General features: G+C 51.5%; 2 protein-coding genes across 2 annotated transcripts; both read left to right on the forward strand.

Annotated features, from left to right (window-relative positions):
* The first annotated feature begins 4,155 nt into the window (after positions 1 to 4,155).
* KCNK16 (potassium two pore domain channel subfamily K member 16) lies at positions 4,156 to 10,482 on the forward strand. The gene is made up of 5 exons (XM_059399099.1): positions 4,156 to 4,368; positions 7,404 to 7,518; positions 8,780 to 8,946; positions 9,799 to 9,964; positions 10,259 to 10,482. Exons 1-5 carry the CDS (start codon positions 4,156 to 4,158, stop codon positions 10,480 to 10,482), a joined length of 885 nt encoding a protein of 294 aa, XP_059255082.1.
* A 1,756-nt stretch (positions 10,483 to 12,238) lies between these two features.
* Positions 12,239 to 26,416, forward strand: KCNK17 (potassium two pore domain channel subfamily K member 17). Its single transcript, XM_059399100.1, has 5 exons — positions 12,239 to 12,605; positions 15,575 to 15,689; positions 20,349 to 20,509; positions 20,869 to 21,043; positions 25,594 to 26,416. The coding sequence occupies exons 1-5, from the start codon at positions 12,333 to 12,335 to the stop codon at positions 25,902 to 25,904; spliced, it is 1,035 nt and encodes a 344-aa protein (XP_059255083.1). The 5' UTR covers positions 12,239 to 12,332; the 3' UTR covers positions 25,905 to 26,416.
* Positions 26,417 to 69,392: the final 42,976 nt, after the last annotated feature.

The following is a 69,392-nucleotide window of genomic DNA, read 5'->3' on the forward strand; positions in this document are numbered from 1 at the left end:
TGGCCAGGTCCGGCTCTCCATTAATTGATTTTGCCCTCCCCACTTGGGGAGCACAAATTGGCTCTGCCCATTAGCAGAAACAATTCCCTGAAAGGAATTATAAATCAGGCCCCGCGTCCACCCATCCCTCACAGCGCTGTGTGCCCACGTGGGGAGGTGTCAGGCAGGGAGACGGAGCGCTTGAGGGCCAGGGCAGGTCCCCGCGGTCATGCAGCTTCTCCTCGAAACCAGATGGAGGGAGGTCTCAGCCGACAGAAGGAGTGCCTTAAAAAGGTCCCAGCACAGAGGGTTCAACGAGCAACAAGTGTGCGCTGACTGAGTACGGGGACAGAGAAAGGGGCCTTGAAGGCCTCTTGACTTGACCCCCATCCACCGGTTCTGCCATTCCGTTAACCACCCTTTGGCTCTGTGGCCTTAGGGTTTTCCTAACGACCCAGTAAACTGGCAGTGCTCCTGGGAAGGATTCTATCTAAATTCCCGTCAGGTCTCTGGATGTGCGAAAAGTGAACATGAAGACAGGACCCAGGGTGCAGGAGCGAGGAGCGGAGAACATCAGAAGGGAAGGCCAAGAGGCCGGGCAAGGGGAGACAACATTGCTGGTGCACAGGAGGCCCCCAGTAGGTAGGCTGCAAGTGAATGGACTGTCTTGCTCCCGATGAACCTGCCCAGGACCAGAGGCAGCAGGAGGAGGGGAGCGGGTGCTCCAGGGAGGACTGATCCAGACCTCCCTCCACCCCCAAAACATCAGAGACCTACCTCTGGCCCCCTGCACCCACCCTTTTCTCCCACACAGGTAGTCCACGCTCTTCCCCTTCATTTCCTTCCACCCGAGAACCACCACCATTCCCCGTGGACTGTGTCCAGGACCGTCGAGGCCGCTCAGGCTACAGGGGATGATGCTAAGACCTGCCTGAGATCCCCCAGACATCCACAGATGAGCTTTCTAAATGATACAGGAGAGAATGTGTCACGCGTTGAGCTTCTCTAGGGCAATAAAATGGGATTTGATTATTCCATGGTCTTGCAGGTGTAACTACAACCCTAGCTTCACGTCAGGAATTATTAGCAAGTCTGTAATGACGGGATGTGGCCAATACCTTGTCATCCCATTTCTCCAGACCAGAAAGAAAAGTCCTGACACTTCCTTCCTCCTCGAAGATGAGCCCACGTCCCTGGCATGGTGCTGTCTGGGAAAGCCCTGGGTGCAGAGGAGTGTCGTACAGGAGAGCTTGAGATCCCCCAGGTGGCTTTGGGGAACCCAGAACATGTAGAATGGCAGAGAAGGCAGCTGCCAGGCTGGGCCGGGCCCCACCTAAACCCCGGGATGGATGAGGTGCTCCAGAGGACATGGAGGACACCACGGCCTGCCCTCGGCACCAGTTACAGCGCTGAGATGTCCCCATGCTTAGCCTCCACATCCTGCCCTCACCTCGGCTCCCTGGGATTTATTGTGCCGGTTCGGGCCTCAGAGCAGATTAAGACCATATGACACTCCCGCTCTCCTGATCATCCCTGTACTTGGGATGGTAAAATTCTCCCCTTGGCTTTTACTTCCTACCATCTCTCTCTTCCCCTCCCTCGCCCTGGACATACATGGCCACTATCTCTGCCTCCCCATAGCCCCTTCCAAGGGACGCGTGTCCGTGTGCAGCCCCCACACCCCTGGCTGGGGCAGAGAGGCTGAAGGTAGTGCCCGACACAAGGATGGCCGGACGCATGTGAAGTGGCCCACGTGAAAAGGCTCCCTCAGACCCTTGGCCTCTCACCACAGAGGACCTGAGGCAAAGAGTAGCAAGAGGAAGAACAGGGGACACAGCACTGTTCGCTGTCCGCTGTTCACACACAAATCCTGCTCTCAGGGCTGCTCCCAGAGACTCCGATGAAGAGCCTGGGGAGCAGGTTTATCATGATGGGTTGGACGGATCACGCTCCATTGCCTGGAGCTGACATGTACACACACACGTGGGGCTCTGTTAGCTGGGAGGGAGGGAAAGGGTGCGGGCGGAGGTTGGTGTTGTCCACTGCCCCAGCTCATCAGACAAAACGTGAGCAGGGAACTTGATTCTCACACAGGGCCAGTACGAAGATACAACGGTGCGGCTGCTTGGGGAGAACAGTCTGGCACTTCTCAGAAAGTTCGAGTGACCCCACACCAGTACTCCACTCCTGGAGACATGAAAACATACATCCTCACAAACACTTGTCCACGAATATTCGTGGCAGCATCATTCATAAGAGCTGAGAAGTAGAAACAACTCAAATATCTATCCGCTGACGCATGGATAAATAAAATTCTCTTCTCTGTGCTACGGAAAAGGACACAGCTCTAAAGAAGGATGAAGTGCTGAGATGCGTGCCATGGCACGGATGAACCTTGAAAACACCAAACCAAGGGGCCAGACACAAGAAGCCCCGTATGGTATCATAGCACGTCTATGAAATGTCCACAACAGAGAAACCCAGACAGAAAGCAGATGGATGGCCGCCTGAGGCTGAGGGGGCAAGCTGGGTGGACGGGGAGGATAGCTAAGAGGGGACAGGGAATTGGGGACATAGCATGATTCTGAACATACTAAAAGCCCTCCAACGGTATACTTTAAAAGTGTGAATGAAGGGCACGTGGGTGGCTCAGTCTGTTAAGCATCTGCCTCCGGCTCAGGTCATGATCCCAGGGTCCTGGAATCAAGTCCCACATCCGGCTCCTTGCTCAGTGGGGAGACTGCTTCTCCCTCTTCATCTGCCTTTCCCCCTCCTCATACTCTCTCTCTCTCTCTCTCTCTCAAATAAATAATAAAATCTTTTTTAAAAATAATACACGTGGGGCACCTGGGTGGCTCAGTGGGTTAAGCCTCTGCCTTCGCCTCAGGTCATGATCTCAGAGTCCTGGGATCGAGTCCCGCATCGGGCTCTCTGCTCAGCGGGGAGCCTGCTTCCTCCTCTCCCTCTGCCTGCCTCTCTGCCTGCTCGTGATCTCTCTCTGTCAAATAAGTAAATAAAATATATAAAAAAAAATATACGTGTGAATGATACAGTATGTGAATTATATCTCAATAAAGCTATTGCAAATACACACACAAGCAAAGAAGAGAAAAAGAGGAAAACACCCTCAATTCCACTCCCCTGAGAGAATCCTGTGAACATCTCAGGTCAGGATAGACTTCGAGCTTCTTTTTTGTTCATGCATACATCTTGCCGTTGTGGTATGCTCTGAAGGCAACCTGCTGAAGAACTTCAGGCACGGAAAACCATCAGCAAAAGCTATGAAGCAAGTGGGTCCAACTGCTTAGGGACATCAACCCCAATACCGCTCCTGATCGAGGCTGTTATGTGTCTATTTGCTTTGCCCTGATTTGTCACCGAGTTTACTTACCCTCGGGTTTCCCCAATAGGCAGGTCAATGCTCCCAGCCCCATTCTGTAGCCAGGGCAACTGAGCACAAGGCTGAGTCACACCCATCCCGATTTATTTTTTTGTAAGGTTTTATTTATTTATTTATTTAGTTAGTTAGTTATTTGAGAAAGAGAGACAGCATGAGTGGGAGGGGCAAAGGGGAGAGAGAAATAGAATCTCAAGCAGATTCCACACTGAAGAGGGACCCCGATGTGGGGCTCGATCCCAGGACCCTGAGAGCATGACCTGAGCTGAAACTAAGAGTCAGATGCTCAAATGACTGAGCAATCCAGGTGCCCTCCCCCCACCAACATCCTGATTTCTTCCCACCTTGGGGCCTGAAGCATTATGGATGAAAAACTGGGGGCTGTGGAGGGCACCCCTTCAGACCAGGGCAGAACAAGGGGGAAGCATTTGATTTGGTCCAGAAGTACCCATCCAACCTAGAGGCCAACGACAAGGCAAGATGACCTCAGGAGGACCCTATAGGTCTCTTTGAGGGGTCCATGCCACTGACTTGTGCTCTGCATGGTGGAAAAAAAAAAAAAAGGCTGGTTGGGGGTGGCAGGCCTGTTTGCACTGGAGGCACTTAGCGCAGCCAAGCTGAGCCGCACTGTTCAAACAGACTCCCCGGCCTTTAGACAGCTGTGCTGAGGAGGACGAGAAGAGCAACGCAGGCAGGAGGCTGGACGCGGGTCCCTACGCACGTTCCACCTCTCCTCCCACAGGCAGCCCCCCAGGCCGCAGCAGCGTCCTGGCCATACCATGCCCCGAGCCGGGCTCTGCAGCTGCTGGGGAGGCCGGGTGCTGCCCCTGCTGCTGGCCTATGTCTGCTACCTGCTGCTCGGCGCCACTGTCTTCCAGCTGCTGGAGAAGCAGGCGGAGGCTCAGTCCAGAGACCAGTTCCAGTTTGAGAAGCTGCGCTTCCTGGAGAACTACACCTGCCTGGACCAGCGGGCCCTGGAGCAGTTTGTACAGGTGAAGGGGAGAGGCTGGTATGGGATGGCCGGCGGAGTGCGGGTTCTCACGGCAGGTCCAGAGCTGCCCCCCAGGGGCCGGTGCCCTGTTCAGACGCAGCGCATGCCGGCTGAGCCCTGGGCTGGGTTCTGGCCCCAGGTCCAGAACCAGATTGCCATGCCGCATTGAGCCAGCTGCTTCCACCCGCTGGCCCCAAACGTCCTCCTCTGCAAGGTGAGGAGAATGACCTCACGTGAGCTGCAGACATTTACAGCAAATCAAAAGCACCTTTTTAAGCTGACACTCGCGGCATAAACGTGAACTACGTGTCAGTGTTATCAACATCACCAATTTCCTTCTCCTACACTCTGCCCTTCCCCTCTCCCAACGGCACAGCTGCTAATCCTGCTGTCCTCTCCCTGCTCACACCCGTGAGGGCTGACAAAGATGGATGGGGAGCCGGGGCCAGGGAGACAGCCCCAGCAAGATGTCCTTAGGGGGAGGTCTCTGGTGGCAGAGCTGTTCCCTCCACCTGACCTGGGCCCCTTCTGCTTCCCTGCACAAACTCTGGGGCCCCAGCACCCTCTCATCAAGAAGCAAGGCAAAATCACAATGAACGCCTTGGAGACCAGGGGGCCCCGTGAATGACAATACCCACCACGAAGGAACAAGCCGAGTGCAGAGTCATCACAAAGACAAATGACACTTAGTGGGCTTGCCAAAAACAGTGGGGAAGACGGGCATCCTGATGGGGTCAGAGCAGTCAAGATGCATCCTCTGGAGTCGAGCATTTTGTATGTGTTTCCTCATAACAACCTATTACCATCACTGTCTCCAGTCGGCAGGTGGAAACTGAGGCAGAGAGGGGCGGAGTGTTGGCAAGACTGCAGGATGAGTGATGGAGACAGATCTCACCCTAGGCCAGATGCTCTTACCATACAAATTAGCATAAGAGCGGGGTTGGGGGCCGGTAGAATAGGGCCTAGAGCAGCGGTTCCTCAAGTGTGGACCAGATGTGACCGCATCACATGGGAGAGTCCTTTGGAAATGCCAGCAATGGCACCTGGCCCCAGACCCTTGGAATCAGCAGCTCTGGGGGCAGCCCAGCAACCTGTCCTTCATCAGTCCTCCAGACCATGCCCATACCCTCAAGATGGAAATGAGATGACATAGAAGATGATGGGTTGGCTGAGTGGTCAGAGAGAACGTTCTGGAGATGTGAGACCCCTGTCCATGTTTTGCTCCCAGGAAATGAGGATTCTTTGCTCTCCGGCAGTATAGGCCTGGGGCCATGGCACCCCTGTGGGGCTGAGAAGGGCTCTGGAGCCTCCCAAGACCTCAGGGGATAAGGCAGAAGCCCCGGAGTCCATGACACCTCCTCCTCCCTCAGCCTAGGGTTAGAGGTGAAACCCAGGAGCCAGAGGGTGCTAGAAGGATCGGAAGCCGGGATCTAACTAGCTCTGTAAACAGAGGTGGGAGACAACAGGCTTGATGGTAGCCCCAGCTGCTGATTAATGACACCCTGCTCTGACCTCCTCAGGGGAACCAGGATACCCCTGTCCTCAGCTTCCTGGGGAGGGAGCGTCAGTTGCCAGGGATGCCCGGTTGACAGGAAGAAAGCTGGTCTAGAATTCCAGAACACATATTACTGGTACAATCACGAGAGGAAAACGCCGTTAGCAGCACCAGAAGCTGTATTAGAGACTCCTCCATAGGGAAAAGGCCTGGCCCGGTGTCACAGGACTCATGTCTGACTTTCCCAACTACATGTGGATTCTTAGAGAAAAATGGAAGGTTGCACTGGGGGCCCCACCCTCAGTACCCTCACCAAATCAAGGCCTCTTCCTCAGTAGGATGGAGATCTTCAGGTTGGCTGTGGGAGACAGCTGGGCCCAGGGCAAATGCTGCTCCCAAGGGGGAGGGTCTCCAGGGAGCTAGCGTGTTCCAGAATGTTCCTTCCTGGCCTCTCGGGGTGTGTGGGAAAGGGAGGGAGACCAAAGTCCACATTCGAAGAGACCAGTTCTGCCAAAGTGAAGAAAAGCAGACAGCCTGTGTCATGACTCCCAGACTGGCCCAGCCTACCAGGGCCACCCCACCCTGGCAGGGAGCACGCTCGTGCAGCCAGTGGGGAAAAGGTTCTCACGGGAACTAGAGGCTGGAGTTGCCCTTCCCCCACTGCCTCCTCCTGCTTTGGGGGCTCTATCAAGTGGCAAAGCGGTGCTGCTGCCTGGGACAATGCACGGTGACAGGATGGGACTGGGGGACAGACTGGAGAGGGACCCCTAACCATCTCCAAGAGGCCTGGGCCTAGGGACGCAGGGGCTTTGGTTGAGCCCACAAGCGTTCAGGTTGTGTAACACACTCAACACATATGCACACACATGCAACTTGGAGAACCCATGCACGTCGCAGGCATACAACACACCACCCAGAAACATTGCTACACACCCAACCTTTGCCCAGGCCTCTGATGGAATGTCCCTTACCCGTAGTCCCAGGCTGGGAGTCAGTAGAGGGCAGCAAAGAGCAAAGCCGCCCCCACACCTGGAAGTTCGGAGAACATAGGATTCTAGGTCTCCATCATACACCCTGTTGGGAGGGCAGACCCATGGTTTTCCTGTGGTCCCCCAAACCCCACATTGCCCAGTAAGCCCTTCTGGAAGCATCTGACCTGAAGTCGTCCCATTGTCCTCACAACACACCTACACCTCACCCTCTTGGCCATTGGCAGCATCTCCCACGTGGCCCACCCCATAACCACGCTCTGCCTCCATAGGCCCCGTCTCCCCTTCCCCAGCCCATGTTTACAGCTCAAGTGGCAGTCAGCCCTGGCCCATGGAACAAGCCGTGGATTTGGAATCCAATGACCCTTGACAAGTCATTTATTTAGCTACTCAGCCAGAGCCCTGGTTTCCTTTCCCACAAAATGGAAGCAAGAGCCTCTAAGAATATCATTAAATGAGATAACAGGAAAGCACCCTGCTTGTCCACCAGCTGATGCCTCTGCTGCCTCCACCTCCAACCCCATCCCAACCTCCCCTCCCCCGCCACAACAGGTCATCATGGAAGCCTGGGTGAAAGGTGTGAACCCCAAGGGCAACTCCACCAACCCCAGCAACTGGGACTTTGGCAGCAGCTTCTTCTTCGCAGGCACAGTTGTCACCACCATAGGTAAAGGGTTGGGGTGGGAAAGGGCTTCCCCTAAGCCCCTGTCTTGGTTTGGGTTCCCCAGAGCAGAGGCTGAGACCAGGATATGGTTTGTCTAAGAGATGATGCCAGGAAGCATGAGCAGAGAGGTAGGAAGGCCGGGCAGGAGAGGAGAAAATGCAGCAAAGTTCGCATTGAAGTGCAGGGTCCCAGGGAGGGCCACTGGCCTCACTCCCACCTGGACCCTCTCAGAGGCCAGGCAGAGCTCAGCCTCAGAATGGTGCCCATGAGGGGCGAGGAAGCAGGGCTATTTACCTACCAGCTCCTGCCCTCGCTGGATGAGAGCTGATCCCAGATCAGCTCGGAACTTGCCCATACACCCAGCATACTCTCAGGTAGAGAGAAATGCAGGGACTCGGGATTCAGAGCCACCTGTGTATATAGAAACCGCGCCCCTCCCCCGAGCTGCAGGGGATGCCCCAGGTGTTCTGACGGGACAGGCCACCCAACAGCACCTGCCTAGCACCTACCCCCTCACCTAGAAAACCCACACCACCTCTCCCAAGGAAACCCCAGACCTCCCATATCCAAGGCCTCCCCATCCATTCAATTAAGTTCAATTCCACTCACCTTCCTTGACCTCAGGGGATAACTGTAGCAGAAGGAGTCGGGTAGGGAGGGTACAGACTTGGATCAGATCCAGGCTCAGCCCTCAAGGAGCTTCTAATCCAAGGAAGAAGAATGAGATAAGCACACAGAAAACAATAGTACAAGGCAAAGTAGATAATTAGAGAGGAATGACACAAAGCACTATAAGGAATAACTCCTAGTAGGGAAGAAGATGGTGGCAGTTAAGAGGGCCTCCTAGAGACAGAGTCCTTGGAGATGTGCCTTTCAAACACAAGCAGATTTTTTTTTTAAGATTTTATTTATTTATTTGACAGAGAGAGATCACAGGCAGGCAGAAAGAGAGGAAGAGAAGCAGGCTCCCTGCTGAGCAGACAGTCCGATACGGGGCTCGATCCCAGGACTCTGGGATTATGACCTGAACCGAAGGCAGAGGCTTTAACCCACTGAGCCACCCAGGTGCCCCCACAAGCAGAATTCTTACAAAGAGAGATCATTCTAGTGGGGTGGGGGGTGGGTGGCGGCAGAGAGAATGTTCTTGGGAACAGAGGAGCTTCCCCTCCACCCCCAGAGGTAGTGGAACACCACTCTGCTCGAGTCTGTGGGGGAGCTATTCTGAACTCTCCTCCATATTTGCACACTCCTCCTCCCCCTGCAGGATATGGTAACCTGGCACCCAGCACGGAGGCAGGCCAGGTCTTCTGCGTCTTCTACGCCCTGGTGGGCATCCCACTCAACGTGGTCTTCCTCAACCACCTGGGCGCAGGCCTGCATGGCCACCTGGCTACCCTGGAGAGATGGGAGGAGCAGCCCAGGCGCTCCCAGGTAGGGCCCCTTCCCACTTCCAGCCCTGCCACAATGGGATCAGTTGCAGGTTGACACCAAGATGCAGTTTGACAGGCAAGGTCTTAAGGGTCGATGCCTGTGGAAGAAAGGGCCCTGCAGAGGGAGAAGGTGAATTGTGATTGGGCTGGAATGAAGATTTGGACAGCCCCCCCCCCCCCCCGGAGTTCAGCATTGTATGTGTGGCCATTGGAGTTGGCCCCACAGGGGGCTGAATTGGCCAGGGGTTCATTCCCTGGTGTCCATCAGGCACATCCTGGGAAGGGTGTGCCCTTAAGCCAGGCAGTCCTCTGTAGCCAAGGGCCACCTCCGAAGAACTGAGAGCTGGAGGCCACTGGTTGAAGGCTGGTCAACAAGGCTTTCTTTGCAGGGGGATCTGGGTGGCACATCCTTGCGGTCATCACAGAGCTCCAGCACCTCCCCTTGTGGCTGAAAATAAGCTCCAGGCCACCCAGCACACCCCCAGGGCCCACCAGCTTGGCCAGCATGCAAAGCCAGGCGCATGAAGGAAAGCCAAGGTGCAGAGGAGTCTGGGATAGTTCAGATCAGAGTCCCCGTGGGCCTATCCAAGTGTGATCTCTAGGCCCAGAGGAGTCTCCAGATTCCAGCCTGATCCACTAATGAAATCCCTCTGAGCAAATATTTCCCCGGCCTGGGCAAGAGCGCACACACACAGTACAACCCCTACCCCAAAAAGGTCTGCAGGCAAGGAGGGGACATAGCTGTGGTCTAGCTCCACTCCCAGATTTGTGTCTGCCCACTCCCCCCACACACACAAATACACAGTCCTGGGGTCTTCCAAGTAGACTGAGAGACAGACTCTCTCTCTCCCAGCTGCTGCAGATCCTTGGCCTGGCTCTGTTCCTGACCCTGGGGACGCTGGTCATTCTCATCTTCCCGCCCATGGTCTTCAGCCATGTGGAGGGCTGGAGCTTTGGGGAAGGCTTCTACTTCGCCTTCATCACTCTCAGCACCATTGGCTTCGGGGACTATGTTGTTGGTGAGAACAAGGCGGTCACATAGCTCAGGGTGGGGGCCACGGGGATTCAGGGGATGGTAACCATTGAGCATCAGATCGTCCCTGGGTATCCGGGGGAGACCAGCGGTTGGTGAGGCTGCTGAGGATTCTAACAGCCTTAGACATCTGCGGCCTGGGACACATGGCCCTTTCCCCAGGGGAACCCCACTACAGACCCTTGTTATGGAGAGACTGGCGGGGACCCCTATGGAACCTGGGGCGATGGGAATTGTGCCTTCGGATCCCTGGCATGTATCATGTCTCGTTCCCTGCCAGGCACAGACCCCAGCAAGCATTACATCTCCGTGTACCGGAGCCTGGCCGCCCTTTGGATCCTCCTGGGCCTGGCATGGCTGGCGCTGATCCTCCCACTAGGCCCTCTGCTTCTGCACAGGTGCTCCCAGCTCTGGCTGCTCAGCAGGGGACTCAGCCTCAAGGACCGGGGAGCCCCAGAGATGGATGGGCTCCCCAGACCTCAGAAGATCCCCATCTCTGCGTGAGGTCTCCAGGGGCTTCAGGAGCCCTTCCCACTTCCCCAACCCTTGTATGCCTTCCGGACTTCCTGTTCTGTGTCCTTTCCCACTCTCTTCCTAGCCAGGGCTGGTCTCAGGAGCTCTCCAGAGAGCAAAGGAGACGGGTTGCCCAAGCAAGTCACTGCAAGGAGATGTGGGACAGGATGAAGGACAGATGTGTGTGGAGTGAGACGTGCATTGTTGTCCCAAAGCTCCTCCCCCAAACATGACCTGGCAAAGTCGAATCCAGATATGGGTCACTCTGGCCAAGTCCCCATCACGCCCTACCTGCATTTCCCCCCACCCACCCACCCAGGAGACTTAATCCAGTACAGCAGACAAAGGGTGACTTTATTTTCACCTCACGTGATACATGCACAATGAGCATCTGCCTGCACATCCGGCAGAGTGCCAGGCTCTGGGGGCACAACAGTAAAAGATCTCACTCTCTGTGTGTGTTTGATCCAGTGGGAAGACTAGACAAGCAGAGACGCCCCGACCCAGTGCCCCAAATGGGGTAGGGGGTGTATGACAAGAGCCCATAGGAATGGCTGGCAGGGACCATCAAGGAGAGAGGCTGGGCAGGGACTTTGGAGCACCTTCTGCAAACACAGTATCTGCCCTCAGGAAGCCAGCAGCTGCTTCTCCAACCTGCCAGCGCCCCTTGCCTAGAGGTCTGGAGCCAGCCGTCCTTCAACAAGGAGGAGCTCTTGGATGTTCCACCTACCTTCCGGAGTATGGCCTCCCCTGACTCCTCAGGGCACCCCTTAGCCTCATCACCCCTTCTGAGTGCCTGTCCTAAGAGCTTTCCAAACACAGCCTGGGAAAACAGGGAGCCAGCAGATCCCAAGAGATCTCCAGGAAACGAGCTCCGTGGAGGACTGGCCTCCTTCGGGAATGTGCTCTGCAACCCTGACCTTTCTCCTGCCAGACTGTGACATCTCTGGCCAGAAGGAGAGGAGAGATTGAGACCAGTCCATCTAAAGCCCAACTTCATCAAGGACTCCAACCTCTGCCCCTACATCTGCCACCAAGGAAGGTCCATAAGTGTCCAGGGGCTCTGGACAGGACTGAGGCAAGGCTGTGACACAGAGAAGGCTCCAGGTGGGACACACAGGGAAGGATCTACAGCAGCAAGAGAGACCCAGGTTATAGGGCAGGACTTCCTAATACGGAGAAGAGGCCTGGGAAACGAAGACCCCCAGGGGACTCCTTACATACCTTACATTCCTCCAGGAAGGGAGTAAGGGGGCCTCTTCAGAATCAGGGAACGGACAAGCCCACTAGTGAAGGATCCTCTTGCCTCCCAAGTTCATAGACAAGTGGGGATCAACTGGGGTCCCTCACCTTTGGGTACACAACAGAAAGAAGAGTGTTACAAGAGATCCAGGGAGACTCCACAGGCGGCAAGTCCTTGGTGATAGTCCCAGGGTCCAAGAACTTGGGCTGGGGCCCTAAGGCAATAAACTTGGCTTCTACTTTCTCTTCCTCCAATGTGCAGTCTCCAGGAGTCTCTCCTGCTGCTCCCTACAGTAGGACAGGCTGGGGCCCCTGGGCCCCTTCATTCTCAGTGCCTGTGGTCACCCCAAGCCCTCCCCTTCTTCCTGAGCTAGGCCTAGGTGGGGAGCACTCCACGCACACTCAAGGCGGGGCCAGATGCCCCACATCTTCAGCTTCATTTTGTCCCTGGGATTGGATCCCTGGCCGGGGCGGGGCCGGGCTGTCCCATTCCCCAGCAAGCCTCCTCTACTGAGAAAACTGGCCACAGGCAGGCGTCGACCGAGGAGAGGACCAGCCGAGAAGTCCCTAGCCCTTTCTTTCCACCTCAGTCCCGGCCCATGGCTCCAGGCCCAGGGCTCCCTGCCTCTCTGGCTCTGTGCAGACCCCGCGCCCCGGCGGCGGCTGGAGACAGGGCGCCGGAGTGCGCGGTACCGGGCACCGTGCTCCTGTTGCTCGCCTACCTGGCTTACCTGGCGCTGGGCACCGGCGTGTTCTGGGTGCTCGAGAGCCCCGCGGCGCGCGATTCCAGCGCGAGGTTCCAGCGCGACAAGTGGGCGCTGCTGCAGAACTTCACGTGCCTGGACGGTCCGGCGCTGGACTCGCTGATCCGGGTCAGGGGCGAGCGGGGCGGGCGAGCGGGGCGGGCGAGCGGGGGGGGGGGGGGGGGGCACGCCCTGGCGGCGGCCCCGGTCCGGCCGCGAGCACTGAGGGCACAGAGAGGCGGACGGGGTCGAGGCGGGCATCCCGGGGCGGGCGGGGGCAGGAGGGTCTGGCTGGAGCGCTGCGAAACGCGCGGCTGCGGCGGCGGGAAGAGGGCGCGGCACGCGGTCAGTCCCCCTCTGGGGCCGAGAGGGCACGACCTGTCCCGCGGAGAGGGTTGCCAGACCCAACACCGGAATTTGAGCGTGGGGACCGCAGGGGGCGCGCCGACTCGGGGCCGGGGCCGGGGCCGGCAGGGCTTGCCCGGTGCGTCCGCAGCTGGGCCCGGTGATCGTAGGGCGGGGGAGGTGGCGGGGCAAGGGTCCCAGCAGACCCGCACCGCAGGGGTCGCACCGCACGCCAAGGATGGAAGGGCAGGCCTGAGCCCTTGCGCAGAGTGCAAACATGCGAACTGGGGGCGAGGAGGGCAGGGGGCGACGAGCACTGTCTGAGGATGCGCTGAGTGGGAGTCGGGGTGGGAAAGGTTCAGGGCGCACTTGTCCCAGCGGGTGAGTGGGATGGGGACGGGAGCCGGAAGTGCGCAGACCCGCTCTGAGAGAAGCAGAGACAGACACGGGAGCGCTCTTTGACTGATCCCGCTCTATTCCGGGTCTTCGGACTCAGGGACTGGACGTGTCCGGGTCACGCACTACTGAGCGGCTGGGGGACCCAGCGGGGCGTGGGCGAGAGGGAAGGCACAGGAGGGTTCCTGAGAAAGAGGGGGCATTGCAGATGGATGGAGGTCCCCTTCCATTCCGGGCAGGCCACACCCGACTGGGACCCCCCTAGGATTGGGTGCTTTAACGTCCTGGGACCTCCCTTGGTCCGGGGACACAAACATGTCCCAGGACCAAGCCCCAAAAGCCCGGCCATTTTCCCGCAGTCTCAGCGCCGCCTCCATCCAGGCAGGGTCTGAGTCCCAGGGCTGCCAATCCAAAGCCAGTTCCCAGAAGGTAGCAGGGAAACGTTTCTGGGTGGGAAGTGACCGGGCATTGGAGCAGTGGTAGAGTCCTGAGGCCTTGCACTGGGCTGATTGGGCAGCAGAAGGACTGTCTCTGCTAAGGGCGTGTTGTCGCACCTCTATCCCCCAACGTCTACACTTTCACAAACACAGCGGCACTGCCTGGTCCCCTATGCTGGGCAGCACCCCCTTAGCAGAGGTGGGGGGCCTCCCTTACCTGCCTCATGGGCCCAGGGAGGCTGACAGTGATGGCAATGATAGCCGGGAGTGCTTCTGTGGAGCACTGGCTGTGTGCCAAGCATTGTTCCAGGCAATTAATTCCTATTTATTCCTTCCATCCTCACCTACCTAACCAGTAGGTACCATTTCATCATCCCATTTTCAAGATGAAGAAACTGAGACTCAAAGAGATTAAATACAACTATATGGCTGCATAGCCAGGATGCTGGGCCTGTTAACCACCAAGATGGGGTTCAGTGCAGATCTGTGGGAGGGGTTCCGAAAAGCTCCCACATGGCCTTCATCTCCTTACCTTCCCCTTCAGCCCCTCTGCTCCCCTCTGCTACTTCACCCCGCTTCAAGCATCCCGTGGCTTCCATCATCCCCAAGATAAGGATTGGGCGTCTCCAGCCCAGACCTCCCACTGAGTACCAACAGATACAGGCAGCTTCCCCAAACTCCCCCAACGTCAAGAGCAAGCAGCCTGCCTCCTCCCAGCCCTGCGCCTCCATCTATTCCAAATCTCTGTCTTTGGCCCCACGTCCACACACTCTCACAGCGGTCCTAAAGGCTTTCCTCACTACCCACACCAAATGGGGCCAGTGTCCCAGGCTTCTGAGTATCTCCTTTCTGTTCCTCCTGGGCCACTCAGGGCCAGGGTGCAGGCGACTTGCTCCTGCAAGTGTCTCTCTGCTTCTGGCCTGCTCACACCTCTGCTGCCAGCTGCCAGGGAACACACAAACCAGATCTTGCTTCCTCTTTGCTGGGTGAACTTGGGAGAGGCCTGCTGCCCCATCCCTGGCATGGCATAGCCAGGCATGTCCTGGTTCCCAACGGCCTTTCCGTCTCCCTGTACTAGATCCCAGCTACAGTCCTGCCTCGCAGGCTCTGCCCCTGCTGTCCCATCTCCCCTGAATGTCCTTCCATCAGGAGCAGTCCCTTTTGTCCCTCAAAGAAGGCCCGACTAAAACATCACCCATTCCATGAAGTCTTCTGCCCCTACCCCCATCAGAATGAACACCTTTCCTCTCTGCATTCCTATATTCCTATTATTATATTTGTAACAATGACAATCATGGCAACCCCTCACACTTACCATACACTGAATACCTCATTTAACCCCCACACAACTCTGTGAAGGAGGTGATATTAGCATTCCCATTTTACAGATAAGTAAACTGAGGCCCGGAGAAGTTGGGTATCTTGTCCAGGATCATGCAGCTCTACTGCCTTAATGCCCAAAGCATTAAGGGGAATCTGCACTGTATTAGTTAAGTCTGTCCCTGTCCCCCTGAGGACTGAGGGCCTGGTTCTTACATCTCTGGGTCCCCTAAGACACCAGGTATCCTTCCTGGCACTGCTTGTTGCAAGGATGGGGCAAGCAGGGGAGGGGGGAACAAATGGCGTTCTTCAAGCTGCTGAGACACCCTGAGCTGACCTGGGCTCTAGGGCAAAGAAGGGAAGAAGCTGTCCCCATGGCCCCTGCGCCCGGGGAGGCCCTGGGTGGAGGGAAACAGCCTCCCTGCCCTGGAAGGGCTGAGATCGAAGAGTGGTTGTGAGGATTGTCCGTGAGTGTTTGTGTGTGCGTGTGGGTGTATGTGCACACTCATGCACATGTATTCATGCACACATGTGTATATGTTTGGGGGAAGGGGCCCAGTTGCCCCCAGAGCCTAGTGGTCACTGCAGCCTCTCCCCCAGGGCATCATCCAAGCATACCGAAATGGGGACATTGTCCTTGACAACACCACCAGCATGGGGCGCTGGGAGTTCATGGGCTCCTTCTTCTTTTCCGTGTCCACCGTCACCACCATTGGTAAGAGTGGATGGGGCTGGGGAGGCTGGCCTCCCCTTACAGGATGGGGGACAGGGGACCAGTGCCTTTTGGAGGGGTCCCTAGGGCCCCGTGACTCCAAGTGTAGCTGGCCCTTGCAGTGTGGCCACTGCCTATGGGCAGAATCCTGGGGTCCCCTTGGATCTGTGGAATCCGATTCTGCATTTTACCACAGTCTCCACGAGGCTTATGCACAACACTCAAGTTTAAGAGGCACTTCCCTGGAGGGTTCTGCCTCACACAACCTCTCGGGAAGCAGAGGGTCACCCCTGTGCAGCAGTAAAATTGCCTCTTGGCTTTATAAGTGTCCCAAGCCAAGCCCACCCAACACGGAGCCCAGGGGTAGAGGCGGGGGGCAAGGGAAAATTGGGAAGGAAGGAGGGGTAGAAATCCATAAAGAGCCTTTCCACACCCTATTCTCGGCATTGGGAAAATGTGGCCATTCCTGGAGGCCTCACCCCAGCTCCTCACCAGCACCCCCAACCATCTCCAAGCCCCCTTTCTCCCTCTCTCTCTCCCGTTTCCCTAGCCCTGCCTTCAGGAGGGCAAAGGTAGAACTTGTTCTGGGATGTTAGATAGGATAAGAGAAAAGCAGCCTAGGTCCCTCCAGCTCTGAAACCCAGGAAATAACTCAAGTCCAGAGTCCCAAGTCCCTCCCCCCTCCGGGGGGGGGGGGGGTTAATGGTCACCTCGCCCTGCATGACACTGAACATACCACCAGGTGGCAGGCTAACACCACGGCTGGCCAGGGCCACCTCCACACCTCCACCAGCTCTAGGCCAGCCAGGATCCTCTCCCCAGCAACCAGTGTCCCAACTTCTGTCCTCCCCAGACCAGACCAGAGCCAGGCAAGAAAATCCAGATGATTCTCCATCTAGTTTAAACCAGCAAATACTACTTGGAAGCAGGTCTCAGGGCTCTTCACCTTGAGGCAAACATGCTTGGTAGGGGACCTCTCAGACTCCACAAACTCTGTGACTCTGAAGGACTAGCCAAGATGGCATTTATTCCTCTTTACACCCCCTGGGCCTAATACAAGGCCCCGCATACAATGGGCACCCAACAAACACTGACACAGTTAATGAATTCCAAAAATACCCATTCCACCTGCATTCCTTGAGTCCCAGGGCTGGAGGGGACTCCTTGAGTTCCAGGGGATTTGGGGGCTCTGTGGGAAGCCCTCCCAATTATGGGGGTCTTTATTCTCTAAACCCTGCACCTCCTACATCCTTTGCCTGAGGCCTGGGACTTTGGCCCACCGAATTCCGAATTCCGAGTTTAGCAGCCTGTCCCTTCCTCTTTACTCAGCCTGAGCCAGCTCTCTCTGAAGGGAAGGACAGGGGAAGGGGGAGCCCACCCCACACTGCACATACAGTCTACTTGTTGTGGGGGCTCTTTTACAACTGAGATTTCATTTTGTCCATATGACCCCGCCTCCAAGGACAGGGCTTATTGTTTTCATGTCATAGAAGAGGAAACTGAGGCAGGCACGCAGAATTTGCTCAGTTTCTCCAAGGTCACGTAACAGTGAACAGCAGAGGTGGAATTTGAAACCCAGCTGGAGGACAATATTGCTCTTTTCAGTACTGTAAGCCTTTAGAAGGTTTACAAGATAGAGTGGGAATTCTAAACAACAGGAAGAAAGAGGAAACTATTCTGCGATGGACAGTAGGGAAGCTCATGACCCTGGGATTCTGACCACGCATGCACGAGCACGAGGAGGGGATGCAGAGAGAGGAGGAGGAGGGCAGAGACAGGAAACAGGTACCTACGGAACCCTCCACAGGAAAAGGAAGGGATAATCCGAGAGATACAGCAGAGGACTGCCTCCTTGGGGTCCCTCGGGCCGTGAGTCCAGCACCCTGTAAGGGCTGTTACTTTCCAAGACCCAAAATGAAATAGGGTCTGACAGGGCCTTGAACACTTCTAGACCAGCCAGATGGGCCTGAGCCCTCACATTGTCCATCGCCTATGAACTGCATCCCTGGCTTGCTCATCCATTCACTCATCCAGCCATGCGGTAGCTGTGGGAGCCCGACATTTCTGGGGAAACGATGAGGAGAGGAAACTGGCAAGTTCCCGCCCTTGGCGGATGGACATTCTAGTGCAAGAGGACACCCAAGAAACAAACAGATACATAGACAATATTCAGGGAGTGAGAGGTGCTTCAAGAAAAATAATGCCAGGTAAGGGGGTCTGATAGTGATAGGGACTACTGTATAGGGAGTGGCTATCAAAGGCCTTGCTGGGACAGTAAACTTGAAGCAGAGACATGAGCAAAATAAGGGAGAAAGCCATGTGAATACCTGGGGAAGCAAATGCAAGGGCCCTGAGGTAGGAGTGTGGCTGGTGGGCTTGGACAACAGGAAGGAGGACGAGGTGACTGGAAGGTGTTGGAAATGAAGGCTGACTTTGGACAAGGTGCAGGGCAGCCACACAAGGCCTTCTCAGGATGTCCTGGGTCTGGACTAGCAATGGGAAAGAGGTGACAGGTGGAAGGCCTGCTGAAGTGGGATGTGGCTTAGCTGGAGTGGTGGTCTCCAAGCATGGAACAGGCAAGTGCAGCTTCAGTGGTGTCCGCTGATTGTGCTGATCTAGGGCTGGCTGAGAAGGACGGGAAGGAGAAAATTCACTTAATGTCAGTCTGAAGAAAGGTGGGAGCTTCATGGGAGTGGGGAGGATCCTCCCAGATTTGGAATCTAAGTGCCACCATTCCATGGGTTAGAAAGACCCCCAGGGACAGAGGGTACTTGGTGGGGGGACCCACAGTCAGAGGAGGGGGGTCAGGAAGGAGTCAGGCAGGGAGGTTTCCTGAGACACTTACCTCTCCCTGGATGCCCAGAGAGAGTTCCCTCCTTTAGGTGAGGGATCCTAGAAAGGCCAAGAGATGGAGGATGCTTGCGGCTCTAGAGGTGGCTGCTGATGTCCTCAGACTAGTGGAGTTGGGTCACCATCCATTCATTCACAAAACAAACATCCATTTAGCACCATCTGCGTGCTAGATGCTTAAAGGGGACCCCTTCTTATCTGACACACCTCCATTGCCTCCTTTGGTTCCATAGCACACTGCGAGGTACATGTCCACCTCCCCATCTTACAGACAAGGACACAGAAGCTCAGAAAGGTCAAGCTGCTTGCCCAAGGTCCCACAGCCTTCAAGGGCTAGAGCTGGGTTTCAAACCCAGGAAGCACCTCTGATTCCAAAGCCCGTGTCCTAGACGAGTGCATGCTTTGGCTACTCTTGAGACTATGACGTCTGAGACCCCTCAGTAAGGTGAGGGTGGGGTAAACCACCAATGCAAGTGAGCATGAGGCATGTGAGAGTGCTGACCCAGTCGGGGGGTGGGGGGAGGCCAGGCAGGGTGCAAGACAGCTGTTCATCTATTTACTCATTCATTCCTGTATCATTCATTCATTCATTCATTCTGAATCATTCAATACACATTCGGTGAGCACCTACGGGGTATCAGATCCTGGGCCAGTTGCTGAGAATATAAAGCTGATTATGACTCAGCCCGTGCTTTTGAGGGGCGTATGAACTTTGAGGATGGCAGGCTTGGAAACAAGTCGTCCTCATACAGCGGGTTACCCTCCAAGCTGCCAGAGTGCTGGGAGGAGCCACTTCAAGGGGGTCACCATTGACAGACAGGCAAGGAGGGATGCACACTCTTGGCAGAGAGAGAGTCATGCTCAGAACACAGAGGCACAAAGGAGTCTGGGGGTACAGCAGGGCAGGAGAATGGCCGGAACTGGAAAAGTGGGGGACCAGATGAGCTTGGAGATAGGCTGGATGAGACTTTGGGCTTTCCTCAGCAGACTCGAGAAATGATGACAGCTCGTAACCTGGGAAAACGATAGCATAAGGCTCGCATTTCAAACAAGATAGGAAGGTGGTGCTGACCAAGAAGTAGGGGAACAGAGCTGGAGAGGAATGACGGGGAAGGAATGCCCAGACTGATGGACTCCCTTGGGGAACACCTCCCCATCCCTTATCTTCATGACAAAGAAGATAGCCAACCTCCACCTCCCCCAGGGCACCTGGCGGTCCATCCACCACCCCTCACTCACCCCTGAGGGGCTCAGAGGGAAGCCCAGGTGTGTTAGTGAGGGCCCTCTGGAAATCAGGTATCAAGACAGAATCAGATGTACAAGAGATATATCGGGGGAAGGGAAGGAGGTCTTTGAAGGATGAAGAAGGAGCCAGACGCAAAGATGGTGGGAGCCTTCATAACCCCAGCTACATGAGCCAGGGACACCCAGCCTGGGGGCCGCACCCAGAGGCAGGAGCCTGGAGGCAGCAGGGCGGAGGCTGGAATGGTGTCTGTCCCTGAGGGGCAGCATCTGGAAGCTTCAAAACCTTCTGTGCCCCTTTGCACATCCTTCTGTCTGTCCACAGAGCGGGAAATGAAGGGAGAGAAGGGAGTTTCGCTCACACTGCTGAGCCTCCTGGAGCTTCCGTTTTCCAGTCTATAAAACATGGGGCGTCATCTCCACTTGGAAGGCTGGTTGTGAGGGGGCACTGAGGGAAGGCAGGCACAGTCGTGGCCAGTAAATACAAGCTGCTCAGTCTGGAGGGGGTAGGAGTGAGGGTCCCTGGGGATGGAAGGGGCCCCTGAGGTGCCTCCGTCTTGCCTCACTCAGGCTATGGCAACCTGAGCCCCCGAACGATGGCCGCCCGCCTTTTCTGCATCTTCTTTGCTCTCCTGGGGATCCCGCTCAACCTCGTGGTGCTCAACCGACTGGGGCATCTCATGCAGCGGGGAGTGCAGCGCTGTGCCCGCAGGCTGGGGGGCGCCTGGCAGGTGAAGGGGCTGTGGGAGTGAGGGGAAGGGTGGGTTCCTTCCAGGATGAGCTAGGTCCTGGGAATCGGGGGCACAGGGGAGCTGGGGTTACTTATGGGAAACAGGGTTCCTGGGGGGGCAGGTGTGGTGGGATTGGAGGCCACTGCCCAGAAGGGTACAAGCCAGCCAAGATCTTGCCCGGGAACCTGGAGAACTTAGGGTAGGTGGAGGGACCCCAAGGGCAGCGCCTTCCTCCCAGCAGGGGCTGTTTATCCTGCTTCCAGCTCAGGACCACTCCCCCACCCCCACCCCAGGCTGTCTGTTCCCCCCAGCACTGGCTAGAGGCCACACGGGGGCCGGGGTTCTCTGTGCACCCACAGGACCCAACCAAAGCTCCGTGGCTGGTGGGCGCCGGCGCCCTCCTCTCCGGCCTCCCGCTGTTCCTGCTGCTGCCCCCCCTGCTCTTCTGCCACGTGGAGGGCTGGAGCTACGTGGAGAGCTTCTACTTCGCCTTCATCACCCTCAGCACCGTGGGCTTCGGCGACTATGTGATTGGTGAGAGAGCCCTGCAGGCGATGGGAGGGCGGCCTGGATACTCAGCTGCCCTGCGTCCCCTCCCCGCTCCGCCGGCTGGCCCTCGCTATGCACCAGGCCCCGTGGGGGCTCGCGGGCTCCAAGTCCAGAGGACTGGGTCCTTGGCGAGTTCAACCTGCTCTGTCCTGTGATGAGTCAAGGTCCAGCTAAAAAGGGACACCTGGAGTTTGACCCCAGGGCTTGGGGCTGACTGTAAGTCACACTCCGGCCTTCTTGACAGCACTGGAAACGCCAGAGGCTCAGCTATTGTTATGAGCGCCCGCCAAGTTAGGGGAGTCCCTGACCTCCCTCCCTGACCCTTCCTAGTTCCAGGGTCTGTCCTCCCCATTCACCCTGCCCCATGAAATGCCAAGATTCCCACCCTCCCAGGGAGAGGAGCCATATGTTCCACACCACAGACTGCAGAGACTAGGCAGGAAGAGTCTGGAAGACTTGGGAAATGCCAGCACCACCCTCCCACCCCCACCGGCCTCCACTGGAATACAATCAGCAGACAAACTCTGAATGCCCAGCAAAGAAGGGCTGTGTGGTCCAGAAGGTCCAAGGTGAGGTTCAATCAATGGGCAAGGTGAGTGGCCCAGAGGCCACCGGCCTTGCATAATAAAGCTGAGGCAGGTGCCCAGCAGGTGGCGGTGGAGGGACATTCTGTGGGGCGGCAGGGCCCACGGGGGCCCTCCACGCAGCCTCATTGGCCCCCTCTGCTGCCCCCATCCTGCCGCCCCCTGGCAAGGTTCCCCACAGGAGCAGTGACCACTGGTACCACCAGCACTCTGGTCGCAAGGGACTCTGCTCCCTCCCTCAGATCCCTGGCCCTCAGTTAGGGAGGAGGCCCTGTTCTTCCCATCTTTAAGAGTCCTGATCCCAGCCTAGAATATTGAAATGAGGTCTTACAAAAGTAACAAACAGCTAGCTCATCAAGGGACCTTGAGAAGGAAGCGGAAGCTTCGAGAGGCCAAGCCATTTGCCTGAGACTGCACAGCTAGCTCAAATTCTGATCCATGGACTCCCAAGCTCATACTCTTTCCAGACCACCTCACACGTCCCCTCTCTGGGCCTTAGTGTTTCTATGTATAAAATGGGCGACCTGGCTAGGTGATGGCCTCCTCACCTGTGTGCAGGCCCCCCTTCCCTGAACCTCTCCTTCCTTAGGTAGAAGGGTCCTGTGTCAGCCACATTCTGTCCCTTCCTGATATCCTCCATCCTGGGAGGAAGCCTGTTGCTCTGGAAGGAAATCTTTGAGAATATTTCCTCCAGCTGGGTACAGTCCCATTCCTATCCTCAAAGTGAAGAGATGTGTCTGAGGAGAGCTGAGCCCACTGGCTCCAAGGACCACATCTACCCCCCCGAACAGCTCAGAGAGCAATTCTTGGATCTGTCCTCTCTTCTCTGTTCCCACGGCCATGTCCTTAGACCAGGCAGGACTGGTTACGTAGATTGGGCAATGCACAACCCTAAGGGGTTGCCATTCACACAGAGCACAATGGAACGGCACCTGTGGATTTGTGCAGCCTATATCTTTGTCCCCCCGCCTTGGCCCTTGGGGCCTTTAAAATTGACAGGTGCTATCACGTCACCTAGCCAGCTCCTCCAAAATCCTTCAGTGTTTTCCCATAGTCTTAGGATAGAGTCCAAACTCCATGCCTTGGCCAATGAGGGCCCCCTGTGTGGCTAAGCCCTGCCTCTCTCTCTTCTCTGAGCCCTCCCTCTTCTACACTGCACCGGGGCCACCAGGGGCTCAGCTGGAACAGCCTCAACCCGGGCATGTGAGATGTGACAGGTCCTGCCTCCCTTACCACCAGAGCTCAGAGCATGAAACTCGGGATTTGCCCCAGTGGTAATCCTAAATCCAGGAGGCCTGCTGCTCTGAGGGTATCCAGTGCAAGGAGAGGGGAGGGAAAGTGGGACCAGGAGTCTTTGCTGCAGTCTTTTCATGCCTACTGATCAGCAGGTCCCCCAAAGTTTGGTCCAGGGTGGGGATAGCTGAAAGCAGTCTCCCCTGGAAGCCTCTATGGGGCTGAAGGGGCATCTCTGTGAGGACGTCCTCAGATGCCACAGTCCCCTGAGGCAGGGTGGGCAGGAGGAGGGGCAGCTCTCTGTAGACACAAACACCCTGGAAATGGGCCTCCAGCAGCATTAAGGGAGGGCCAGTGACATCCACAAGCCCTCTCTGTGGGAGCAAGGAGGGCTGATCAGGTCACTGCTTCCTGTGAGCCACCCTCAGGGGAGTGGCAGGGCCAGGGAGGCTGGAGTATGGGGCAAAGACTTCCCCGAGCGCCCTTCTACCGACATCCTGACTGAGGAGGTCTGGTTCCGATCCACAGGAGGAACTCTTCTAGGCCCCGGGGCAGACCACTCCCATGGAGGGGCACCAGGCAGAGCTGTCCCCTCCACCACATCTCCAGACATTGCTGCTTGCTCTGATGCCTTCTGCAGCATGACAGTGCCTTGTGGCAATTGACCACATGGAGAAGCGTTGAGTGCCTCATCTGCAAGGAGAAACTGAGGCCCAGGGAGGGGAAAGATCCTAGAGCAGGCATGCCAACAGGACAGACTCCCAAGTCAGGACACCTGTGTTGCAGAATCTTCCACAGCTGAGTGGGGACACACCCCATTCCCACCTCTGCCCTCTGTCTCTCAGTCTTCTCTGTCCTCCACGGACAAGGTCAAACCCTTTCCTTGGATGGGAATGCTGACGCCCATGATCTAGACTTGGGGTGCCCATTGTCCCTGTGTCAGCAACCATGGGGGTACTGTCTTCAAGCCACCCCTTTCTCCCCCGAAGGCTGTGGCCCGAGCAGCACCCCAGTCCCAGCCGCCTGCTCCTCCCCAGCCTCACACCCCCACGTCCCCCAATTGCATTTGCAATTCATTGGAGCGCCTTGCCAGCTGCCAGATCTCCCGCCACTTATGATTTCGGCTAAAACAATGAAATAAAAGGGGAGAAGGACACCTCCTCCCCTTGGTTGCCAGGAGCAAGCCGAACTGGTAGGTGGCAGGGGCGGAGAGCTGGCTCACTGCTGATCTCATTTGGGACCGTCAGCGGAATCTTGGCCCCATAACCCAATCAGCTTAATCCAATCCTGACTCCCGCCAGGCGGTGAGGTGGAGTCCAGGGCTGCCGGCTCATTCCCGAGCTGGGGCCCAGGAGAGGGACCCAGGCTTGAATGACAGGAACGAGAGGCTACCTCGGGGGCAGCCAGACAGGATGGGGGTGGACAGAGGGGTGGGTGGAACAGGACATCAAGACAGAAAAAGAGATTGAAGAAATAAGACAGATCTCGCCCTTTGAACAAACCCGATCTGATAAGGGAAGCAAGATAGACCCCTGGCTAAGAGGGAAAAATTAAGTTATGGAGCAGGCTAAGCCTCCCAGTGACCTCCACCTGTCCCTTCCCTCCACCATTACTGACCCAGTCCTGACTGTGTTGGGGGCACCCGTGTCGGGGTCTAATGGTGAGTAAAACAATCACCCAACTACAGGTCACCTGTTATATGCCAGGCACATTGCTGAAAACCTTAGATATTTGGACCCAATCCTGGAAGGTGGACCTCTTGTTTTCTCTGTTTTATACAGGAGGAAGCCAAGGCCCAGAGAGAATAAGCAGTTTACTCAGCAGAGCACAGGGGCTGGGAGAGAGAGCCCTCCTCATCTCTGGGAGTGAGTCTCAGCAGATAGCTGAGACCTATCTGCAGGATGAGGGGAAGTCAACTAGGCCAAGAGGAATCGGAAATGAAGAGCACTGTGAGCAGGGAGGGCAACATATGCAAAGGCCCTGGGGCAGGACTGATTGTTAGATGGAGAAAGGGGAAGTTCCAGAGTGACAAGCGCAGCACTCAGCAGGAAGAGGTGTGCAAATCAAAGCCAGAGGAGTAGATAAGGCCATTGGGAGAAGAGTTTATGATTTCATCCCAAAAGCCAGTGGTCTGCAGAATAATCATCTTCCCCATTTCCCAGGTGAGGAACATTCAGACAGATGAAGGTCATACAGCTAGGAAGAACTGAGGCAGGATACAAACTCCACTGGTTCCATCTGTTCTTCCTAAGGCTCCTGGCAAGTTGCCTCTGTTTAGATATGAGGAAACCAAACACAGAGACAGGCAAACAACAGAGAGGGCATTCGAATCTCTTGGAAGACTTATTAAAACACAGATTGCCGGACCTGCCTCCAGAGTTTGCAATGGTAGCTAGAGAGGCTTGACCATTTACATTTCTAGCAAACTCTCAGGTGATGCTGATGCTTCGGGTCCAGTGAATCCACTTTGAGAACCACTGGGATAGACCACAGAGTCTGTCAGAAAGCCCTATAAGAGGAAACTGAGCTTCCAAACCCAAGGTGTCAACCCAGGGAGGCTTCTTAGAGGCCTAAAGAGGTGGCCATAAGGCCAACAATCTCGAACTTGAACCTTGAACTTCCCTTATTCTGCTCATATGCATCAAGCCATGTGTGTCTGTTTCTGTTTGATTATGACCTTCCAAGGCCTCCATCCTCTGACCTTGCCTCTCCCCACAGGGATGGACCCCTGCCGGAGGTACCCACTGTGGTACAAGAATACAGTGTCCCTATGGATCCTCTTTGGGATGGCATGGCTGGCCTTGATCATCAAACTCACCCTTTCCCTGCTGGAGGCGCCAGGGAGATCTTATTCCTGTTACCACCACAGCTCCAAAGAGAACTTCCAGCCCCGAAGCTGGAGGCAGAGCCTGGATGGGGAGGCAGAACCCCATTTACCACAGCCAGGTTGCCATCTGGAGGAGCCTATGGGAATCACACAGCATCCAGAACCCTCTACTCAGGTCTCATGCTGTGGAAAGGATAGCTAGTTCTACTCCAGTATGTGTTCATCTTCTTCCTCAGCACCAAGACCCCTGGTTTTAAGCTTAGCACATGACCACCCAGACTAAAGACTAAGTTCCTTTTTTTAATCTCCCTTTGAGGCTATTTGCAGCTATATGATTAAATTCTGCTCAATAGAATCCACAGAGAAGTATCCTGTGTGACTTAATGAATGTGACTTTTCGCAGCAGGGAGGTATGCTCCTCTTCACTACTTCCTTTTTCTAGTTGGCTGCAATGCTGATACCATGGCTGGAGCTCTGGCAACCACAGACACATTGCACCATGAGGTTGAGGTCGTTTGAGATTGGTGATACAGTAAGACAGAAAGAACCTGGGTTCTTTCTATGGTGGATTGCAGAGCTACCATAAGTAAGGTAGAAAGAGCTACCACAGTAAGATAGAAAGAGCCCGGGTTCTTTCTATGGATGGTTGCAGAGCTACCACAACAAATCTGGACTGAATACCTTCAGACATCATTTATGTGAGAGAGAAATAAATGTCAGTCTTAATGACTGTTGTATTGTTTGGACTTTTCTGTCACTCATAGCCGCAGCTAATTCTAATTGACATACATACCCAGAGATAAAGATAGCATCTGAGCCGGGAACATACACAGCGAGATGTTTGTTTCCCAGATGAGTTTGGCCAGGACTCCGTGGTGGAACGGATGGACTGAAGGCAGAAGTACAAGGCCTCCTCCACCTCCAGAGAACTTCTAGGTAAACTCACTAAAGATTTGCCGATCATTATCAGGGCTGAAATAACCAGCGGTAGCTGGTTCCAGTTTGGCTGCAGAATCCTTGCCCTAGCCTAGAACTTTCTCACACCGGGAAGGGGTGGGGGGTGGGGAGCCAGGGGCAGGCCAGTGGGCTCCTCCTGCTTCACCCCACCCCACTGCATTTGAGGACTCCAATCACAGTTTGTGAAGCCAGGTAGGCTTTGTGGATGTCATTCAGTATGTAGATAATCTCACCCTGAGCATTTCTGACTCTCATGTAGGATGCTACTAAGGTGGCACACTCTCTATCACACCGAGGTCCCGGAGCCCAGCCAGGAGCCCCAGTACTGTGGCAGTACTAGCCACACCTGAGGGTCGCCGTGGGCACCTGGGTTCCTGCCCTTGTGGATACCTGTGACTTTGACTCCCTTCCACTGGGCTACATGTGGTGGCACAGGAACCCTGGGGGCTCCATGTGGGCCTCTCCCTGTGGACAAAAACCTCGGCCTCAGAGCCCTCCTGGAAGTGGGTCAGGGGCAGCCTTTTGGCCAAGAAAGAAGGAGGGGTTGTTACACCATCCAGCTTACGCCATCTGGCCTGGCCCTAAGTGGACCAAGGCCAGACCCAGAAGCAAACACCAGCAGGTAAACAACAGGGTCCATGCCCTCTTCCTAAGGCCCACAGGCTGGGCAGAGGAAAATGGAGGTGAGGAAGAGATTGCTGGCCGTTTGGAACCGGCGTCCTTGTACTTAACACACTCGGGAGAGAAGGCCCGTAACTCAAAATTGGGAGAGACAGAGAGGCCAGTGCTGGGCTAGTTTCTACGGTGCCAATTCTGCTTCGCCTTGAGCCCCTCTCTCCCAGGCCTGGACTCTTAGACAGAGCCCCTCTCACGCGCATCAAGCCCTTTACCCCCACGGACACCCACACCCATGCTCCCAAGGCCTGCCCTTGGCTGGGGAAGAAGAAGCCCGTGGTACGCATAGTGAGGCAGAGGAAGGCTTCTGATTGGCCAGTTGCCTGCGGGTGTCCACTCCACAGCCAAAGAGAGGAGTTGCTGGAACCTAAGGCGCAAATCTAGAAAGCGAGAGGAGTAGTGGGGTGGTTACATTGATGAGGAGCTAGCGCTGTGAAGAGGGAGCAGAAGCCGCAAGAAGCCATGTTGGGAGCCCCTGGGAGAGGTCTGGTTCTGGGAGAGGCGCCAGAACGGAGTCAGACCTCAGCACAGAAACCATGGACTAGAACGGGCAGTGCCGTCTTGCACTCGCAGACGTGCAGGCGTGCTGCAGGCAGCCAGAGAAAGCTGTCCTGCGCCTGAGGCCAAGCAACCAAGTCCCTCATTCCCTCGCACCACCTGGGCCCTGAAGCGGAGGGGGAGCGGCCCCTCGGGGCGGCAGAGCCCGGCTGTTCAGGGTGCAGAGCTGGGAGCCAGCCTACCTGGTTCACCGTCTAGGTGACCTGTGTAAATCCCTTCACATCTTGCATCGGCTTCTTCTTCTTCCGCAAAGGGAGATAAGAGCCCGGCTGATGGCCCAGGCTTCCATGAGTATGTCAAGTAGCAGCAGGGTGTGCGTCGTCCCCAAGGAGGCGGCGAGGTGCGCATCTCAGCTTCTGGCGTCCCACAGCGGGCCCGGGGACAAGGCAGGGGGCAGGGCTGGGCAGGCTAGTGGCCACGCTCCAGGCAGCGCCTCCGCTGACCCCTCTCGGGGCTTAGGGCTGGGCCAGGCGGTGACACAGGACTCAGCCCCGCCCGGGGGGGCTTCCAGGCTGACACCATCACGCTGCTGGCCAGCATGAGGGGGTCTGGACACGCATGAATCATAGAGGATCCTCCTAGCAGAGGCTGGGAAGTGCATGCCCAGTGTGTAAACGCAGGGTCGGAGGACCGGCCTCCGCTGCTCACACAAGGCAGAAGGGCAGGTGGGCCCCTCGAACCAGTGGCTGCCCTATCTCCGCTCACGACAGGCTGTCCAGTTCTGTGGCCGCAGCCTGGCCAGGGCAAGATCGGACTATCACATGGTGGTTTCCTTTAAACCAGCGATATTCATCATTACCACGTCATCATCACGGACATCATCATGATTTCCTAACATATATGGGGTGCTTATGGGCCAGGCACTGTTTTTTGAAGCACTTTGCTCCTACTGAGTTATTTACCTCTCCCATCAACTCCCAGAAAGGGACTTCTCTGTAATGCAGTTCTAAGAGGGGGAAATTGACATTTTCACTAGATGCAAAGCACAGGCAGCCTCCAATCGTGTGGGTGAGCAGGAGAATAAGGGCCTGGTCCCCAACGGGAGACCCTCCCTTTAAGCCCTGTGGGGTGTTGATCAGCCACTTCCCTTTCTGTGCCTCAGTTTATTCATCTGTACAAGATGAGGCTGGCTTCAGAGAGTCTGCATCTTACTGGCGCTAGTCCTCAGTTTTTGACTAGATTGTTCTAGTTGACCGTGTCTCAGGTCAGTTCTGGGTCCCACCCATCTCCTGGACTGTCTTAAGCATTTAGGTCCAAGGAAGTCTCACTCTGTCTGTGTCTCTCTCTATCTCTCTCTCTCTCTCCCTCCCTCCTTCACATGCATACACACACAGACTCACAGGCACACAAAGTTCCCTAGGTCCTTCCCTCAGGGCCCCTCCAACACTGGCAGCCTGGCTGTGAGAGGGGTCTCCATTCATTTTAGGAGCCGGGCCAGAAAAGGCTAGACTCAGTAGGAACCAGAGGACCCCCCCCAGTCTGGACAACATCTATGCTGAGACTCTCCCCATCCCCAATTCCCTCTACCCTTACCTCACTGGCTCCCCACCCCTGGGCTCCAGGCCCAGAGAGCACTGACCCTAAGTTGACCCTCTGACAGCCCCCCAGTGCTCTCCCTAAACCACCCATACTGATGGTCTCTGGGCTCGCCACTCTACTGTCCCTCCCACCCCCACACCCTAGATGCTCAATGCTGGGCCCTGGCCCCACTGACTCTCCCTCCTTCTCCCCCATATACTGTGCTGTACCCTGTTATGTCCTACCCCTCTCACCCTTTGCTAACCAAAACTCATCTCCAGTTAAAATTGTTCCTTGGGGTTAAGGAGATAGCAATCGCCCTCCCACAAGGCCACCTCAGCCCATTCCTAGGGTCTTTGCCCAAGATTCCTAGCCCACCCTGACTCTAGTCATAACACCCCTCCCAATCCCCATGGCAGCCTTGGGAAGACCTGGAGCCAAGAAGGGCAACCAGAATTAGAGACCTCCCACCCCAGTAATGGCTTTTGTGGGGAGCTAGGGATACTCCCCCTGCCACACCAGCATATTATCTAGGAGTGTGAAAGCAAAATCATTCAGTCTCACTACCCATCAGCCACTGAGCCCCCTGCCCCTGCCTGGTTCTGGGGTTGGGATCCTGTCCAGCCTTTACCCACATTCCAACCTTTCCATATCTTTTCAGACCAACTTTTATCTCACTTACTCTTCCCTGGATTCGGGCAGACATGAATCTATATCCTGACTCTGTCAATTACTTACTTGCTGTGCAACATTTGAGAAGTCACATAACATCTCTGAGCCTAAAATGGAAACGCTGATACCCTCCTCAGGAATGTTTGGATGAGTGTAGGGGAGTGAGTAATGAATGAGGAAGCACCCGAGTTGGATCTGCTACATGGTAGGGCTCAGAAATATTTGTTCCCCTCCCTTTCTCCTCTTGGCCTGAAGCTCTCCCCCGCCCCACCCTCTTTCATCAGGCAGCACATGGAGCCCTTCTGCACCCTTGCCTCTGAGAAGACCTTCCAGACCCTCCCACCCTTTGGCCTCCAGTGGACTTGGGAGGGACAGGAAGTGAGGTGGGGATGGAGGAAGTACATTAGCCAAAGCTCTGTGTGGCTGGAGACAGTGTGTAAAGTGAGAGGGTTCCTGTGTGTGTTGGAGGAGCGGCTTCCACTCCGCCCACTGGCTGACCTCTTGGGTCAGGTCACTTCCCTGAGGGGTGGGTGTGAGCACTCCTGGATAATCTGTTTTGGCTCCTTCTCCCCATGCACTCTCAGACTTTCTCTGAACCTCTGAACCTCTCCAGCAGGGGACAGGGTCTGAGCCCCATGGACTGAGTCTCCCAGTCTCCTTTGGTGTTTGGCTTCTGCCTTGCTGAGGCCCAAGAGTGCAAGTGATGGGAGGGGAAGAGGGGAGAGGAGTCAGAGTGCCTGCCCCCTCTCCCAGCAGGCCCTGGCTTTGGCAGTGCTGTGCTCCTTCCCTAAGGGCACAGCGCCTGTCCTGCTGGCGCCCTTCCCAAGGTAGCAACACTGACTATGGTTCTAGTAAGAGTGCCCCCCCACCCCACCCCTTCAGGACCCGGGGTGGTAATGACTCCCCATGGTCTCTAGTCCCTAGAGCTGCACCATCACCTAGGCCTGCCCACACTCTCCATGCTCCCTTCATTACGCTTTCTGCAATGAACCCTCAGGAAGTACCATCTGCTTCCGGCAAAGACCCAACTGATCCAAGCGCCCAGTTCATCAGCCACTCCCCACCCCCTCCCTGGACCAGACTGCAGTCCAGCTGGGAGATGGAAGCTCAAAACACTGAATTAAAATCATGGAGGAATCCACCCAGCCTCCCTGATCCAGGAGAGGCTCCAGCTCTGGCTCTGGAAACCCAGGCCAGGGCCCAGGCATACCCTGTCACCCTTGCCTGCCTCTGCCTGGCTGGGGACAGCAACATGAAGGAAGGGAGGAAAAGCTCCCCTCAACCACATTCTGGGCCACGCAGAGAAGTTGGGGAAGAAGGAGCAGACCCTGTTCCCCACAGGAAACTCCTTGTCAGACCGGGAGCTCCATGACTCCTCCATCTGACTAGCTGAGTGCAGGGGCTGGTCTCATTCATTTATTTTCTTATTATCCACAGCATCTATCTCAAACAACAAACAAGTCTTCAGTGCAAACCTTAGAGACACGGACAAGTGCAAAGCATGACCCACCACTACCCGCTCCCTCCTCCTCGCCACCTGGAGAGACAGTCTCTCGAAAAGGCCCACAATGCAGTGCAGCTCCTGCTCTGCAGGTGGTCCGGAGCTGGTCCCTGGAGCCCTTGCCTGGCTTCAATCCCATCTTGCCAACTCAACACCTATATACCTGTGGACAAGCCGCTTCAACTTGAGGTGGCCAACGGGTCCCTAGGAAAGTGCTATCTCTGAAGGCGCCCTTTACTCCTAGGAAGAGTGGGACAGTTGTTCGCTCTACTTAACCTCCCCATGCCTCAGTTTCCCCCTATGTGCCAATAGCGTCTGCCTCCGGAGGAAAACCGTGGTGTAGAGGGAATGAGTTCATGCAAATCCAGAACCTAGAAAGCACCTACATGAAGTCAGCTCTATACAATTTACCTTGTTGGTCTGAGTTTCCCAGGAGCAGATCATGGGGCAGGATCTGGGTGTGAAGTAGGTGACTGGGGACATGGCTCCAAAGAGCACCAGTAAAGAAGAAAACCATGGGAAGAAAAGGAGAGCGACCCAGAGAGTTGACAGGCTGGGGAGGGCTGCTGGGCTCTGGGGCTCCAGCTCAATGCAGAACTCTGGCTGGAGCATGCCTCAGAGCTGCCCATCCCTAGGGGCAAGGAAATGGAGGCATATGACCATCACTCCCATTTCTCACCATGTGAGGCTACTGCCTGAGAGGGAGGTGTTTCCTGCCCAGCACATGTGGCAGAAATCTGCAGAGTACGTGGGAACATGTCAGTGCCAAGCAGGCAGAGTGCTGTCACGTAACATGTACATGTTAACTACACTTGGACTGGGCAGGAGACATGGGAGTAGAGGAGGCACCTGCCCCTGCTGTGGGATAGGGGGTCAGAGCAGGAGGAGATATTTCCCGAGTGAGCTTTGAAGCATGAATACAAGTTTTCTAGGCAAAGCAGGAAGTAGGCCTCGCCCGGGATGAGCTCACAATAAATATTTCAATGAATGCCAAAGAAGTCCAGAAAGATTCAAATGCTTGAGTTAGTGGGACTGATTCAGGGCCAGTCAGTGGAGGAACTGACATGGTCAGATGCCTGTGGGCATCAGGAAAGGCTGTATCAAGGCGTAAGGGCTTAAGCAGGTCCCTGGTTGACAGGTGAGGAAGAGGGAAGGCAGGCCATGTGAAAAAACCTCAAGAGCAAAGGCAGAGAAGCAGGAATGGGTAGGGCTAGAAAGCGATGCCAAAGAAAGGGAAGGAAGGGGAATGAAGGGAAGGAAAAATTAAGGAAAGGGAAGGAAAAATTAAGGAAAGGAAAGGAGAAAGAGAAAGGAAGAACTGAACTTGGGGAGAGGAGAAAAAGAAACAGAGATGCAAAAAGCTCAATCACAGGGGTAGAGGGAGAACCACAGAGTCCCGCTTCACAGAGGTCCAAGGAAGAGAGTGAGAACAAGGCAGTATCAAGTTCTCAGGAACTGAGTCCTGCCCAGAGTGGAGGCATGAGCCATCTGGGAAGACTTCCCAGAGGAGGCCAGCCCTGAGCCAGCAGCTGCTGTGAGCCCAAGAAAAGGAGCTGCAGGGGCCCTGAGAGTGAGAGAGAGCAGAGAGCAAGGCGCTGCCAGCAAGCCAGAAGGAGGGCGGGTTCTAGTGGTTATTACCAGAGCTGCACAAATATTGTTGTTTTGACTGGTAGTGGGGATTGGTTTATTTTTCCCCGGGAACCACAAGTGTGATGCACAGGTTCATTTTAGAACATGACACCACGGGAAGAGCGACAATCTTGGCCTTGGCTTTCCCACTTCTGGTGAGAGGCACACATGCACACCCATGCAAACAGATGGGCACGCGCGTGCACGTACACACACGTGTGCGCACATACGCACACCCACACATACGGAGCCATAAAAAATAACCCAAACCACAAATGTTTAATCCACCAATGCCAAGTGTCTGCTGGAAATATCTCAGTTGTCACCATGGTAAGAGTGTCCCACTTTTTTATATGCAAAACACTTGCAACACTTGCAACAGTGCCTGGAACATAAACATCTTTACTATCATTTGGCGGCTGAATAGCCCAGTGGGTAAGCACTTGGACGTGCAGCCGCAGCATCTGAGTTCGGAGCCCAGCTCCACTATTTACCAGATGTGTGATAGCAGACGCCTTGCTTAACCTCCCCGTTCCTTCATCTAACATGGGGATAATGACACCACCTCACTCAAACGTTTCTAAGAGTAAATGCGTCAATATATAAAATGAGCATAGAAAATGGCGTTACTCGGAACAAATATTACAGACAGGATGGTCCTTGTCATCGTCATCACCATCACTCCTGCCCATGAAATGCCCAACTCCTCAAAGCCTAGGCCATAGACTCCCAGCCCTCCTACCCCACAACTTGCCACTGAAAACCAACCACATGCTAGCCCATAGTGCCCCAGGACCAGGTGGGACAGAGAGAGAATGCACGATGTTGTGCATTCAACAGGAAATGTCAGATGCCTAGGAAGCCTTGATTACAAGATTGTGCAAATCTCCCCCTTCCACCCCAAAACTACATATCTACATTCAGGGCCTGACACCACAACTATACCCCTCCCCACCAACCTGCTTCAGGCATCTCTTAGGAGAAGGCAGAGTCATTTCCCATCTGGCAGAGACCCTACCTATATCAGCTAAGCTAAGTTCCAGGGGCAGGGATGGCAGATGAACGAAAGCTTGGATCTGGTCAGGGTGAACTCTCCCTTGGCGGTGGGGTTTGTCTGGGGAAGGAGAAGGTAAAGGCTAGTGGGTGCTGTTTCCAGATTCGTCTCAGAGGAGTAGTCCTCAGACCTGACTATGCACCCACAGCCCCTGGAGGGCTTGTTTGAACACAGATTGCTGGCCCAATCCCTGATCTATGTGATTTCTAGGACAATCTGCTTTTCATACAAGTTCCTATGTGGAAGCTACTGGTCCAGGAAGTACACTTTAAGAAACACTGGTTTAGGACCTTGACTCTGAATCCCAGTTTTACTCCCCAGATCTGTGTGACCTTGGTCAGGTCACATAACTTTTTGGGTCTCAGTCATCCACTTCTAAAGCCAGGACTCTAATACCTGCCCTCAGGAGGCTATGAGGATTCCAGAAGGACATGGAGGCAAAGTGGCCAACACAGAGCCTGACTCCCAATAGATAGACACTGTGACTGTTGTCATTATTCCTCCAGCGTCTGGAACTGGTGGTTTTCCTCTAGCATCTGCTCTTTCCCAGTAATGGCTTCCCAGAATAAAGACTTCATTTCTTTGAGGCAGTGCAGCCTTATGATAAGAACTTAGAGTTGTAGAGACGCTTGACTCAGTAGGTTAAGTGTCTGCCTTCAACTCAGGTCATGAACTCTGGGTCCTGGGATTGAGTCCCACATATGGTTCCCTGCTCAGCGGGGTGTCACTCCTTGCTCTGCCTGCTGCTCCCCCTGCTTGTGATCTCTCTCTCTTTCTCTAAATAAATAAAATCATAAAAAAAAAAAAAAGAACTAAGAGTTGTATACTAGGTGCGGTGTTGTTTTGCTACTGAAACAGAGATGCAAAATGTTAGTAATCTAACTAATGGAGACATGTATTTATGTTTCATATAAAGGCCTACTAGGTTGTCTATGACCCTTCTATCTTGTTCTATTATTCTCAATATAAGGCCTTCATCTCATCATACAGCATGGCTGTTGCAGTTCCTGCCATCACATCCACATCCCAGCCAGTGGGAAGGAGAGAAAGGAAAAAGGTCATACTTGTTCCCTTTCAGGTCACAACTAGTAGCTGTAAATATCATTTCTATTCACACTGTATTATTTGGAAGTCAGTCACATGACTATATCACATGACCACGTCAGTTGACCAGGTATATAGTCCGTTAAAAACGCCATTACTCTGTCAGAAGGGGTGAATGGCCACCATGAATGGCAACTGGATAGAGTCACTTTGTGTGCACAGCCTCTAGGAGTTGTCCTTAAAGGAAAGGAGCCTTCCCTTTTTCAGTTCTTACTTCTTCCTGTTGTTGGAATATTCTAGACATGATGGTAGAAGCCTGAAGCCTCTTTGGACCATGAGCTGAGAGCTGTGTTAAGAAAGTAGACTGACTCCTTAGGAGGACTACAGCCCTAAACATGGTGCAACCACACCAGCCCTGAGCTGCTTCCCTCTGGGCTTGGTTTACCAGAGAAAGAAATATGCCTTCACTTCATTTAACCCACTGCTATTTGGGATTTTCTGTCCCTGACAGCTAAACTTAATCTTAACTATTGGTTCTCTTCCCAGCACTGAGCTACTCCTCTCCTAGCACTCCAGCTCGGCTTCCCCAAATTGTCAGCTGTCCCATGTTCTGGGAAATGGGAAGGAAGGGGGGACTCAGGGGACACTCTAATATTTTACTCACCCCTGGCCCTGCGATGCTTGCCATCACTGAAAAGTGGCCCCAAGTCTTCATCTTTTCCTGGATCTCTCCCATTTGCAGGCTGACTCTGCAATGCTTTCCCACGCTCTGTGTGACTTGCTTTGGCCAATGGGGTGTTAGCAAATGAGAGGCCCACAAAGGCTCAAACAGTACTTAAGAGTTTGAGCTTCTCCCTCTCTCTCTCTTTCTATGTCTGGCTCTGGCTCTGTCTGCCATAGCCACAAGAACATTTCTAGACTAACCTGCTGGAGGAAGAGAGGCAATGGAGCTGGGCATTTTATTTCAGAAACAAGAACCAGTATAAAATGTGGGAAGGAAGGAAGTGCCAACGTCCTCAACACCTGCCATATGCCTGGACTCATCAGTTCATTTCACCGAGGTGGTAATACCAGGGGTTCCGTCCAGCCAGGCTTCTGTTCAGCCCACCTGGCATTAAAGCCCTGGGTCTCCACACTGCCCCAGAGTGCCCCCAGAGACAGCCCCTGACGCTGCTTCTCCTAACTCTTCCCAGTGCAGAGTCAGACCCAAAGTGTTTTTCCTTGAGGACAGACCTCCAGGCTGTTAAGTCAAGTGTATTAGTCAGCTCAGGCAGTTATAACAAAATACCATGGACTAGGGGACTTAGAAACGGCAGAAATTTATTTCTCTCAGTTCTGGAGGCTGGGAAGTCTGGGATCAAGGTGCTAGTGTGTGGTGAGTGCCCGCTCCTGGTTCATAGATGCCATCTTTTCATTATGTCCTCATGTGGTGGGTAGGGAGGGAGCTTTCTCCAGCATCCTTTGCAAGGGCACTAATCCCATTCACACAACATCTACCCTCATGGTCAAAGCACCTCCCAAGCCCTGATCCCCTGATACCATCACTTTGGAGGCAGTGTTTCAACATACAAATTTTGGGGGGAAACAATCAGCTGTTAGACTCAGCTACACTTTCCAGCCTCATCTTTCTTGTCCCTCATAACACACTGGCACGTGTGTGGCTATTCTCTGCTGGATGTCCTGCTGCTCACCTAGACACACTTCTCAGGTATAGCAGGATAGTCATTTTTTCTTTGTTTTTTTTTTTTTTTTAAGATTTTATTTATTTATCTGACAGAGAGAGAGAGAACACAAGTAGGCAGAGAGCAGGCAGAGAGAGAAGGGGAAGCAGGCTCCCCGCGGAGCTGATAGCCCGATGCAGGGCTGGATTCCAGAACCCCGAGATCATGACCCGAGCTGAAGACAGAGGCTTAACCCACTGAGCCACCCAGGCGCCCCGTCTTGTCTTTATTTTTTTCCTTCTTTTATACTTTCCTCTTTTCTCTTCCTTCCTACATTCCTACCATCTCCCTTCCTTCCCTCTTTCCCTCTTTCTTTCCTTCCTGAAATGGAGGATGACTGACCTTTGTCAGGTAAAGTTTTGCTTCTGGTGAACACTTAGCTACTCAAATGCAGGGCAACCAAGCACCCATTATTCTGAGCTTGGGGGAGCAGGTGGACAATTAGTGAAATCCTTAGAGATATTCAGAGAGAGGAATGTGCTGTACCAGTTACAACAATGACCTATGGCCATGAGATTTGCGGGCAGATGAGACTACAGGGCTCCAGTCCCCTCTCACCCCATTGTTAACCTCAGCCCCCAGCCCCTTGGGACGGAGAAGCCCCCTGAGAATGTTGTCAGCTACAGATAACAGAATTCCAGAGGGAGATGTTGGAGCTCCTGCAGTAGGGCCCTTGGAGCCTAGAAACTTTAACTGGAGTCCTAGCTGCCATCCCAGACCAGCTCTATTTTCTGCAAATGTTGGTTTTTCCCAAGGTTCATCCTTAGGCCATCTTTTTTTCCTCATTCCATATTTTCCCTCTAGGCCATCAGTGCCTGCCAAGATTTCAACAATCAACCACAGCTTGACCTCTCTCAAATTTTCATCTCTAAATCAGATTTCTCCTTTGAGTTTTTGAAGCTAAGCAGTTGAGATCATCACCTTCTAAACATCTCCTGGTCAGGAGGGCCACGTGAGCTCCAGCCATATTGTTCACGCTCACTCAGGAAAGAGGAAGAAAGTTACTCCACACTCCACACACTTTCAAGGAGATTTCTTTCTTTCTTTCTTTCTTTTTTTTTTTAAAGATTTTATGTATTTATTTGACAGAGAGAGATCACAAATAGGCAGAGAGGCAGGCAGAGAGAGAGGAGGAAGCAGGCTCCTCACTGAGCAGAGAGCCCGATGCGGGGCTCGATCCCAGGACCCTGAGATCATGACCTGAGCCAAAGACAGTGGCTTAACCCACTGAGCCACCCGGACGCCCCTCAAAGAGATTTCTTAAAGAACCAGGAACCCATGGGCTTCTATTTCAAGCGCTAGAAGTTTGTCACAAGATCACATCTCACTCCAGGGGAAGCTGGGAAATATAGTGCTTTAGCCAGACGACAAGAAGCCCAGGGCACCACTGGTCTGGTCTTTGCCTACCTCATCAGGCTTGTTTTCTGTGTCGCTGTCATACAGATCCTTCTTCCCTCAGCAAAGGTCACGCTGACCCTCTCTTAGTTCTTCAGACAAGCTCGGTTTTCTGAAGTTTTTGCATAAACTGTTTCCTCTGCCTAGAACAGCATGTAGGCTCTCCCCTCACTCCGTCCCACATGCTCAACCCCATACCTGTCACTGCCATCTCCTCAGAGACCTTACCAAAAGGAAGGCATGACCCCGCCTGAAAGCTCTCACATCTCCCCAAAAACCTTTTTCTATAGTACTTAGAAGTTTGTAATTACATATTTATTTTGGTGTTTATTTCAATTCAATTCCTATTATATGCAGCACCTCCTCCTGGTCCCAGTAACTAGCTCTCAAGGGCTCCCTTTCAGATAATTTCTCTGTATTTGCTATTTGCCCTGGAGGGACTGGGACCACACCAGCCAGTAGACTTGGGCAAATCATGACTTGAGACAGTGAGGACTGTCTTTCAGTCCTTTCCAGGGTCTGGGTGGCCTAGTGGCAGTCAGGGCCAGTGGGGAGCATGGAGCAGGCTCCTGGAGAGTGAGTCCTGGATCAGCTCTGCCACCCACTGGATATGAGACCTTGAGCCAGTGACTACATCTCTCTGGACTTCAGTGTCCTCATTCGTAAAAGGAGTAAGTCTCCCAGCCTGACTTTGGATGAATGTTCTCTGAAGAAATGATCAACACTTTTCCGAAAAATCCATGATGGGCTTTGGGTTTCATTCATTCACCATTTTTCATAGACTCATTGACATGTATTTGTTGAGTGTCTTGTCTGTAACAGGAATTATTCTGGAGCTGAGGAGTCACGGGCAACCCAGTCAATGAGGAATGGGGTCAAGGACGTAAACATGTCAACAAGGGATCCCAGGACGTAAACATGTCAACAAGCGATCCCAGTTCTGTCTGGAAAGAGAGAGCTCCACCTACAACCTTGAGTGGCTTGAAGGCTGTGTGGGTCATCTACAGTCACTGGCTCGCTTGTGTCTGGAACGGACTGTTGGTTGAGACCTACCACACCTCCATGTGACCTAAGCTTGCTCATGACTTACTGGCTGCTGGGCAAGCGTGAGCCCTGAGGGGAGATAGATGCTGCGCTGCCCCGTACAGCCTAGCCTGGGAAGCCACACAGGATACTCACGCTGCCTTCTGTCCATCCAGGCATTCCCAAGCTCCCACCCAGTTTCCATGGGATGAGGAAATTGAGACCACTTCTTCTGGAAGAGCATGTGGGGAAGCAACTGGTCTGTGACCATTTTTGGAAAATATTGTCTACCATGCAGTTGGAGAGGGGACCTCTTTACATTTTTTCCCACTATTCTGTTTATTGTGGTAAAACACACATAACATAAAATGTATCACCTCAACCATTCTGAAGCGTACAGTTCATGTTGTAGAGCAACCATCCCTGCTATCCATCACCTAACTCTTTTTGTCTTATAAAACTGAAACTCTGTACCCATTAGACAATAATTCCCCATGCCCTCCTCAACCCTGTCCCTGACAACCACTGTTCTACTTTCTGTCTCTATGATTTGACTATTCCAAGCTCCTCATATAATTGGCATCCAACTGTATTTATTTTTTTGGGGGGGTGGTTTATTTTATTTAACATCCTCAAGATTCATTCATATTATAGTATACTACATAACTTCCATCCTTTTTAAGGCTAACAGATATACCATTGTGAGGATAGGCGACATTTGCTCATCTGTTCATCCATTAATGGACGCTGGGTTGCTTCCCTATTGTGGCCATTGTGGACAATGCTGCTATGAGAAGTGCCTGGGTGGCTCAGTGGGTTAAGCCTCTGCTTTCGGCTCAGGTCATGATCTCATGATGCTTCTCCCCCTGCTCATGTTCTCTTTTTCTCTTTCTCTCTCTCAAATAATAAATAAATAATATTTTTTAAAAATAATACTGTCATGAACATGGGTATACAAACCTCAATGGAAGATCTTGTTTTCAGTTCTTTTGGGTAGATATCCAAAAATGAAATTGCTTTTTCCAGTAATTCTATTTAATTTTTGGAAGAACGGCAATACTGTTTTCCACAGCTACCATGTCATTTTTTAAAAAGATTTTATTTCTTTATTTGATATGCAGGGAGAGAAAGCACAAGCAGGGGGAGTGGCAGGCAGAGGGAGAGGGAGAAAAAAACTCCTCACTGAGCAGGGAGCCCAATACAGGTGAGTCCGTCCCTGGACACTGAGATCATGACCTAAGCCAAAGGCAGACCCTTAACCAACTGAGCCACCCAAAGTAGCCCCCCACTACTACACCATTTTATACTCCCACCAACAGTGGACAAGGGTTCCAGCTTCTCTAAGTCAGTACTTGTTGTATTGTTTGTTTGGTTTTGGATAGTAGTCATGCTAATGGGCGTGAGATCATATCTCATTGTAGTGTTGGCTTGCATATCCCTAATGATTCGAATAATTAGTGATGTTGAGCATCTTTTCATAGGCTTACTTTTTTTTTTTAATGTTTCCCCTATTTTTCATTCCCCAATCCTTGTAGTTCCCCTGAGGGCTTGGGGTTGAGACACAAAGGCCAGAGTCTTTTCTGCTTCCTGATTTGTTGTGGCCCACCCTTGAGAGAAGAGGACACCACATCACACTACACAAGCTCCTCACCCAGCTGTGAGGAGAGGTACTCTGGGAGCCTGAGGAAGAACTTCCCCCCAGGCCTGGAGCATGAGAGACAGGAATGTGCAGGATGAGTAAGAGGACATATGATTAAGAGTCAGACTGTTGGGGGAGAAGAATGGGGCACATGATTGGGATGAGGGGAAAAGTGTTCTATATTGAGAGGGAACAGCATGTGCAAAGCTTCTGACAGAAAAAAGAAAAGGATGTCAGAGTCTAGAAAGAGGAAAGAGATGAGGATAGAGATAGCCAGACCAGTTGGACTTTGTCTGGATTCTAGGGAGAGAGGATTTAAAGAGTTTTAAACCAAAAAATAAGATAAGATCTTGAGATAAGATTCAAAGGTTATTTTGAAGAAAATGTCAACAAAATTAAAATACAATCTATGGGAATAGGAAAGAATACCTGCAGACCATGGTGGGCTAATATCAAAAATGTATAAAGAATTCAAGTCCTTTGATAGCAAAAAACAAAAAAACAAAACAAAAAACAAAACAAAAAAACAAAACAACAACAACAACAAAACCCACAAATAATTTTTTTAATTAAAATGGGCAAAGGACCTGAATAGACATTTTTCCAAAGAAGACCTATGAATGGCCAACAGGTCCATAAAAAGGTACTCAATGTCATTAATCACCAGGGACCTGCAAATCAAAACCACCATGAGATATCACGTCACACCTGTTCGAAGGGCTGTCACTGAAAAGGAAAGAGATGAATACCAGACCCCTTATGCACTGCTGGTAGGATTGTAAACTGGGACAGCCACTATGTTTCTACACTGTTTCCACTGTATAACAGGTCCTCAAAAAATTAAAAATAGGAATATCACGTGATATCATATGAAGTCCACTTCTGGGAATATATCTGGACATAAGAGATATCTGCATCTCCATGTTCATTGCAGCATTATTTACAGGAGCCAAGATATGGAATATAACCTGAGAGTCCACTGACAGTCGAATGGGTAGAGGAAATGTGGTGTATGGATACAAGGGAATATTATTCAGCCATAAAAAAGAAATTCTACCATTTGTGACCACATAGGTGAAGCTGGAGGGCATTATGCTAAGTCAGATAAGTCGGACAAAAAGATACAATCTGTGATCTCACATGTGGAAATCTTAAAAAAAAGAAGAAGAAAAGGGGGAAGGAAGGAAAGAGAGAGGATGGGAAGGAGGAGGGAACGAAAGGAAAGAGCTCATAAAAAGAGAACAGATTTGTGGTTACCAGAGGCAGGGGGTCAGGGAGGGAAAATTAGATGTAGGTAGTTGAAAGGTACAAACTTCTGGTTAGGGGTGAGCTAAGCCCTGAGGAGTTAAGGTGTAGCACAGTGACCATTGTTAATACTGCCATATGGTGTGTTTGAAAGTTCCTAAAAGAGTAGATCCCAAGAATTCTCATCACAAGGAAAAAACATTCTTTTTCAGAGGCGCCTGGGTGGCTCAGTGGATTAAAGCCTCTGCCTTCGGCTCAGGTCATGATCTCAGGGTTCTGGGATCAGGCCCCACATCAGGCTCTCTGCTCAGCGGGGAGCCTGCTTCCCCATCTCCCATCCTCTGCCTGCCTCTCTGCCTACTTGTGATCTCTGTCTGTCAAATAAATGAATAAAATGTTTAAAAAAAAAAAACATTCTTTTTCTTCTTTATTTATATACCCATATGAGACGATGGATGTTAACTAAACTTACTGTGAAAGTCATTTCACAATATGCAGAAGTCCAGTTGTCATACTGTCCATCTAAAACTTACACTGTGCTGTATCTCAATGACTTCACAATGAAAGGGGGGGGGGGATGAAATGAAATGGATTTGAGAAGCATTTGGAGGACAGAAACTTTGGGTCTTGGGACTGGTTTGGAGCAGGAAGGGGAAGCTCCCTGAGCTCAAAGAAGCTCCTCCTCAGGGCATGAAACCTCCAGACCCCGCCAGGAGCTGCTGTGTGCCACACGCCTGCCTGTCAGGTGGCCAGCCTTGTGGGCATGACAAGGCCTTCTGGACCCAGATATGGCAGACATCCCCAACTGTCCCTGGATTCACTAACTGCCTAAATCCATTAATGGGACTCCTCTCAAGTCTCTTCAAGGGAACAGAGCCAAGTCGTCCCTGGAGGGAAGAGCCATAGAGCCCTACACACAGGGGAGCACATCCTCAACTCATCACCCAGCCCTGTTCACATCCTCAGGTCGTTAAGTGACCGTGGACCTTCAACTAGAACACCTGGGTAAGGGAAGTAAGGAAGGTCAGAGACCTTTTATTTTTTTAAGATTTTATTTCTTTATTTGAAAGAGCGAGAGCGCGCAAGTGTTGGGGAGGGGCGGAGGGAGAGGAAGAAACAGACTCCCTGCTGAGCAGGTAGCCCAATGCGGGGCTTGATCCCAAGACCCCAAGATCATAACCTGAGCTGAAGGCAGATGCTTAACCCACTGAGCAACCTGGGTGCCCTGACAGAGAGCCTTCTTGCACAGCTGATGTTGGGTGGCAGGTTTACTCTAGGACTAAATTTAAGGCAACATGAGCCCTGTGCCACTTGCATTAGGTTCCCACCGCTGGCACCATTATGTCACCATTTTGCTTTGGCCACAAAGCCAAGGGATAAATGTGCCCCATCTTCCTGCAACATCCATTTGACTCAAAGAATGTGAGGAAAATAATATTATTTTTGTATCAAACACAGTTATGATGGAATAGAATGCAAAATTTATGTGTGGGCTTTAGATAAACAGAAGCCCTGAGATCCAACTAGGACTTTGAGCTGGCTGTTTTGAGCTAAGGCCCTTGGGGGGAATGTGGTCTGGTCCTTTTGGACACCATTCTGGTGGAAAAGTTTGAGAAAAATCAGCGTTCTTTAACAGCCACGATCCGAAGGACAGGCTCTGCAAAGAGTAGCTGCTGCTTCCAGGGACAGCTGTGTGTGGAAGGGGCCGCCAGGTCAAACAGGAGTCACCCTGGGCTGCCCTAAGGCAGTGACGTCAGAGTCACCAACAATGTAGGGCATGGCGGATGTTGGCAGACTCTCTCACAGGGAGCTGACGTTCGCTTCTCCTGGTCCCAGCCAGTTATCAGCAGAGCATTCCTCTTATCTCCCCCTGAGCACAGGGCAAGCAGGTTCTCTGGCCCTCAACTCCCAGTGAAGACAGAGCCAGAGCGAGCCCAACTGGACTTTGGTCAGCCATTGGCAGGAGGAGGCAAGAGGGAAGACGGCCAGTCCTTCCACCGTCTGTTTGGTCACTGGTTTCACCTGCAGTGTCCAATTCTGTCACCTTTGCTCCCTGGTCGATGAGTAGCAGAGTGGTTCGAGGCTGGTACAGGGGACCAAAGGGCTGGGTAGCGATAGATTCAACGTCGGATAGGTGGGGAGAAGATGAAGAAAGGGTTGCAACCCTTTGTGGTCTGATTCGGAGCAGGAAAAGGCAAGAGGAAAAAGGAACATGGAAGAGCAGTGAGAGACTTTATGTCCTGGCATCTTCCTCCCCAGAAGGCCACCTAGTCTGTTCCTGACAGTGGGTCCAATAGTTCCCCTGAAGAGGTACATAGTGACCCTCGGCTACAGGAGGCTTGATATGGATAAATGAGAGCTGAATATATCCCCTGGGAAACACCTGATAGAGGGGTACACACAGCCCTGCCCTCAGGGAGCCCCAGTCTGAAGGAAAAACACAGTCCTGCCCTCTGGGATCCCCAGTCTGAGGGAAGACATAGTCATGCCCTCAGGGAGTCCTAGTCTGAGGGGAGACACAGCCCTGCCTCAGGGAGCCCCAGTCTGAGGGAAAGACACAGCATTGCTCTCTGGGAGCCCCAGGATGAGGGGAGACACAGTCATGACCTCAGGGAGTCCTAGTCTAAGGGGAGACATAGTCCTGCCCTCAGAGAGCCTCAGTCTGAGTGGGGAGACCCAGCCCTGCCCTCAGGGACCCCAGTCTGAGGGGAGACATAACCCTGCCTCAATCTAAGAGAAGGTAGTGCCCCTGTCCTCAGGGAGCCCTAGGTCTGTCAGAAGACCCTGGCTGTGCCCTAAGAGAGCCCCAGCCTGGTTGGAGAACCTCATTAGGCCCCCACAGAGGCTTCTGTCTAGCTGGTCACAAATACTACTGTGGCTTTGCTTTGAATTCCTGTAAACAGAAGTGGGAAATCCCAGGAACTGAAACACTTTTAATCACCCTCCTTTATTGCCCTTCCCTAGGTGACTCAGCAGTAGGAAAATCACAGCTCCCGAGAGGGAGAGAGAGAGAGACAGAGAACCAAGAATGAAAACTGGGAGAGTGATGAGAGGGAGGCAGCTAGTGACACAGCCTCCACAGCTGGCCCATCTCGTCCCTACAGTGGCTGCTGATGACCAGTTGAGAGCAGCTACTGACAGAGCCAGCGTGACCCACAACACGCTGCGCCCAGCCCCCAGGGATCCCCCACAGCAGAACTGGGCCTAGGTCCAGTGCACAGAAGTGAAGGTCTGAGTGGTCTGAGGGAGGTTGCTCACCATCCAGGCCTTTGATTCCTGGCATTTCAGGTGCATACCCTGCCCCTCAGCCAGAACGCACCCCCTTTCCCTCCGGTGTGCCCCATCCTACTCTCCTTCAGTCCCACCTGACCCGTCAGAGCTGCCGTCACACCCTCCGAGCCCACACTGCTGTCATCTGACTGATTTGGGGTAGATGGGGGCTTTTGACCTTTCTTCTCCTCTCAATTCTTAAGCCTCAAGAATAGGTGGGCACTTGGGTGGCTCAGTCGGTTAAGCGTCTGCCTTCAGCTCTGGTCATGATCCCAGGGTCCTGGGAGAGAGCCCCACACTGGGCTTCCTGCTCAGCGGGGAGCCTGCTTCTCCCTCTGACCCCCCACCATGCTCACTTTCTCTGTCTCTCATTCTCTCTCTCCAATAAATAAATAAAAATCTTAAAAAAAAAATGGGTGTTGGGCCAAATGGGCGCAGTCCTTAAGAAAACGTGAATGCATGAATGAATGAATGAATGAATAAAAGAAACTAGAACCCAAACCCAGTTTTCCTGACAGAAGCAAGAGGGCAAGAGACATCTAGCCCCCGCTGCCTTTCCCTGGGAGCGTGGGAGGGGGACCCTCTTTGAGCTGAAAAGGGTTTTAGAACTGTCTTGAAACTGAGGCTTACCAAGGGTAAGGGCCTACCCCAAATCACATCAGTTTACCGGAAACAGAGCCAAGACTTGAACCAGGGTCCACTGTTTCGCTCTCTCTGCCTGATTCTCCACCCTTGTACCTGGACCCGGGACTCTGGGTCAGGCTGACACCCAGAGGGAGACACGCTGTTCTGTCCTCGCCCTGGTGGGGTGGAGCGGCGTGGCCATGCCAGCGGCTGACGGGCCCCACCCACAGTCGGTACATTTCATCACCGGCAAAGTCTGGTTAAGGCTCGCCGCTTCTGTGCCCAGGGGGAGCAGGGCTTTGCCAACAAGGATCCATTTGGATCCCCCATCCCAAATTTGTTGCAAGCACCCAGGACATCCCAGCCCTGGCGGCAGGGAGTAAAGGGCTGCCTGGGTACCCTTCACCTGGGGGCAGCTCTTGGGCTCCCTCAAGGCTAGGGGGTTCGCAGCATAGGCTGCTCAGCTTTTCCTACCCAGCTTTTCCTACTGCCCCTCAATGGCAACTGAGTTTGGAGATGATTATAAAAATCACTACTCCCGAGGCACCTGGGTGGCTCAGTGGGTTAAAGCCTCTGCCTTCGTCTCAGGTCATGATCCCAGGGTCCTGGGATCGAGCCCCACATCGGGCTCTCTGCTCAGCAGGGAGCCTGCTTCCACCTCTCTCTCTCTCTGCCTGCCTCTCTGCCTACTTGTGATCTCTGTCTGTCAAATAAATAAATAAAAATCTTAAAAAAAAAATTACTACTCCCACTTATTTTGCCCGTCCCTTCACAAATATTTCCTCACCCACAACACTTACTCACCCAATGAGAAGATAGTGTTACTAGCCCCATTTCCCAGAATGAGGATCCTGGGGCCCAGAGAGGGGTAGGGACTTGCTTGGGGAGCTCAGCTGGGGCTGCCCAGCTCCAAATTCTTGCTGTTTACCAGCACACGACCAGGACCCAACGGCTGCCTCACCCCTCAAATTCCTCAAAGGCCACCCAGAACCCTGAGAGCAGGAGACAGACTCTGGATAAATTACAAAGTGGTTGTGGGTACAAAAGGGAATGGGGGGGGGGGGCGCTGGCTCCTGCACTCGGGCCGTGATAAAGGCATAAACAGGAAACCCATTGGAGTCTCCCTTTTGCCTACCTTCACCCAGTAGGGAAGGAGGAGGCAGGAACTAGCATTTGGCATGGTGCTTGTAAGATGAATTGGGACCAGGGCAGGTCAGTAATTTCCAAGTTCTTTGGTGTTGGAACCAGCTATTTGTAAGACTGGTTTCCTGGGAGTGACACCTTCTACAGAGGGGGCCCAGGGATCTGCTCTTGGATCCTTCCTGGCCAGTATCGTCACTAGCGACTGGGAGGAAGACACAACTGTGCACCTGTTGAGTTTCTAGAGAGAGCTGGTGCAGAGTGGACTTAGGAACACTGTGAAGACAGAATGCAGAGGGTGATCGGCCCTGCGAATGATGCGTTTGGTGTTCTTACAACAGCCTTTGGGCCCTACTGTGTGCCAGGCCCTGGGAAATCAAGGGACAATGAACGGTCAATGCCTTTAACGCAAGGTTGGGGCTTGAGTGGAAGGGCAGGAGCCCCTGCCAGATTCAGAGGCCGCCCAGCCCGTAAGATGCAATGATTAACCTGGAGGTGGGGCCCAGGTTTGGGGGGAAGGGGGGATGGGCAGGGGAAAGAAGGATTTATTGGAGAAGGGCTTATCTAGGCTGGCTTTGAAAGGCAAATCAGAATAATAGGGCTTCCTGCCCAGGGAGCCACTGGGATTACTGTGAAAATCAAAGGAGATAATGGAGGGGAAAGTATCTTGGGATCTGACTTTCAAAACCTCGGACTCTGGGCCCTGTTAGTTTCCGAGGGTGAGAATGCTAAGCCTCAGAAAGAGATGTGGGATTATTTATTCCCCTGAGGATGCCTCCTATGACCCTCCTGAGCCAACGGCCTTCCCAGTCCTCACTTCCGCCTCCACTGTGCCCAGTGAAAAACATGTTTGTATGGAGTTGCCACTGGGAACTATTGCTCACCCCAAGATAACCCCGTGTTACCACACTACCCTGATATCATTCCTGCCAAAACAGAAGGTTGGGCCTTTTAGTTAGCCCGAATGGCCTTATCTCATCTAGAAGCACATAGTCCACGAGATTGGGATTCCACGGAAAGAACCCTTTCACCTTCACTGTTGTCTTCAAGGTTCCTTGGGAACCCCAAGTTAAGGACATCTAGCTGGGCAACATATCTGGTCACTGGCCTCCCACCATCCTGGGGATCTCCTCTCCATTCAGCCATTCTCTGGTGACTTATTGAGCACCTAATGTATGCCAAGCACCGGGTTCAGGACTGAGCGAGAGGTACTCCCACGGGTATGTGTGTGAGTGTCTATTTCTTTGTCACCTGGATGGACTTGTTCAGTAGGCCGTGTTCTCTAGATAGCAGCTGCTGAGAGGGAGGTGGGCATGGGAAAGGGTCACCGGGGAGTGACTTCTGTGAAGGGCGGGATTGGGCATATCTGACCATTCTCTACCAGCCCATCCAGGGAACTGCAGAGCAAAGATTGCCCAGCAGAGGAGCCCTGATGGAATCGGGCAAAATGACCAGGCCCCAGAACCACGGATATACTCAGCCAGTGGTCCTCAAGGTCAAGACCGGAGAGGTGAGGCAGTGCCTAAAGCACACGCTGACAGGAGGTGCTCGCATGACCTTGACGGCCAGCGTGTCCTCACATTTTGTGTCCCGGGTGCCCCCTCTCCCTATCCTATAGCCCCAGCCCCAGGCTTCTGGAAGACTCTAAAACCTAGAACCCTTCAGCTCACCACACTCTTTGCAACTGGGCAGGCAGTTAAAAGGAAGTCGGCAACAGCTCATGTCCAAATTTGCCACATTCTTCCATTGGACACACGCTTATTGAGCACCTGCCAGGTGCCAGTTTCTGGGGATGTGAAATGAACAAATCAGACCAGTCTCTGCCCTGGGGAGCTTCCAGTCTGGCCTGTCTCCCTGCACATACCCAGGTCTGGGCCTCCATATCTGTGTGTCAGAGTCAGACGGGGCATATGCCTGTGTTGGAGCAGACCTATCGCTCCATGTGCATGCACGCTTGAGGAACACGCACTCACACACAATCAAGGGGGTCCTCAAAGGGTGAATATTTTTCAGAGAAGCTGCAGCTTCACTGGAAGGATGAGAGAGCACACCAAAGGTGGAGGAAGGGTCAGCCTGACGGGCTAGCTGGAAACTGCAGGCGGAAGAAAGGGAAAGCGAGTCGGGGTGGCAGAGCCTGTCCCTGGCGGGGCATTTCCATGCAGGAATGAGCAAGAAGCAGGTGACAGCAGGGAAGGCGCATGCAATCCTGAGCCAGCAGCTGGGCACAGGGCCAAGGAGGAAAAATGTCTGCTTTCTTAAGAGCTAGGGAGTGGAGGGAGGAGACAGGACCTTGAAGAAAGTCCAAAGACAGAGACCCAGAGCCAGGGTGAGCCCTTGAGACAGGAAGGAGCCTCCTGGCAAGGAGAGGGCAGGGGAATGAGAGCCAGCAGAGCTCCCGGGCAGCCCATCCGTCACTTCTGTCAGTCATCATCCACGGAACCACAAGCAAACTGCATTTGAATGAGAAGGAGAAGTGGCAGGAACTTTGTCTAGCATTTGCATAATATCAGGGCTCCTCCTCCCGGAATTGAGTCCAGTGTCCCAGCAGGAACCTGGTGTCATGCTAGACTCCTCTCGCCTTTGCCCCCTCTGCGCTTCAGTCTCCAACACCAGTCTACCTCCTCCTCCTCCTCCTCTTCCTCCTCCTTCTGCACCTCCTCTTCCTCCTCCCCCTCTCCTCCTCCTCTTCCTCCTCCCCCTCTCCTCCTCCTCTTCCTCCTCCTCCTCTCCTCCTCCTCCTCTTCTTCTCCTTCTTCTTCTTTTTTAAGATTTTATTTTCAAGTAATCTCTACACCCAATGTGGGGCTCAAACTCACAACCCCAAGGTCAAGAGCGCCAGGCTCCACCGGCTGAGCCAGCCAGGTGCCCTGAGACCAGTCTACCTTTGGAGGACTTCTGGAATCCTTGCCAGGGCCGCTGGCCTCCCAGGACCACTGTGCCCTGCTGTTAACAGTCTCTTGTCTGCCTGCCTCCCAGCTCCTTGATCCCTCAGATCTATTTTCTTTGCTAAAAACATACCACAGCACTCTTTTCCCTAAACCCGGCTATTGTCAAGACAAAACCCCATGTTCTTACTTTGACCTTCAGGATAAGACCACTACTCAACTTTGTACTCACTTCTGCTCCCCTCCTATAGCTCTACACTGTTGCCCTTTCATCCTTAAAGTCAACACCCCCTCCCACACACTCCCACCAGGGCTCTCTGGCCTCTGGGCTTCCTCAAATGCTCTTCCCTCTGCCTGGAACACACTCCTCGGACTAATTCCTGCCCAGACCTTCAGTTCTCAGCTTCTGCACTGCTCACTCCGGAAGCCTTCCCCGAATCCCCTACCACACCCCACGGTTAGGTGTTTCTGCCCCAATTCCCTGCCATGGCACTTGCCAGGTTACTGTTACTGGCAAATTATAGCAACTCCAATGGGGACAGTTCCCCTGTCTGTCTCGCGCAGACTCTGCCTGCAGGGTGACTCCCAGCACCCGTGTCACCAGCAAATATTTTTTTTGAGTGTCTGCAAAATGTCAGGTGCCACAAATAGACCCTGGGGAAATGATGGGGAATTAGTAAAGTTCTTGTCTTCACTGAGCTTCCACTCTTGGTTTTTGCATATCCCAGAGTTATCAGGGGGCACTGTTAGTTGTATTGTGGGAGAAGGAAAGTGAAGCAAAAGAGAGAGGGAGCCAGGAAGGGTGGAGAAAGAGAAAGAGAGAAAGAAAGGGAAGGAGGGAGGGAGGAACGGTACGATGGATGAAAGGTGGATTCCTGTCCAAACTTCTGAGTGAGGTAAGCCAAGCTCTTCACGGTTCTGGGTCCTGCCCTGTTCCAGAAGCTTCCTCATCTCTTTTCACTTTGCTGCACAGATTTTATGCTCCAGAGAAAATGCAGTTTCCCAACACACCATGATCTTCCCTACCCCGGAGCTTTTGCACACGCTGTGCCCCTTCAGAAATGCCTTTGCTGTCTTCACGGTTCCTGCTTGCCCTTCACGACTCAGCTCCCGTGTGTCATCTCCTGGTTCAAGTTCCATACTTCCTTCTCTGGGCCCCTGAGACGTAACACATACCTCCCTTGTGTGTGTCACATGGCATGCTAACTAGTCATCTATGTGCCATATCATTCTCCCACCGGACTGTGAGCTCCACGAGAGGAGAGACCAAGTCTTCTTTATCTCGGATCCCTAGATAGCCTAGACCTGAGTCTGACCCAGGACGGGTGCTTCAGCGTCTGCTGAACTGAATGGGAAGGTTTTTGATTCCAATACTGGGCCTTACTCACCACCTCATTTGTCCCCAAGCCCTGCTCAGGCTGACATGTTGCCAAGACCAAGTGAAGGGCTGGTCATCCGGTCTGCCCAGCCCTTGTGGGGCTCACCACATTTCCCAAGCTGGGATGCCTTTCCTCTGTCATGATGTCACACCCATCCTTACTTTCTTGTGGGTTCTCAACTCCAGTGTGCCATGGACCCTGGACCAGAAAATGGTCTTCGGGTCCTGAGCCCAAGCAGGGACCCAGAGTGTTCTAGTTACCTGCCTCCCCGGGTCCCTGTCACCTGCCCTTTCTTCCCTCAAACGTAACCACTAGCCTGACACCTAGCACTATCGATGTATTGTTGCAGTGTGTCTAAAGCAGAATCACACAACACACCCCTTTCTGAATCTGACTTCTTTCACTCAACATCATGTTTATGAGACCAGTTCATGTTGTCACATGTAACGACCCTGTCTTCATGTTCATTGCTGCCTAATATTCCATTAGAAGAATAGTTCATAATCTGTTTACCCATTCTACCTTTGATGGGCCTTTTGGAGGTTTCTGCTGTTTGATTTTTATACATGAGGCTGTTATGGATATTTTGAGGTCTCATGGTGCACAGACACGTGCATTTCTTTGGAGAGAAACCTAAAAAAAGCATTGCCGAGTCCTAGGGCAAGCGAGTGGTCAGCTTTAAAGATATTGCCAGTTGTCCAACATGGTGGCAAATCATTTTCTTTTAATTAAAGAGAAAGTCTAAGCTTACATAAACATCTTTCATACACGGTGGTGGCTGGTAATAGTATTTGACCGCAAGTAGGGGAAGGGGGTGTTTAGAGGATGTGGATAGAAGATACTTAAGTTTCACTCAGCACTCCTTATATAGTTGGAATTTTGAAGCTAAAGTCAAACCTAGTGCCAATTTTTTTTTTAATTAAGAAAGAAGAAGGAAGGGGAGAAAAGTCCACGTGCTTTTCCAATACCCTCTTGGGGTCTTCATAATAGACCCCTTGGTCTCCACTCAACTCCATATCCCCACCTAAAAGTGACCCTCCCTACCCCACGCCTCTGTTCTTAATATGGCAAGCTACCGGGGAACAGAGCACCTAGCCTGAGGAGGGAGGCTATCTCCACCAGGAAGGAGGACCCAACAGGCTGTAAGGAGCAGGCATTGCAGAGCCCAGGAGAGGACAGAGGAGGCCAAACAATACAAGCGGATGAACAAACAGAGCTAATCACACCCAAAATTCCCAAGGAGACACCACCGAAGGGAGGTGTGGTCTGGATTGGAGATGATCTGGAAAGACTTGCCAGTTAGGAAGGGCTCCAAAGGCAGGGTGACAAAGGGAAAGGGAAGAAAGGAGACACCACCCAAAAGTGTGGGAGGAGGTGCGAGGTGCACATATGTGGGCTGTGGGGCATTGCTCCCCTCCCCCTTCCCACTCAGAAGCTTCCACTCACACTTTAACTCACCTGGAGAACACTGAGCACTGCTCATCCAAGGACACCACCTTCTTCCCACCCCTCAATCAAGGTCCCACCTGTACCTCTGACCATAGCCCGGAGGAAAGGGCTGCTGAGCTGGGCCTAGGGGAAGGAGTCAGGGCCTCTGGCTGCATCTGCTTCTCTGAGAAGGGCTGAATAGGGAAGGTGACCAGCGCATGCGTGAGGCACCTTCTTCCCTCACTTGCTCACTGGCTCATTCCATGCTACGGGCCAGATTCAGGCTCAGCACGAGGGACTGGGGACCCAGGGGTGAAGAAGACACAGTGCTCTGTGAGTCCACGTGATTTTAGAGAGGGCAGGAGGGACCCCCCCCCCCAAATAATCCTTTCCCTCTAAATGACAAATTTTACAGAAAACTGCGCTAGTGGGAACACATTGCTGGGGCCCATCACAGGGGCCTGGAAAGTGAAAGCCCGACCCTGCAGCTTGAGCTCTGTGAGCTTCTCCTCTCAGTAAACCCAACTCACTGTAAAACTAAGGCACTGCCTCTTTCCTCTTTCTTTCTTTCTTTCTTTTTTTTAAGATTTTATTTATTTATTTGAGGGAAAGTGAGTGAGAGAGAGCACAAGCATCAGACGACCTGGGACGAAGGCAGATGTTTAACCAACTGAGCCACCCAGGTGCCCCCCTAAGGCACTGCCTCTTAGAAGTGCAGATATTAATGAAAGGAACCAGTTCTCAGGATATGGCTCAAGGGAAGGGTGCTGGGCACTGAGGGTGGGCATTCTGACAAGAAAGGGGTGGGAGTCCAGGAGGGGGAGGACCAGGGAAGATGGCGGTAAGAGAAGGTAGCTAAGGCTCCTCCCCCACCTGGTGGACACCCCACCCTTTAAAGCACAGATGTCATTGCTCACAGTGAATCTGCCTCCCTCTTTGGAGCCAACAGGAGCCACCTGCCCCCCCCCCCCCCACCACCAGCTTTCCCAGCAGTCAGGAACAGGGTGGAGCTTCCCTCCACCTGGGGTGCCTTATGAAGAGAGAGCAAGGTCCCAGGAAGGGGAGAGTGAGCAGACTCATTCTACACCAACCCTGTCAACCCTGTGTGGACTTTCCTGCTCCGGGTTTCCATCTTCACTCTTTTCCAATGCAGACGTTGGAATAAATCAATTTATACCAACGAAAGGCTTATGGAAGCCCAGGGTGTCCCAAAGTCTTCTTAACCAGGGATTTCTAGTCAAAGGAGATGATGGGTCTCTTTCCATGTCAGTGCCTTATTACTTCAACAAATTAAATAATCACTTTTCTCACCCTGAGGCTTTCTAATTATGACACAAAAACTATAAAGTAGAAGTTTGATAAATTGACTTCCCCCAAAAATGTTTTTTTTTTTGATTTTCAAATTTCTGTGTGGCAGATGCTATCATAAACAAAACCAAAGGACAAGCAACAAACTTGGAAAAGTATTTGTGGTTAACATCATAAACAGATAGTTAATTTCCCTAATATATACAGCTCCTACAAATATAGAGATCCTACAAATCAATAAGAATCTAATCTAATATAGATAATCTAATAATCAATCTAATATAGAGCTCCTACACATCAATAAGAAAAAAGCCCAACAATCTTCAACAGAAAAAAAGAGTAAGCAAAGGACATCAACAGACAATCCACAGAAAGAAAAAGTTTGAATGGCTCAAACATTTGAAAAGATGCCCAGTTTCAACTGCAATGAGGGAACTGCATATTTAAACAAGCACCAACATACGGTTCCTACCTACAAACATCAAACATTTGTCCGTATACTGATTTGGCAAAGATATGTAGAAACAGCACTCAGATCTTTCTGCTGAGCATGTAAATTGGAACAAATCCACTGGAGAACAATTTGGCTACAGCCCTCAAAATTATAAATGCACTTTCATTTGACCTAACCATTCCACTTTGCTTTTGCAGTTTTTGCATTTGAAACCACCTGACCATATTAACTGTTTGAAAGTAAATTGGAACAAATTAAAAACTTCTCCCTAGGGAGGTATGAGAGCCTATGAGGGGAGCCCACAGTCTTTGTGGCTCAGTGGGGGTGAAGCCACTTACTCAGCTACGGGAGATAGTTGATGTCTGTTTTTTGACCATTAAACAAATTTAAACCATTTTCAGATACTGTTGTTTATTGTTTTATGTCTTTCTAAGACGGCTGGTTGGTTAGGAAAGGGAAGGAGAAAAATTACTGATTCTAGAGTATAAGCACCCGATATGGGCTTTGGCAGTTTGCCTCCCAGTGTTCATCAGCAGATCTGCAATTTGCATTCATCTGATCAAAATTATTTTTAAAGCACAACAAGCTGTCTTGGGCTCTTATTATTAAACAATATTTAAATGAAACAAAAAGGGCTGATTCCTTCCAACCTGGCTGTGCTTTTATTGGAAATGGAGGCTATGTATAGCCTCCCTGTGTTATATGTGCAGATACACTTAGGAAAAGCAGTCTGAGGGACACCTGGGTGGCTCAGTTGGTTGATCATCTGCCTTTGGCTCAGGTCATGATCCAGGGGTCCTGGGATTGAGCCCCAGGTCCGGCTCTCTGCTCAGCAGGAGCTTGCCTCCCCCTCTGCCACTCTCCCTGCTTGTGTTCTCTTTCTCTCTCAAATAAATAGGCAAAATCCTTTAAAAAGAGGGGGGAGGGGAAGTGACCTGAAACCTTCTCTCCCATCAATCATGTGCAAACCAAGACTTGAAACATATGACAAGGAGCCAGATGATTCTTCATGATGTGAAATACAAGAATTCCACAAGTTATGTCCTGAAAACAGTTTTCTGCAATTGAAAATACTATCAAAGTCACTTTTAAATACGTTCAGTCCCTAATGGACACACACAATAACTTGTCATTTTTGAATTTGTCTGACAAAGCATGCTTTTCCTTCAGTAGTAAGCTCACTTACCTTGAAAAACCTCAAAATTAGTCCTTATACATTACAAGTATTTAAAAGAATTCTATAATATAACTGTAATAATACATTTCAAAGATGTAATTTTTTAACTGAAAACACTGTGCTTTGAAAAAAGTGCTGAAAGGACCATTTAAAAATATTTCAGGTAATTCCCAACATTATACATTAGTGTTGAGGGTGTCGGAGACTTTTGAATAATTGAGACAGGGGACATTATCTATGTTTTTGTTGGCTTCCGAGACCTAACAGCCAGATGTGTCATCGCTCAGCATCTGGGCTGCCCAAATACTGACCCCTGGGGAGACACCTAAAGGCAGCCAGGCAGGAGTTAAACATTTCCTTGTAGATACTTCCTATCTGCAGCAATTTATAAGTTATCTTGATCTCGCTTGAGCCTTGTGAAATTTCTATTATCTATATTTATCTGCTATCTACCTATCTACCTATCTGTCTTCTGTTACCTATCATCTATCTATCTATCTATCTATCTATCCATCACCTATTGTCTGTCTATCTATCTATCTAGTTTTTCCCACTTTACAGATGAAAATACTGAGGCCCAGGGAAGTTTACGTCATTTGCCTGAAGTTACACAGGTGTCAAAGCCAGGTTTAAAGCTCTCCTTGACCTGTCTCTTAGAGGTAACTATAACAGTCCCAGCTCCTCCCCGCCCACCACCACCACAGACACCTACCCCCACACTGTTCACCCCCTTTGCATTTGAGGACAAACCTGGTGCTTTTACGATAAAAGGAGCTCAGAGCAATGGTGGGTGGGGTCTGGGAGGAAGTTGGAGGCTGAAGTGTGGTTGGCCTGTAGATCCCTTAGTGGGGGGCCAGGAGCAGAGGGCCTGGGGGCAGAGGGCATCAAAGTCAGCAACTGCAGTTCTGCTCCATGAACAAATAAATGGCTGATGCTTAGCAATCATCTGTGCCTGAGGGAGCCAAAGCCCCTGGAAAGCTACTTGACTGGGCCCCATAAATGTTTAAGCACTCGGGTGCTGGTAAGGACTAAGTAAGTGTGGGGGGTATTCAGGTGCGAGAAGCATGGAAAGGGAGACTTTAACCCTAGGGCTGAGTAGTCTCCTCTCCCCGTCCACTGCCATCATCGGCCTCAAAGGTCAGGAAAGGGCTGCCTGGGTCAGGCTGAGCCCCACCCCAGGAGGAGTAGTGAGAGACCCTAGAGTCCAGGAGCCCCCTCCCCTCTCTCATTTAACCGAGGTCAGTTCAGTCAGAACTAGGCATTGAATTGGGGCTTAGGCAGTTCTTTTCTGGGGGTCACACTCTTCTGGGTTTGTAGCTGTCTGACTTTATTCCTCCCCATTCCTTTACCACCTCCTAACAGGGCTACTCCCTGGGCCTCTGCTTCCCGGGTCGACCTCAGTCCCTCCCGGGCATGGAACCACTGATCCCTGAAGGGTCTAACATCCGCTGGCCCAGCCAAGTGGAAAACAAGAGTGAGTGCAGCTGAATCACGGGGGAAGGCATCCAAGTAGGACCAAGGTCCCAGGTCTGCTCTCCCCTTGGTGGAGGACACTGGGCTTCCCAAATGAGGTTGCTGTCAACTGGGAGCCCTTGTCTTAAACCACCATTACCCTTGGCCACCAACAACTTCATCAACACCATCTGAAGGCTGGGCAGGGTATTGTACAAGTGGAATCTGAAGTGGACAGCATGCTGCTCAAGTGGGATTTCTTTCCAGGTTTTCTGTCCATCGTGGATTTAAAGCAGTTTCTCTGAGCGCCGCAGGAGAGCTCTTAGCCCTATGTGGAGAGTGAAAGCTGCCATTGCATATCCACTCTCACTTTCTTCCTTATTATACTGGGAGGTATTGTGGGAGGTGATGAGGTACACAGCTTAAAACAGACAAACATTTCCCAGACTCCCTTTCACAGCAGGATGGCTGATGAAGCACTGATGGTGAGGGAGCGGGAAGGTTTTGGGGGAAATGCAGTGAGCATCCTAACTGAGCTGACAGGTGCCTTTTGCCATATCTCCCTCGTTCCTCAAACTTGGATGTGCTGGCTGGAGCTCCAGCTGCTCTCTTGGATTATGAGGTGACCCAAAAGATAAAGACCCACGCAAAGGATGGAGAGAGACACAGCTGGAAGGAGCCTGGGACATCACGACAACACGGAGCTGATGCTGAAACTGTAAACACTAGCTTATCTATGGAGTTCTTCTACAGAAGAGAAAACAAAACTCTATCTTACTAATTCACTATCATTTTGACTCTCTCTTACTAGCAGCCAAATGCAATTCCTAACTGAAACATTGAGCTTCCCTAAAATTCCCTCCAAACAGACATAGGGTCCTTTTCTCCAAAGATCTCAGCCAAGAGGGGATGATGTCACGCATTGTGGTCTTTGGGCATCGGACGGGATGGACTGGGGGTAGGAGCAGCGCAGACAGAATGTGCTCTACGTGCTCAAGCCTGAGACACCATCTACCATCATGGCATCATCCTCAACAGATGGGGGTGGGGGAGTGAGTCCTCATCACTCCGTTGTTAGAAACAAAACAAAACCCTTAGAATCAAGGTTGACTTCCTATCCTGGATCTATAAGGATCAGCTTCTCCCTGCTTGCTCACCCTTCCAGAAGCTTTCTGGGCTGACCAACGAAGAGCCAGTAAGCCTCCAGTTATCACCCCTCTCTGGTATCTGTTGGAAGCAGATGCCCCTGATTGCCTGCCTCGCATGCCCTCCGGGCACAGGTCTGCTAGCAGCCACAGCTATGGTGAACAGTCCCATGGAAGCTGCTCTCTGCCCCAGGATCTCCCCCAACATCTCAGCAGCCTGTTTGAGCTGTGCTCAGGTGGCACAGCAGAAATTTGATCTGGACTCATGTCATCCTAAGGCTGGGGCTCTTTGCCCTGGCTACAGCGGGATACCCTGGAAAGCTTTGGAAAAGAAACCCTGCCGGGTTCCCATTCCCAGTTGCCTTTCTCGATGCCGGGAGTAGAGTTAGAGTCATAGTCTTTGGAAAGTTCCCTGGGGATTCTAAAGGTCATGCAGGCCCGAGAGCCACTTTTCTGAGGCCTGGCACATTTGATTCCCTCAGCAATTAGAGTTACTCATTGTTGACCTCTGGGCCGGAGGGTCAATTTCTTTGAGCCTCAACTGAAAAACGGGTATAAAAATACTTAGTCTGTCTACCTCGCGAGGCCAGTAGGATACTAATGGTTACCCAAGCTTCCCTCTCCTTCCCCGCTCCTCCGTCTCCCCTGCTTACAGGAGGGTGAGTGCGCGGGGCAGCCAAGGAAGGGAGACCATGAGGGGTAAGGGTTTGCACAGAACCATGTGTCTGACTGGAGAGAACTCAGCTCAGAGAGTGTGGGCACAGGAAGTAAATACATTGGGGATAATGGGAGCTAAGTTTCTCACTGTCAGAGACGTGCTTTACCTGCACATGGAGAGAGGGAAAGCTAGAAGGATCTGGAGCTTCGGGGTTGGGATAGGAAGTATTGGTATGAGCTCATGGTTTTCAAATACATCCACACAGGAGTACGTGGGTGGCTCAGCTGTTAAGCGTCTGCCTTCGGCTCAGGTCATGATCCCAGGGTTCTTGGATCAAGCCCCACGTCAGGTACCCAGCTCAGTGGGAAGCCTGCTTCTCCCTCTCCCACTTCCCCTGTTTGTGTTCCCTCTCTAGCTGTGTCTCTCTCTGTCAAATAAATAAATAAAATCTTTAAAAAGGAAAAATAAATAAAATAAAATACATTCACACAGATAGATACTGAAAGAGTTGTGGGTATCTCTGTATTAAGTATTATGTGTATATGTATGTATTGTATGTATAAACAGTCAGAACTCACTTTTATTTAGATACAAAAAATACATACAACATTGTATCTGTTTCAGGAGCCCAATATAATGGCTTGATATTTGTATATATTGTGAAATAATATTGTGGTGACAATAAGTCGAGTTAACCTCGGTCACCACAGATAGTTACAAATTTTTTATCTTGTGACAAAAACTTTCAAGATCTCTTCTCATCAATTTTTCCTATTTTTTTTTTGTTTTTGGTTTTTTTGTTTTTTAGAGAGAGAGGGAATGTGAGTGGGGGTGGGGTCAGAGGGAGAGAGGAAGACGGAGAGAGAATCTTAAGCAGGCTCGGTACCCAGGACAGAGCCCTATCCAGGCTTGGTCTCATGACCCTGAGATCAGGACCTGAGCTGAAACCAAGGCTTGGACGCTTAACGGACTGAGCCATGCAGGCATCCCAAGCAACTTTCAAATATGCAATACAGTGTTATTAACTATAGCCACCATGTGGTATATTACATCCCTGGGTCTTATTTATTTTATAGCTGGAAGTTTGTACTTCCTAATACTGCTCATCTGTTTTGCCCACCCCCCTATGCCCTACCTCTGGCAATGACAAATCCGTTTTGTCCATCTATGAACTTGGGGGTTTGGGCGTTTTTTGTTTTTTAAGATGCCGCACATAAATGAGATCATATGGTATTTGTCTTTCTCTGTTTGACTTATTTCACTTAGCATAATACCATCTAGGTCCATCCATGCTGTCATAAATGGCAAGATTTTCATTTTTTTCTATAGCTGATAATATTCTATTATTTCACATGTATATAAAACAACTTTTCATCCACTCATCCATCGTTGATGGACACTTGGGTTTCTTCCATATCTCAGCTACTAAGTAATGCTGCAGTAAGCATGGGTTTTGCAGATATCTTTTTGAGTTAGTGTTTTCGTTTTCTTTGGGTAAATATCCAGAGGTGGGATTGCTGGATCACACAGTTGTTCTATTTGTACTTTTTTGAAAACCTCGATACTGTTTTCCATAGTAACTGCACTCATTTCCATTCCCTCCAACAGTGCACAAAGGGTTCCCTTTTCTCCACAACTTTGTCAACCCGGGTTGTTTCTTGGCTTTTTTGGCCATTCTAACAGGTGTGAGATGATATCTCCCTGCACTTTTGATTTCCATTTCTCATTTCCCCGATGATGTTAAGCAACTTCTCATGTGCCCGCTGGCCATCTGTATGTCTTCTTTGCAAACATGTCTGTTCAGATCCTCTGCCCATGTTTAATCAGATTGGTTTTTGGCTATTGAGTTGTATGAGTTTTGATCCTTATTATTCCATATTTGCAAATGCACCTACTCACTAAAACATATTTGCAACCCCCAAAGTAAACACTCGGAGCACTTTTGAGGTTATGGATCTGCAGAGAGGTAAAAAATTTTAGTTTGTCCCGGTAAGTGTCTCAGTTGAGGTCAACAAGGAATGCTTCATCTCCTTGTTTCAACTCTCATGCTGTCAACAAGTGTCCTTGTCATGGTCTCTTTAGGGCCACCTTGTTCTCATTTGGGTGCTTTCTGTTGGTGTTGCTATTTAAAACAGCGCCCGAGCATAGAGCTAAAGTGCGTCTAGTGTTGAGCAGGTAGGAAAGCCACCATGTGTCTCATGGAGGAAATACATGTTAGACAAGCTTTGTTCAGGCACAAGTTATAGAGCTGATGCCAGTGCATTCAATGTCCATGAGTCAACACTATCTATTAAATAAGATGTCTTTAATAACATTTGTAAAAGATTTTATGTATTTATTTAACAGAGAGAAACACAGCAAGAGAGGGAACACAAGCAGGGAGAGTGGGAGAGGGAAAAGCAGGCTTCCCACAGAGCCAGACGCCAGCCTCAATCCCAGGACCCTGGGTTCATGACCTGAGCTGAAGGCAGCCGCCCAATGGCTGAGCCACCCAGGTGCCCCAATAAGGTGTCTTTAAACAGAAACACACATAAAACAAGGTTATGTATTGATTGTTTGGTAGAAATGCGACCAGAAGCTCACAGGAGCCTAACCTTGTATTTATTCTAAGAGCAATGGTTCAGTGCTCACTAATTCAGTGTTGGCAAACTTTATAAAACACAATCACTGTGAATGAGAGTGGCTGTATATACATGTATGTCTTAGTTCTATCTTTTCAGAGGGTCTAGAAGTAATGAGTAATAATGTCCCTGTAACAACTCACTGAGCACCCAAAGCTTGGTTTCTAAATATCACCCTCCACTAAAAGGAACAAGGATTCCTTGTAGAAGTGGCTGATTCCAAGGCTGGAGCAGGGACAGGACAAGTGAGCCTGGAACGCTTTATTGCACCAGACAGTAAGGAAATGCTCAAAGCACTATAGAGACATGGCAAAGGAGCCAACCTGAAGGGGGTCTATCTGGCTCAACTTGGGAAAATTTAAACACTAAAATAAATAACAATTTTAATGCATTTCAACTGATTAGATAAAATAGGAATCCACGAGCCCATTCTGACATAAACAAACAAACAAACAAATGGGGGAGAGAGGAAGGTTTTCCTTGTAGTCGCATCCCAACCAACAAATGACGGACAGAATGCCAAAAATGGAAACGTTCCCATTTGGCAACCAAAGTAGTAGTGTTTGACTGAGGAGTTGTCAACAGATGTTAAAGCTGGTGGGCAGAAGTTCGATGAGGATCAGGAGATTGGCATAGTGTTAATTACTACACAGAGATGGTGACTATGTGGGGTGGGAGGCTGGCACACATCGACCAGACCACAGGATGAAGGCACAGAGTCCTATCTGTGGTGTTTCCGTCAAGAATGAATAAGTGGCCTGGGGCTACTCAAGAGAAAACATCAGATGCACCCAAGTTGAAGGTCATCCTACAGCATAGAAGGCCTGAACTCTTTAGGTCTGCTAAGGACACAAAGGGCAGGAAAGATGGAGAAACTTCTAGACTGAAGATCGTTGAGACATGACAACTAAACGCAATGCACAGTCTATCCTGGACCACGGAAGGAAAGAGACATGGGCAACATTTGAACAGAGTCTGTGGACTGAATAGCAGTCTTTACGTATGTCCGTTCCCTTATCTGGAGAGCCGTAGAGTGATTCATAGGAGAGTTGTTTGGGTTTGGTTTTTTTGTTTTGGCTTTTGGTTTTGTTTTGTTTTGTTTTTCGGTATTTAGGAGTGATGGGCATTATGTCTGCAGCTTGCTCTGAAATTCAGAAAAAGATTAGTGGGTGGATCTAAAGGGAGAGGGTGACAAAGCAAGTGTGGTGAAATGTTAAAGAATCTGGGTGAAGGGATAAGGGAGTTCTTAGTATTGTTCTTGCAACATTCCTATAAATTTGAAATGATTTCAAAATAAAATTTTTTTTAAAGAGTGGACGGAAATGTTTCAGAAAATGCAGAGAAGGTAAGAAGTGGACTGTTGTTATACTCTTTTTTTTTTTTTTTTTTGGTATGTGGGATTATTCCAAAAGGGTGTGCCCTGTGTGTGGGGGTGGTGGGGGTGTTGCCACGGAGTGTGTGCTTATTTATTTTCCATCCCCCAGATTAACCCCTTGTCCCCCAGGGCAACAGGTGATGCAATCTGCACTGGGAGTAGGGAGGGGCCACACCTGGGCAAACACCAAGCCTGGGCTCAGCTGGGATGAAGCCAGCACCCAAGTCTTTATGACTCTTCATGCCTTATCACCCCTTCCTGTCACAACTGAGTGCTCCCCTGCCATCTGTTTATACAGACACTCATAAAACATACAGCCACATGCCTGGCTTGCTCGGAGTCTTGGGAATATCGATACAGTGACGCTGGCTAGAACAACTTGTTTCCCACTTCCCCAGCACAGTATGTCCACCCCCTCCATCTCAGATTGGACAGAAGACCCCCAGACAGACAGTAAGTTCATGGTGGGGTGGGATTGATGGCAAGTCAATGATTATGGGCCCTAAAGGGGTAAGATCTGACACAGGGCTATGAACAGGCATTTATTTAAGCAATAACAGTGTAGAAGAATGCTATCGGGCAGAGAAAGGTGAGAAAAAGGAAGGGCACGGTCAGATGACCACCACTGCCTTCGTCATCGTCATCACCACCATCCTCATCATCACTGTTATGGGTTGAGCCGTGTCCTTCCCAAAACGTTCAAGTCCTAACTCCCAGGGCTCAGAAATGTGACTTTATCTGGAAAAAGGGTCTTTGCAGATGATCACGATGAGGTCATTAGGGTGGGGCCCTAATTCAATATGACTGGTGTCCTCGGGAAATCTGGACACGAAGGGAGACAAACACACACTGGGAGAATGCCATGGGAATGTGTAAGCAGAGATCAGGGTAATGGGTCAACAAGCCAAAGAACACCAAAGGTTGTCAGCAAACCACTGGAAGCTAGGAGAGAGACAGGGACCTGAGTCTTTCTCCTACTTTCAGAAGGGCCCAGCTTCGCCAGCACCTGCAGCTGAGGCCTGCACAGACCGTGAGCCAATGAACTTCTGCTGCTTAAGCCACCAGTGTGCGGTACTTTGTGACAGCAGCCCTAGGAAATGAATACAGTCTCCATTACCATCAGCAGCAGCATCACTGCCCCCCCAACCCCCCATCATCGTCATCACCACTATCCTCATCATCATCACTGTCATCTAACTAACTCAGATGAGGCTAAGCTCAGGCCGTTGCTGCTCTGAGCCCTTTGTTGACACAAACTCATCTAAGCCTCACAGCAGGAGGCAGGCCCTAGGATGATCCCCATTTTCCAGAGAATATGAAAATCAAGCTGAGAAAGGTCAGATCATCTTTCCAAGGCCACACAGCCAGAAGGGGTCTGTGTGGTGGCTTTGGCACTCCCCGAGGACTGTTCCTTTCCTCTCCTCTCAACAGCCACCCTCCTCTTTAGCATTTGGCTGCTGGGAATGTGTCCCGATCTCACCTCCTCCTGCCAGAGGAGGTGAGATCAACTGAGCAAATGCTGCAGCATCGTTTCCGTGCTTCATAGGTGCTGAAGCACCCACAGGAGCACGTGGGCATCATGTACTGGGGACATGCCAGGCAGGAGTCCTGCCCCCAGTCCTGCTTTGCTCTTTGCCCTTAGAGTGCCTGTATCCCTGCAGACAAGACTGGCCCGGTCCTGATGCCAGCAACCATCAGCAGAGGTGTCGATCACCTTTGGATACGGTCTGCAGGTGGATTATGATGGGTTTTTATTGCTTCGGTTGATAACCAGGGATATTAGCCAGGAATATGGTAACCGTGACTCAGAAGGAAATCAATCTGAGCTGTGTACAGGTATTCTCGATGACTACTAGAAACGGCGCAGGATGTTTGGATTTCCATGAGCAGGGAATGCATACCGTTCTCCACATTTCCCACTGCTTCCCATGGTGCCTAGCACCATTCTCAGCACATTCTCAGCGGAGGCGCTTGGGTGGTTCTGTCGGTTAAGTGGCTGTCTTCAGCTCAGGTCATGCTCCCAGGGTCGTGGGCTCGAGTCCCACATCAGGCTCCTTGCTCAACGGGGAGGCTGCTCCTCCCTCTCTGGCTCCCCCACTGCTTGTGCTCTTTCTGTCTAATAAATAAATAAAAGCTTAAACAACAACAAAAATGATTCCATTGATGTTTAGGTGAACCCACCCAGAGCCCATAATCTTTTTTTTTCTTTTTCTTTTTATTGAATTTACTTGTCCTCCCATCCCTTCCCATCTGTTTCCTAATACTTAGTCCTTCTGTAAAGGGTCAGTCACGATCAGTTTCCAGAACTGTAATAGGATTCTCAGGTTTGGGCTATAGTTGGTACTCTTTCAGCCTTGTGTCCAGCTGTTGCAGAGCCTACAGCTGCTTGCAGGGCAGAACGTGCAGGTGCTGGCAGACTGCAGGTGTTTATAGAACCTGGTGTTTATAGAACCTGTCACTTTTTGCAAAGCCTATAGCTGTTCACAGATCCCACAGATGTTTGCAGAACTCCCCCATCTACAGAGCCTGTCATCCGTAAATGTTTAAAAAATTTTAAACCACAGTTGAAAACTGTAATTTCTTTAAAATACACAGCTGTTTGAAGAGCTTGAAGGTGTTTGCAGAGCCTGTCATTGTTTGTAAAGACTGAAGCTCTTTCTGGAACTCTTTGTTATTTGCAGATCCGTAGGTGTTTGAAGAATTTGTTGGAGGTGATCTAGTACACCTGCTGGATGCTTGGCTTCTGGCAGAGCTTTCTTTTCTGAGCTAACAATGGACAACTTATTAACACCCAGACTATGTGCCCCGTGCGATGCCCAGAGATTTGAAGGATACAGGATTTTGAAGAAAGGTCCCTGGAAAAAGAAATGGTTTTCCATACATTTGGAGGAAAATCACAGAGCATACATGGACAGGAGAACAACCCACAACAGGGGCCCAGGGTTCGATGGCTGTGAGCTACTCCAGGATCAGCCCAATTGTTCTCTGCATACATCTGTTCCAGAACAGCACAGCTATAGTCCACGCAGACCCTTCCCATGCTGTACCCCATCCCCATCCCATGCCCACAGCCTTTAAGCTGCAGTCTACCCTCTGCATCATACCAAATTATGCAACTGTCTGTCCTTCCATTTCCTCATGAAAACTCTTTTCTCTCGGGGTCCTGATCCTAATGAACCCTCCAGGAGATTTGGGAATAAATGTACTGCAAGTTCTTAACCACTGGGATGTGCTACCATGAAAGGACGGTCACATTTTGCAGTAAGAACCGCAGAGGCTGCCATGCCTTCACCCAGCAGCATGCCCCCTGATGGTGAGATCTGGGGCACACTGGCAGGCAGCAGGCATTAATGGGGTGCCTGGCAATCTGGCTGCCTGTGGGGAAGGCTTGCCCTGCAGGTGCGCCCCACTTTTTGGCCACAGCTGTAGTCTGATTGAATCTCTGCTAATCAAATACTCTTCTCCAAGTGACTCATATGCCCATTTCAGAGTAAGGACGCACCTGGAATGAGAAGTGGTTCCAGTCCAGGCATGAGCCGCAGGACGGTTCAGCTGGGTCACAGCAGTGATTTTTATTGAACAGAAAGATCTGCCTCCTCTACGTGTTCATATGTGTTTGTTTTCTTAAATATCAACCTGGACTCTGACTCAGTGGGGGTAATTGATAGTTGTTTCAGTTCCAGTGTTCTGCTCAGAGGCTCATCCAGTTCTCCTCAGTTTCTGTTTGGCCCCTGGTACTAGTTTGCTTCCTTGTCCCAGTGAAGCTCCCTCTTCCTCTCTAAGAGCTCGGAAGCCAGCCGTGCTGCTAACATCTTGGGTTTCCAGCCCGGGAGCAGGAGTGGGCTGTTGATCCACTTGGAAGAAGACAACCACCATCTGGGTGCTGGGACCCCCAAATTTGTCTCTTCAAATTTCCAAATTCCTAGTCCTTTGGTCTCACCGCCCTCCGGGCTGATTCTGCCAGGTATGCCAAGAGCACCTTCCATGTAAAAAGCCCCAGCGTGAGCTCATTATCAACCCCCACCCCACTCTACTCTCTCCACCTTATTCTCTAGTTTGCCGTGCATCCAGTTGTCCAGATAAAATGCATCCTTTCTATCTGAGTCTGACAATCCTACCTCCAGAAGGTCCCTCTCTCTTCCCATTCTGCTGACCATAGAGCGTGCCCATCTCCTCCTTACCAGGGCAAGGCAGACGCCTCCTCCCCGCTGTCATCATCTCCAGTGCAGACCTCAAGGATCAGCATTCCATCGGTCATCCAATATTTATTGAGCACCTATAATGTGCACATCACAGGGATGCCACTGAGAACAAGACAGACACAGCCATATCTCAAGGAGCTTGCAGTCAGTAGGGTCTTTCTTTTTGTCTGGAAAGAATGCTTCTTTGCTGTTTCATTTAATATTTTAAATACACAAGGAACAGATGTTCATAGAGAAATAACTAGAAAATGAACTCAAGCATAACCAAGGGGGGGAAAATCACTTTTTTTATTGAGGTGTAATTGATATAAAACAGTGAATAAGTTTAAGGTGTACTACCTATCAACTTGATACATTTATATATTGCAACATGATTACCACTATAGGGTAGGGAACACTTCTATCACATGACAAAGTTATTGTTTCTTTTTTGAAATGAGAACATTCAAGAGCTAGTCTCTTAGAAATTTTGTAAAAATTCTTAAACCTCTTAAACCTACCCCTCTTTTGAACTTCTACTACCTACCTCCCCCAAATACATTGTTACCCTTTGGCTTTATATCTTTCCAGACGTTTTTCTCTTTCCTATTCCAATTTTTTTTTAAAGATTCTATCCACCCACTTGAGAGAGAGAGAGAGTGAGTGATGAGGAGGGACAGAGGGAGAGAATGAGAGAAGCAGACTCCCCACGGAGCAGGGAGCTTGATGCGGGGCTTGATCCCTGTACCCTGAGATTCTTACCTGAGCCAAAGGCAGATGCTCAACCAACTGAAACACCCAGGCTTCCTTATTCCAATGTTTTTAAACACAACTGATGTTTCTTTATACTTCTTTATACTTTATACTGATGTTACTTTATACTTCAGATGCATTTCTTTATTCAGTAAATATTTATCATGAAATGCCACCATATGCCGGGCACTGCGTTAGGGGCCCGGGATACAGAGATGTACAATCTAGTGGAGGAGACAGACATGGAGCAAGGAATCATACAAATTAATATATGATTCTCAACTGTGATGCTTCTCATGAAGCCAGGGTACAGGAAGCCTGAGTGCCTGTGATGGGGGCCACTAGCTCTCTTGGGGCCTTGGGGCAGTCAGGGAAGCCTTCTCCAAGGAAGAGTAGCTTGTCAGGATGAAGGGATAGAGAGGAGAGTGTTTGGGGAGGTAGAGACGGAAGATTCTGGAACAGGGCTGACTTACCCATTAGCTGTGGCTGGGAGAGTGTCCCAGGCCCACCAGATTACAAAGAGCCCATGAAAACATTTTTATTTTAAAACAGAAGAAAAAAGACAAACTTTTCAGTGGAAGAAATTGTTTTAAATATGATGTTCATGTATTGGTCTTTATATTAATACCTTTGTAAGATATCACTTATAAAGAAAGGGACCCACACAGGCTAAACCTCCCACGGAAGTCACAAGGTCGTCCTGGCACAGAGGGTGGCTGGGTCCCATGTGGGTAGGCTGGGAAGATGGTGGGAGACGTGGCCAGAGAGGAAGGTGAGGACTGGATCTATTGAGGCCTCGGTAAGAACACGGGACTTCGTCTCAAGCCTCAACAGAGAAGCAACAAGATTCTTTCGGCGTTTTAATCCTTAAAAAGAAAATGTTTCTTTTTAAGCCACAATATCCTATTACACCTTAAAAATGTTAACATCTGGTAACGAATAACAGTGATGGCTGCACGACATGGTGAATGTATTGAATGCCGCTGAATCGTACATTTAAAAACAGGTTAGGGGAGCTTGGGTGGCTCAGTCGGTCAAGCATCCAACTCTTGATATCAACTTGGGTCATGATCTTAGTGTTGTGTGACCGAGCTGCGAGCCCCGCGTGGATGGACTCTGTGCTCAGCGGGGAACGTGCTTGAGATTCTATCTCTCCCTCTACCTCGGCCCCTCTCCCCCGACTCTCTCTCTCAAGTAAAGAAATCCTTA

This window comes from Mustela nigripes, chromosome 5, assembly GCF_022355385.1.
Source record: "Mustela nigripes isolate SB6536 chromosome 5, MUSNIG.SB6536, whole genome shotgun sequence".
NCBI lineage: Eukaryota > Metazoa > Chordata > Mammalia > Carnivora > Mustelidae > Mustela > Mustela nigripes.

Bases quoted from the DNA above. Each gene is read 5' to 3' on its own strand.
- KCNK16 (XM_059399099.1), top strand. From the start codon at position 4,156: ATGCCCCGAGCCGGGCTCTGCAGCTGCTGGGGAGGCCGGGTGCTGCCC. The intron at 8,947-9,798 runs GTAGGGCCCCTT...TCTCTCTCCCAG, and splicing joins AGCAGCCCAGGCGCTCCCAG to CTGCTGCAGATCCTTGGCCT. The intron at 9,965-10,258 runs GTGAGAACAAGG...GTTCCCTGCCAG, and splicing joins CTTCGGGGACTATGTTGTTG to GCACAGACCCCAGCAAGCAT.
- KCNK17 (XM_059399100.1), top strand. From the start codon at position 12,333: ATGGCTCCAGGCCCAGGGCTCCCTGCCTCTCTGGCTCTGTGCAGACCC. The intron at 12,606-15,574 runs GTCAGGGGCGAG...CCTCTCCCCCAG, and splicing joins CGCTGGACTCGCTGATCCGG to GGCATCATCCAAGCATACCG. The intron at 20,510-20,868 runs GTGAAGGGGCTG...GTGCACCCACAG, and splicing joins GGCTGGGGGGCGCCTGGCAG to GACCCAACCAAAGCTCCGTG.